Source organism: Hyla sarda, chromosome 8 (genome assembly GCF_029499605.1).
Source record: "Hyla sarda isolate aHylSar1 chromosome 8, aHylSar1.hap1, whole genome shotgun sequence".
In the NCBI taxonomy this organism is placed as follows: Eukaryota; Metazoa; Chordata; class Amphibia; order Anura; family Hylidae; genus Hyla; species Hyla sarda.
The window spans coordinates 41,382,041-41,454,129 of record NC_079196.1 but is presented as its reverse complement, the minus strand read 5'-3'; the positions used below and the strand labels follow the sequence as shown (position 1 = coordinate 41,454,129).

At 44.0% G+C, this 72,089-nt stretch overlaps 1 pseudogene; it reads right to left on the bottom strand.

The window, feature by feature from the left end:
- Positions 1–48,282: 48,282 nt before the first annotated feature.
- Positions 48,283–48,442, bottom strand: LOC130289980 (U2 spliceosomal RNA; annotated as a pseudogene).
- Positions 48,443–72,089: the final 23,647 nt, after the last annotated feature.

Genomic DNA, 72,089 nt, shown 5'->3' with positions numbered 1-72,089 from the left:
TGCACCAGCTGGAGGCACAGTTGTTGGAAAACTCTGATTCAGGTAATGATATAATATACTTCATACTGTAGCAGTTTCCCCGGATTAATCTGTATTTTCTCTAATAAGGAATGTATAATGCATTATACTACAAGAAATACGTCTTCATGCGATTACACTTGAGAAGGATTAGACCGGCTTCAAACACACTGAGCTTATTCCCCGGTATTCACTGTCTACAGGGATCTTTTTTTTTTATCCCCCCCCCCCCCTACTAAAAGGGCGGTAAATCATTTCTTCCTGGGCTTTCTGTGTGCCCCAGCAGTAGGTAACATAAACAAGCTGCTGTAGGTCGGCGCTTCCGTAGGGAAACAAAAAAAACGGAGTCAAAAGGCCTTTCCCCCTTTTCTAGTCCATGGGAACAGCAGTGAAAGTCACAAAGAGCGAGGGACGTATCGTCTTACCGGCTGCATAAACAACTTCTCCACATAAAAGTAATCACACCAGGTATTCACAAAATGTTTTAATTAACTTAAAATTAAATATACATTTTTTTTTTGGGTCGTAGCACCGTCTCAGCTAGATAGCGGCTGGATCAATCAGCCTTTGGCGCGGCGCCCAGTGCTGACAGAGCAATCCATTTCTGAGGCTCTGCCGCTCTCTTATTGTAGAAATAGTTACCGCTTTTATGCCTTGTTTTATTTAATTTTTTTCCCCCCTCCCGTTTCATGAGTCCTGGTTGAGGAGAATACGGAAGAAATGAGATCAGGTATTGCTTGTGCGTAAGGTGCAAAGTAGACTGGGAAGTGTGACTGTGAAGGGTTAAAAATGGTGATACGTGGATACGTTCACAGTAAAGTGTTGCGGACTTTGGACATAAATCAAGTGCATGATGATTGTATGATATGATGCAAGATAATGTATTAATTAAATAAATAAATAAATAAATAAATACACAATGAATTCATTAAATAAATAATTAACTAACCCCTTAAGGACCAAACCCATTAAGACCTTAAGGACCAGCGCATTTTTTGCACATCTGACCACTGTCACTTTAAGAATTAAAGGGGTAGTCTGAAATTAAAGGGGTTGGTTGCGAAACACTGAGAATTTGTTACCTCAGTGTTTCGCAACCAGTGTGCCTACAGCTGTTGCAAAACTACAACTCCTAGCATGTACGGTGTTTCAGTGCATGCTGGGAGTTGTAATTTGCAACAGCTGGAGGCACACTGCTTTCGAAACACTGAGTTAGGTAACAATCTCTCAGTGTTTCGTAACCAGTGTGCCTACAGCTGTTGCAAAACCCCAACTCTCAGCATGCACTGACAGCCGAAGGGCATGCTGGCAGTTGTAGTTATGCAACAGCTGGAGGCAAACAGGCCTCACAACTCCTGCCGTATCCTGCCGCCTCCACCGCCACTCCTGCCTCTGCCTGAAGGACCCCCCCCCAGGTGTTTACACGGTTAAGTGATTTCAGCAGGCATCCTGTTCCGTTCACCGCCTGGTTACCAGTGGTGAACGGATACGTCCAGGGCGTATAGGTACTGCCTTGGTCCTTAAGACCCTTGACGCAAGGGCGTACCTGTATGCCCTTAGTCCTGGACAGGTTAAATAAATATATGTATATGTATATATATATATATATATATATATATATATATATATAGAAGAAGGTGGTGGGACAGCACCGGGGTTCGACCTCTGTGCCCGTGGTTGCCCAGGCAGCCAGCCCAGGATATTTGTACAAGCAGTCCAAAATCAAGCATGCTTGACAAAGGCTACTACTGCCGAAACGTTGCTCTTGATGTGGGGTTAATAAAGACCACCCAGTTTCTTTGAAGATCCTTGACCTGTCTGGTGTATATGCATATATATATATATATATATATATATATATATCTAAATATATATATAGACAAAGAATAAGTCAGCCAGCACTTTAGTTGATACCAAACTATTATATGGACCTGGCCTACAGGTGCACGCTACTAGGCTAAATATACAGCAACAGAAGAATACAGCAGCACACTGCCAGCACAAGGATATAGGTGAAACATGAAGATGCAGATAAAACATGGAGAGCTATACAGCTATGGTGTAATAGATGAAAATGTGAAACTATGAAATATTGAGGCACTTAGCTCGCAAATTTGTCTCCGCCAGCGGTCAAATAGCTTGAACCGTCCCACCGCGATAAGGTGGCCTCATTGGGACGGACCCTACACTGTGAATATGCCTCTGTGTGAACAGTTCAGTAAGCATGGCAGGGTCTGGAACATCCAAGACACCTTATATACACCTGATAGAGGTGGGTGGGGTGCAAGGCCAACATGGAGGTAGCCACTCCCCCGTATGTGCAATACAGACAAAGAATAAGTCAGCCAGCACTTTAGTTGATACCAGTCTGAGATCCAGACATTGACCTCTTTATCCTTCCAGTACTTTTTAGCAGCTGTATGCTACAGAAGAAATTCTTTTCTTTTTAAATTTCTTTTTTGTCTTGTCCACAGTGCTCTCTGCTGACACCTGATGCCCGTATCAAGAACTGTCCAGAGCCAGAGAAAATCCTCATAGCAAACCTATGCTACTCTGGACAGTTCCTGACACGGACAGAAGTGCCAGCAGAGAGCACTGTGGACAAGACAAAAAAGAAATTCAAAAAGCAAAGCATTTCCTCTATTAGCATAAAGCTGCTAATAAATAGTGGAAGGATAAAGATTTTTTTAATAGAAGTAATTTACAAATCCGTTTAATTTTCTGGCACCAGTTCATTAAAAAAAAAAAAACATTTCCACCGGAGTACCCCTTTAAGGTTAGTCTTTATCAACTGTGACTTTAAAAAATAAAAAATAAAAAACACCAAAAAGACACAAAACTACACCAGGCCAGACTTAACTTAGCTTTTTGGTCGAGCGGGTTTCCATTAATCAATTCTCTGTACTTTGCTTCATTCAGCTTTCCCTCAACCCTGATCAGTCTCCCTGTGCCAGCTGCCGAAAAACACCCACAGAGCATGTTACTGCTCCCTTTATGTTTCACTGTAGGGATAGTAAGAAAACCTTCCAAATAACATGGTCATCCGAAGCCATTAAAACCCATCACACTCTTGCCTCCACTGGCCAACTTGCCCCAAATTAGTAATGCCCAATGAGTAGTTTTTGCACCTTGGTGTGCACTAAATGACCCCTTTGTCCGCGGGGACACTAACCACTTTTCTGTGTGTGTCGGCATATTTATTTTCAAAGTGGCAACAGCAATGCACCCTCTACACTCCAACAACTCTCCGACATGGTGTGGCTGAAAGCTTCTAATGTACAGGCTTATGTTGTCATGCTGGTCTTTATTATGTCAAGCACAACAGAGAGTTGTATGACATTAGTGCTGGCTGCTCTGTGTAAGAGAGTCCCTGGAATAATGCACATCTGGAATAACTTACCCCCAGCATACTTATACATTAGCACTTGTCATGGCGACTCAAATGTATCACTGTTCGCTTTTTCTTTACAAACGTTTGTCCACAGGTCCTCATTCTTAACATACAAACAGCTGAAGAACAAGGCAAGTCACAAATCTAAGGCAGTGTTTCTCAAACAGGGTGCCTCCAGCTGTTGCAAAACTACAACTCCCAGCATGCCCGGACAGCCGGCGGCTGTCCGGGCATGCTGGGAGTTGTAGTTTTGCAACAGCTGGTTGGGAAATACTGGTCTAAGGAGTCATTTATTTTAGAAAAACATCTCCCCAAATCATCACTTTTCCATCCACAAGCTTAAAGGGGTGCCAGAAAGTTAAACAGATTTGTAAATTACTTCTATTGAAAAATCTTAATCCTTCCAGTACTTATTAGCTGCTGAATACTACAGAGGAAATTCTTTTCTTTTTGGAACACAGAGCTCTCTGCTGACATCTCTGTCCATTTTAAGAACTGTCCAGAGTAGGAGAAAATCCCCATAGCAAACATATGCTGCTCTGGACAGTTCCTAAAATGGACAAAGATGTCAGCAGAGAGCACTGTGACCGTGATGTCAGCAGAGAGCTCTGTGTTCCAAAAAGAAAAAAAATTCCTCTGTAGTATTAAGCAGCTAATAAGTACTGGAAGGATTAAGATTTTTTTTTTAAATGTCTAATTTACAAATCTGTTTAACTTTCTGGCACCAGTTGATTTAAAAAAATAAAAAGTATTCCACCGGAGTACCCATATAAGTACCTGAACATGTGCAATTGCATGACAATTTGTGTCTAGCACCTATATTACTCTGAAAAATACTTTAGTCTGTTGCTCACTACTTGGTTTGTCATTCTGTACTCTGGAGTAGGGGGGCGGTCACTCTGCATGACTTATCTTCTCCCTGAATCTACTGGGCTGTGCTGGATCTCTTCATCCAATCACTGCAGGCTGCTCTGTAACCCCCTCCTCTCTGTTTTCATGCTGCAGTCTGATAGGACAGGAGTGAGCACAGAGGAGTTCTAGTCCCGCCCTCATTTACTGGACTTTGTCCCAGCATGTACTTCAGCTGGGACAAAGATGATGCTGCAGCCGGACAGGATTATGTTCTGCATAGTATGGGGACCCCTAGTGGTGTTTTATTTATAAGCCATGAATTCTATAAAAAGGAAATAACATTTTCTTAAGAAGTGTATTAGAAAGGTTAATGTTTTGCCAAGATGTACAACATATAGAAAATGTTTGAATCTGCCCATTTAAAAGGGAAATCTCTAAAAGACTGAGCTCATACTAGTGATACTCGACTTCATGTAACATCTTCAATGTATGGGCAGCTTTAGGCAAGCCAAAAAGTCTCACGTTGGACTCTGGTCTAGCATTGGCCAATCCAGGATATTATTAACTTGTGTAGTTTTTGTTTTAAATTTGAGGTGCTCGTTTTGTTGATAAAAAATCTTCTCTTACAGTTCTCTTGCAGGATTTCTTTTACAGGTTACCCCATTTTTACATATTGATGGCCTATACTAAGAATGCCAATCAATTTTTTGATAGACCTGTTGCAGCTGGACCTACACTGTGATGGAGCTAAATGCAATGGATCTGTTCACTGTATAGTGGCCAAGCCGGGTTCCTGTTTATTTTCAATGGGATCTGAGCTGCAGTAACCCAGAATGGCCACTACACAGTGAATGGAGCTGTCTGCTTATACACAGTGTAGATCCTGATTGGCGGAGTGGATTTTGTTGGCAACCCGCTTATCAGACATTGTTGGCCTTTCCCAAGCATGGGTCATCAATCGGTGTGGAGGAACTATTTATCTCAACGTACTCAAAACCTTGCAGTAGTATTGCCAGAGCTTGATGAATTCATGCCCCTAATAGTACTTTGCTTTTGTTCAGGATCCACTTCTATTTTTTTGGGAAAAATTTGATACATAACTGAGTATGTTTGACATGTATTACAATACAATGTATTAAAATAGTGTCTCCTAAATAGTGTCACCAGTTGTTGAAAAATTACAACTCCCAGCTGTCTGGGCATGCTGGGAGTTGTATCTTTGCAACGGCTGTAGGCACTCATGCCACTTGTTGCTGTGTTGGTGCCTGGGCCAATCAGGAGGCATAGATGATAAGCCAATGGCATTAAGACTCTGCATCCACATCCTCCGGAGTGGGCTATTTAAACTTCAGTCTGTCCTCTCCACATTGCATGTTATAGAGGATCTTGCTTGTTCCTTACTTTGTATCTGCTATATTAATTTGTACTTGTGTTATTACCTTGGCTTGTGACCTAACTACTCTCTTGCTTCATTATTCTGTACCTTGATGCTGTCTTGATTTTGCCTTGGCCTGTTTGGCATCTCCTTCACTGTATGTTTGTTCATTCCCTGTGGTCTGTGATTACTCCTTGGTCTGTGTCTGTTTAACTTATTGTGTTCAGACCTGCTTCTTGACTTCTGCATGGTGTTTGTTTCATTGTTTTTGTCCTTACTAAGAATAGTAACAATCGCGAAATTGCAGGTTCGTCATTTAGGGTGGATCGCCAAGTAGGCTGGGTTGTTGATAAGCCTAGGGATGCCCTTACCCCTGCCCTATGCGACAATAGCTAAGGGCAATGGATATGCATGCACAAGGACACATCAGTCATTACCCCTGAAGCCTATTTTCCACTTTTCAGTGACTGCATGCCGCCATATTGTGCTTTATAGAATCTAAAAGAATAAATCAGTACAGTAGGCTCCTACAGGCTATGGCTATGGGTGCCACGGGCTAAGGCTATGGGTGCCTTACTATGGCAGACATTAACATACTAACTATGCAAGTAATACAGTAGTGCAGCAGACTTGCAGGGAAAGACGACCTCAGCTACTGAAGAATATAACTATTAGCGCTACATGTTATCTGTTAGATTTCATACAAGTTATTTGAATAAGGATCCTTATCTATGGCTCACAATAATAGGTTGAATGGTATAGATATAAGGACATTTTTGAGGCATAAAAAAGAAAGAAGATTGTCTACAACTATTTGCAGACCAATGGGATGATGCACTGTTCTTACAAGGCCTCATCTGTCTTGTCTGTCCATGTGTTTACAACATGGAGATTGTATGGAGCCATAATATAGCCATGTGTAACAGTCCTAACATTTGATTTACTAACATTTGACCCTCTATAATATTGTTTTGCTGTCACAAAATCAGCAACAATTATCTGTGATACAAAAAGATGTCTCTGGCTGACGGATTATGTGCGGTGATAACAAAATGGAGGCACTTTAGAGAATGATTGTTACGGTAATCCTGATTGACATGCGGGTCCTTGAAGGCCTCCAAGAGCTCAGCTTGTGCCCATGTTCTTTACACTGGTCTTTATGATCAGGATAGAAATGTTTTCATATGAAGTGAAGATAAAATGTTTTCCTATTTTGCTACCTGACATTACGAGTCTGCTACCAATTCTATTGGAATCCATATTCCAATGATGTTTTTTAAAACATGGGCACAATTATGGCGCCTTGTTATTCAGTCTTCCGTCGCGGTCTGCAATTATCACTCATTCATATTTTATAGCATATGCTGGAAAATGCACACAAAAGATGCCATATAGTAATACATTAACGCCTATGGTAACATGTTGGAGTGCAAGGCATTATTAAAAAATGGATAGTATTCATTATCAACGTATTACATAATTCAAGAGAACAAGATTGCTTTCTGGGCTTTTAGAGATGAGTGTGGATTATACACAATACTCCAAACAGGAGAACAGAGATGGGCAATGTGCCTACTGCGGAACATTCTGAAATATGTCAAGATGATTCTGTTAAAATGTTAACTTTGTCTTATCACTGCCTCATTGTCAATCATCTATCTATGGTACACATAATAAAGCATGCCTGCTAATCCTTACTGAATGTCTGGGAGACTCCTGGAAAAAGGACAAACCTCCCTAGAAGATCAGGAAAAGGAAGGGGGCTGCCAGAAGGGGAAGGGGTGGGTCAACGGATATATTTACAATACTATTTACTGATATGTCTCACATATACATCGCCAACCTGGGAGAACTCGGAGTTGTGATTTGGGTCTGTATTTGTTTAGGTCGTCTTCTCTAGGGGTCTATACAGTGATCCCTCAACTTACAATGGCCTCAACATACAATAGTTTCAACATACAACGGTCTTTTCTGGACCATTGTAAATTGGAACCAGACTCAACATACAATGCTACAGACAGTCCAGATCTGTGAAACGTGTTAATGGCCGGAAGAACTGACCAATCAGAATGGGCATTTTACTTGTAAAACACCTGTATTACTGAAGTGTATGCACTAACTGGTGTCTGGTAGCGCCCCTAGAGTACAGGGAGGTATTACATGTTCTGTACTACTCTTTACCTGTATTACTGAAGTGTATGCACTGACTGGCTGTCTGGTAGCACCCCCTACAGTACAGGGAGGAATTACATGTTCTGTACTACTCTTTACCTGTATTACTGAAGTGTATGCACTGACTGGTGTCTGGTTGCGCCCTCTACAATACAGGGAGGTATTACATGTTCTGTACTCTTTACCTGTATTACTGAAGTGTATGCACTGACTGGTGTCTGGTTGTGCCCCCTACAGTACAGAGAGGTATTACATGTTCTGTACTCTTTACCTGTATTACTGAAGTGTATGCACTGACTGGTGTCTGGTAGTGCCCCCTACAGTACAGAGAAGTATTACATGTTCTGTACACTTTACATGTACCAGGGTTAGCTGCTCCATTGGACACCAGGTGAGGGCGGCTCCATGTTACTTTTTTAGGACATTGTGTATTCTGTACAGAACCCTGAAGAAGCTCCTGTCCTCTACATAGACCAGCATTTTCCAACCAAGGTTCTTCCAGCTGTTACAAAACTACAACTCTCAGCATGCCCGGACAGCCTTTGGCTGTCCGGGCATGCTGAGAGTTGTAGTTTTGCAGCAGCTGGAGGCACCCTGATTGGGAAACACTGACAGTGATTACAGCTCAGAGCAGATCTTTCTTACTTTTATATGTAAGGATTTGCTTTATCTCTATTAGTTATCTACTTATTTTTCTTTAATCCTCACATTTTAATATTTTTGGATGACATTTTGTTGGCTTCAGAACCAATTACCAGGTTTCCATAGAGTTCTGGTCTCAACATACAATGGTTTCAACATACAATGGTCGTCCTGGAACCAATTAATATTGTAACTTGAGGGACCACTGTATTAGTTTGGGGTGTGTAGTTGCTTTGGACATTTAGTCTAGAGTCTGTATGTAGCGTCAACAGGTGTGGAACCACTTTGTCACCCAACCGATGTCTCCTTAGGCCACTCTCAAAAAGAGATTATCTAAACAGCCTGCCTGGTTTTCTCTTCAACCCTAGTACAGGGATCGGAACTTCTACTGCATGGGGCTACCAGATTGATACCTCTGAGAATGGTCTCGTTGTGAATGGTGGATGGTCCAGTGAACAAAAAGAAGCTGGTGCCAGGCAAAAAGGGGTCAGCCAGAGGCAATACCAGGTTCTTGCCTAGGTAGTGGGCAGGTAGTTTAGTAATGTGGCCAGAGACAAGCAAAATGGTCATGGCAGGCAGTTCAAATTTGTGGTAAACAGTATGGATCATATACTGGAGAGGCCACGATTTATAAAGGATTATGGAAAGATGGAGTTGGGAACATAACACCAAAGAAAGAGAAATACTGTATAGAGTGCACACCACATAGATAAAATAATCAATAATCTTTATTATTTACCAAATACAATACAAAATACACATAAAGGGCTAAAACCAATTAAAAAGCTAAACAAAGCATGACCCAACATGGGAGAGGGGCCATGAACCCCCCTCACCAATGTCCTGTCCCTGTAATATACTCACTCCGTGTGGCTGTAGGTGCACAATATCAGGTCAATGTATAGCAACCGCTAAACAACTCTGAATAGTAACAAGCAGGTACAATATGACTACTGAATAAAAAGATTAAATAGGTGCAAACAGAGTAAATAATATCACCAAATAATGGCAGCCACAGACAGAGGAACCATAACGATGTACACAGGGACAGGACCCCAGAGCCCCACGCAGATGGGTCACCAAACTGCCGAGCGCGATGGATTCACGCGAGACAGTTTAGAATGGGGAAGCAGCGATCCAGTCATGTGACCCTTAGGGTCACATGATCGGATGCGCTGGCATTAATCTGAATGGCACTCTCGGCCAGATACCGGAAGTGGGCGTGTGGGGCGGAAGTCCACGCCGATATTCACACAATGCGGCGCAATGGTTACAGACTCACCTGACAGGTATGATCATTATGTTATAGACATATAAATAGGATGAGGGGGCACTGTGACCACAACACCCCTGAGGAAGTCACCGATTGTGACGGAACGCGTGGGGCTCTGGGGTCCTGTCCCTGTGTACATCGTTATGGTTCCTCTGTCTGTGGCTGCCATTATTTGGTGATATTATTTACTCTGTTTGCACCTATTTAATCTTTTTATTCAGTAGTCATATTGTACCTGCTTGTTACTATTCAGAGTTGTTTAGCGGTTGCTATACATTGACCTGATATTGTGCACCTACAGCCACGCGGAGTGAGTATATTACAGGGACAGGACATTGGTGAGGGGGGGTTCATGGCCCCTCTCCCATGTTGGGTCATGCTTTGTTTAGCTTTTAATTGGTTTTAGCCCTTTATGTGTATTTTGTATTGTATTTGGTAAATAATAAAGATTATTGATTATTATATCTATGTGGTGTGCACTCTATACAGTATTTCTCTTTCTTTGGTGTTATGGTAGTCTTTATTATACTGAGTAGTAGCACCCATTGTGTATTCGACATGTGGTGAGCCCCCCATTCTTTTATAATGGGAGTTGGGAACATGTGAACAGGATATTGCACACTAATAGGCACAAAATCACTGTGGAACATAAGGGGACCTACTGCTCAGGCAAAGGTGGAGCAAATATGGCTGCCTAAATAAGTGGTGCGAAAAGATGGTTGGCCGGGGACAAGTTTTGGTAGCCCTATGGGCAGGTACCGGCAGGCTGGGGCACAGGAGGAGGAAACAGAAAGCAGTGATGAGAGTTGAGCCAGTTGCTGCGTCTGCCAGGAGGCACTGAATGCCGGAGTGGGCAAGCCACCAGTGTTATGCTGTATGTATGTTAGGCTGCTTTCACACTATAAAGTTCTTCCGTTTAAAGATCCGTTATGAAAATCCGTTATAAAGTCTTTTATAACGGATCCTTAAACTTCCGTTAGTAAATCCCATTAAAGTCTATGGGATTTTTAGATTTTCCGTTTGTACTTTTTTTGTTCCGTTAAACTAACGTCCGTTGGTTATAACGGAAGTATAGAACGGACATGCAGTATTTTTTTCCCGTTTATAATTAACGGATCATTGAACATCCGTTAATTATTAACATTGAAGCCTATGGCGTAACGGACGTTACAAAATACACCTGTTATTGTCCGTTAATTTAACGTCCCTTAGTGCTACGGAGCATGCTCAGTAGAGACTTCACACTCCTGAAGTCACATGGGAAAGTTGAGTAGTGCTCACACCCCCTGTCACACCCCCTCTACTTCCTGGTCAGACAGCAGGAGGCAGCAGTAGGAGATTGTTCTGGGTATTCCCCCCCCCCGGATAGTCTGATAGCCTGATAGCAAGCAAAGCAACCGGTAGTACTCTCCGTCTCAATGCTGAAATGCAGACTGCGGCAGGATCATTGTGGCATCCTTTTATACCCTCCCCTTCAGGTAGGAGGAGGAGCTGGTAGGGAGAGGTCAAACAAAGGTGAATATAACGGACGTTAATAATAAGGTATTAACGGATAATAACGGAGGATAAACATTTATCCGTTTAATTAACGGACGTTAGAAATCTATTCATCCGTTATAATCGTTTTATTCATCCGTTATATAACGTCCGTTAAATCAGTATAGAATTGAATATAACGGATGTTTTATAACGGATTTAGGAACCATAGTGTGAAAGTAGCCTAAGCCACTGTCGTATGTATGGCACTCTACCTGGATAAACAACAAAGGTTCTGCTCATCAGTGGAGGTGCGGGGGGTCATAACTCCACCAATCATAGATCATCAATTGAAACTGCTGGGCAATTTTAGTAATATTTTTCTTAGGAGCGCTAACAGAGCATGGAGAGATTTACTTCTTATAAACCATACACAGATATTGGCTTTCAGCTTTATAACATCTAATTTGTATTTTTTATCATGTTCTTGTCATATATGAAAATATTATAAAAAGTACAATATTACAGATAATACTGAATTCTGAAATGTTGAAAGAGCAGCTACACAATAGATTGCGTACAGAAACCTCAGTAATGCATTATGGTTTCCAATGCTTTTAATCCTGAAGCATGTTGTAGCCTTTTGCCATTCTTTATCACGCTGGAGTGTATTTTCTCACTGTTGAGCGTGTAGTGTATGAATCCACGTCTGGGCACCAACTAACATAATTGATTTAATGGAAACCTCCAGGGTCAGCTGGACACTTGCTACTTTGACAGTGAGGCATGGCGCATACTTGTGGTTGGCTATGAATGATGGTATAAAGCCGTACAAATAACCGTCACATATGGAGCATGTGCTCTGTCTATATATCATCCCTCCTGACCACAAGCAGGAATAGCACCAGCTGGGGAGTTTTATTGGGCTAAACAGTGAACAACATCTGTATTCTCATGGCACAACAGCATGATATGGTCTGTATGTAGGAGCTCTGCAGCTTTGTATCTTATGGTACATTTGCTAGTATTACTATCCTGTGGATAGGCAAGCTATGCAGAAACAATAGAGGGACAGAAGAGGGGTGCTCTGTGTGCCATATTCTGGGACCAGGGCATATAGCATGCAGATAAGGTAGCGCCCTCACCTATGTTGGTTACGCTCCAAGCGATACATAGAGGAGGGCATAATGTATTAAATTCACCAGCATGTAGCATATATCTGTTGCTGCAGCCAGAAAACATGGGATAACAAAGGATACACCTGATGTACCTGATGAAGAGGGTAATGCTTCCTCGAAACACTATGGGAAGAAAAAAACCCTGTGTAGAGGAAACATTGACCAGTAGCCCATAGCAACCAAATAGATTGTTTCTTCCATTTTTGAGAGGCCCTATTAAAAATTAAAGAAGCGATCTGATTGGTTGCTATGGGCAACTGGTCAACTTTTCCTCTGCACAAGCTTTGATAAATTTCCCCCATTGTCCTATATGTTCCCAATAAATATTTTATTATTTTATATACACGTGACTGCCGTTTGAATTTAACCCTCTCTGTCAGAGCCTACAAGTATCCTGTGTTATGCCGTTGCATCCTGTGGTTGGTCTTCAAATAATATCCAGTGGATAGGTAATAAATGTTAGATTGAAGGGATCCATCGATCACTAGAACCCTGGACCCTTGTCCAGGAACCACTCCAGCTGCATCATCACGTGTGATTGAATGAAGAGCCAATCTAACATGCCCACTGATCTTTTTAGACTCACTCTTGCTGAGGTCTTAAAAATTAGGAAAGGGCAAGTGGTGGGGATCCCAGAGGTCAGAACACCCCCCCAACACACACACACACTCTATTAACCTAACCTATTATTTATCATATATGCTGTGGAGAGGAAAATCTTTAAAGGGTATGTTAACACTGTAGAATTTCTTCCCAGAGACATCTCAGGTGGACACCCCTTTGGCAGAGGCCACCACAAAAATCCATCAACGCTAGGACTGTGCAAACTTGCGTTATCACCATTGACGGCAGTGTAGTCCAATATGGAATTCTGCCATGTTCAGCCTTTTGGCAGGCGTGGAAACCTGAATTTCCATCTATTCAACCTAAAATTCCACAGTCTGAATTGGTCAACAGAAAACCCGTTAAAAGAATTTTTGAAAAATTCAAAACATTTTATAGTGTTAACATGCCCAAAAGTTCTATACCTATTATCTGCATTATCTGCGCTCAGCTATGTGACCTTAAAGTTAATGTATGTCACCTACATTGTTTCTTCTTCTTAGAGCCAAATAATAGAACATGTTTTTATTTTATTTTTATCTATTTTTAGTGACTTTATTTTCTTTATTTTAGTACACTATTGTGGGGACATCCATCTTGCTTTAACTTTTAACAACATTTACAGATAAGTTTTACAGAAAGCCCTAGGAACATAGACCCAATTGTGTGGAGCTGACCCTTTTTACCAGAATGGAAAAGGTTTCTGGACAAGCTCTGTGACCTGTGCCTTGTACATCATCTATTACAAATGGTGTGTTATCTATACACTGGTATCACCTTTCACTGTAGTACACAGCTGGAAGTCACCTGTACAGGACAAGAAGTGTCAGCTAATTGTTAGGCTCGGTGGTCAAAATACAAGATTTCAGGATTATTTTAATTGTGATATTGATAGTAAAATAGACATTAGAAAAAACATCACAAAAAATATATTAAAAGAGAAGTCTCATACAAAAAAAATGTATCCCCTATCTGCAGAATAGGGAATCAGTCTTAGATTGGGGGTGACAGAGCGTACATTTTTTTCGAAAAAGTTGGTGCGTCTTATACGGCGAATACACCCCTATTGCGGCGGTCCCTGCGGCCATCAACGGCCGGGACCCGCGGCTAATACAGGACATCACCGATCGCGGTGATGCCCTGTATTAACCCTTCAGACGCGGCTATCAAAGCTAACCGACGCGTCTGAAGGGAAAGTGACACTAACCCGGCTGTTCAGCTGGGCTGTTCGGGACCGCCACGATTTCACCGCAGCGGTCCCGAACAGCCCGACTGAATAGCCGGGTTAGTGCTTACAGGACACCGGGAGGGACCTTACCTCCCTCCTCGGTGTCTTCTCCGTTCAGGGATCCCCTGTATGGCCGGCGCTCTCCTTCCTCGTCATCACGTCGTCGCGTACGTGCGTCGGCGTGCATAACGACGTGATGGCGGCGACGGAGAGCGAGGATACCCGGCCGGCAGCAGAGACGTTCCGGAGCGACGGGGACACGGCGACAGCGATGGAGCGACATCCAGGGCAACGGTGACGGGTCCAGAGCGGCGGGGACACGTGAGTATTACCTCCTATGCAGTGGTCTTCAATCTGCGGACCTCCAGATGTTGCAAAACTACAACTCCCAGCATGCTCGGACAGCCAACGGCTGTCCGGGCATGCTGGGAGTTGTAGTTTTGCAACATCTGGAGGTCCGCAGGTTGAAGACCACTATTGGGTTCAAAATCTTTATTTTTTTAGATTTTGCACCTATAAATTGGGTGCGTCTTATACGCCGGTGCGTCCTATAGGACGAAAAATACGGTATTTGAATATCACATATATTTTACTTGCGACACAGATTGTAATCACTCATTACTCTCTCATTTTCCTGTAGCATTATTTTCACAATGACTATTTCTGGAATATCTCAAAGAATTTACACCTAAACTTTACACTTAAACTGGTTACTGTAAAAGTAAACAACACAATGTGATGATAGAAAAAGTGCGATGTTTGGTTAAAACCTAAAGTCAAACCTGATTTTTCTAAATTATACCGAGTAAATGTCTCAAGGATGAGTAATCCAAGCTCTTATGCAAACTTTGTTATGGTAGTCGTAGTTTAAGCAGGTTATTGGGTTCAATAGTCAGAAGTAGTTCACACTTGAAACACTTTTTGTTGCCACAGAGCATCGCCTGGCTTGTAAGACTTCATATGCCAGTGTGGTAGTATCCTTAAAGGGGTACTCTAGTGGAACACAATTTTTTTAAATCAACTGGTGCCAGAAAGTTAAACAGATTTGTAAATTACTTCTATTTAAAAGGGTACTCTGGTGAAAACCTTTTTTCTTTTAAATCAACTGGTGGCAGAAAGTTAAACATATTTGTAAATTATTTCCATTAAAAAATCTTAATCCTTCCTGTACTTATTAGCTGCTGAATACTACAGAGGAAATTCTTTTCTTTTTGGAATGCTCTCTGATGACATCACGAGCACAGTTCTCTCTGCTGACATTATTATAATAAAAATAACGCTTTATTTATTGTTGTCCTTAGTGGGATTTGAACCCAAGTCCCCAGCACTGCAAGGCAGCAGTGCTAACCACTGTGCCACCATGCTGCCCTTAGCATACATCTGCTATGCATCTGCTATGCATGGTTGCTAAAATGGACAGAGATGTCAGCAGAGAGCACTGTGCTCGTGATGTCATCAGAGTGCATTCCAAAAAGAAAGGAATTTCCTCTGTAGCATTCAGCAGCTAATAAGTACTGGAAGGATTAAGATTTTTTAATAGAAGTAATTTACAAATATGTTTAACTTTCTGCCACCAGTTGATTTAAAAGAAAAAAGGTTTTCACCGGAGTACCCCATTAAAGCTCAACTGTCATTATTTTTTAACCCCCCCCCCCCAAGCTACTATAATGTTGTTCCTGATGACCATAAAGTGACTGCAGCCGTACCTTTATTGCTGCTCTTCCTTCTTTTATAATTTATAAAATCCTTTTACTCAGCGGTCAGGCAAAGTCGAATAGGCGTGGCTTGGGGTTTGCAAAACCCCGCTTCCGCCACACCTATCCTCTCTTTCCGCACTGGGACCGCTGTGTAGAAAGACACAGCAGTCCACAAAGAATCCAGTGCGCATGCGCCCCTCTCAGACGTGTGCGCCGCTGCCCTGAATTGACAGAGCAAGTGCTCGCTCCCTCCCGCCTCTAGTATCTGCACAACCTGGTCGTCGGGAGCTGAAGAGGACAACAATGGGCACATGGGAGGGGCGCATGCGCTGTGGACCACTGTGTCTTACTACACAGCGGTCTCAGCACTGAAAGAGAGGATAGGCGTGGCAGAGGCGGGGCTTTGTGAACCCCAAGCCACTCCTATCCGACTTTGCCTGACCGCTGAATAAAGGGATTTTATAAGTTATAAAAAAAGGAAGAGCAGTGATAAAGGTATGGCTGCAGTCACTTTATGGTCATCACGAACAACATTATAGTAGTCCGAGGGGTTAAAAAATGATGACAGTTGCGCTTTAAAAATCTTATCAGCTGATATATAGGAAGTTGTATTTCTTTCTAGAATTCTTTTCTGTCTGACCACAGTGCTCTCTGCTGACACCTCAGTCCATGTCAGGAACTGTCCAGAGTACAAGCAAATCCCCATAGAAAACCTTTACTGCTCTTGATAAGACTGATAAGAACTCCTGAAAGAAATACAACTTCTTGTATAGCATACAGCAACTGATAAGTGCTGGAAGGATTAAGATTCTTTAATAGAAGTCATTTAGAAATATTTTTAACTTTCTGGCACCAGATGATTTAAAATAAAAAATAAAATTATTCCACCGGAGTACCCCTTTAAGAAAACAAGCTATAGCACTAGCTCCACAATGAAAGCATATCACTAGTCAGTCAGGAAGAGGGACAAGAACAGGGGTCTACAGGTAGGTAACTCCCCTATTGCAGAATATTCTGGCTCAAAATATATTCCCTTATAATTTTCTAAGGCTCCTTAAAGGTCAAACATTGATCTGACGGGAAGCTCCCTCCAGAAGGTAGCACTGTAGATCATGTTCTTTTCCTTCTGGATAGGAGCTACTACCTACATTGATTAGGCCACTCCAGTGGTGCAGATGCCCCAATATCATTAATTTCTAGCATAAAGGGATATTTCCAAGCAATATCACCATTTAGAGAGCATTTATGTCGCCTGTGAAGGAGGGATGAAGGAGGCTGAAAGGGGGCTCGACTTCCCATGGAGGGGATTGTGCCGGGAGGAGCATCTTTCTCACACGCAACTTTCTGGCTGATGTGCAATATTTAAAAAGTCACAAAAATATGCACCAACCCCTGGCTGGCTTGTTTAGCAGCGCTATTTAACCTTTCTTGATGGGCTGGCGCATAGCACTCCTTCCAGCAAGGCGTTACAAAAAAACTGTGATTAATACAGATTGCTGGTTTACTGTACGGTGACAAAAAAAAGTTACGTTGCAATACATAGCATTTCTTTCATTGCTGGGCCAGCACATAATCCTCAGCCCAGCAAGGAGTTACAGTAAACCCAAGATCTATGCAGAACTATGTATAGTTTTTGCTGGGCAGGAGATGTACAGGGTGGGCCATTTATATGGATACACCTTAATAAAATGGGGATGGTTGGTGATATTAACTTCTTGTTTGTGGCACATTAGTATATGTGAGGGGGGAAACTTTTCAAGATGGGTGGTGACCATGGTGGCCATTTTGAAGTCGGCCATTTTGAATCCAATTTTTGTTTTTTCAATAGGAAGAGGGTCATGTGACATATCAGACTTATTGGGAATTTCACAAGAAAAACAATGATGTGCTTGGTTTTAACGTAACTTAATTCTTTCATGTGTTATTTACAAGTTTCTGACCACTTATAAAATGTGTTCGATGTGCTGCCCATTGTGTTGGATTGTCAATGCAACCCTCTTCTCCCACTCTTCACACACTGATAGCAACACCGCAGGAGAAATGCAAGCACAGGCTTCCAGTATCTGTAGTTTCAGGTGCTGCACATCTCGTATCTTCACAGCATAGACAATTGCCTTCAGATGGCCCCAAAGATAAAAGTCTAAGGGGGTCAGATTGGGAGACCTTGGGGGCCATTCAACTGGCCCACGACGACCAATCCACTTTCCAGGAAACTGTTCATCTAGGAATGCTCGGACCTGACACCCATAATGTGGTGGTGCACCATCTTGCTGGAAAAACTCAGGGAACGTGCCGGCTTCAGTGCATAAAGAGGGAAACACATCATCATGTAGCAATTTCGCATATCCAGTGTCCTTGAGGTTTCCATTGATGAAGAATGGCCTCACTATGTTTGTAACCCCTATACCACACCATACCATCAATTTTTGTGTTCCAACAGTCTTGGAGGGATCTATCCAATGTGGGTTAGTGTCAGACCAATAGCGGTGGTTTTGTTTGTTAGCTTCATCATTCACATAAAAGTTTGCCTCATCATTGAACAAAGTTTTCTGCGTAAACTGAGGGTCCTGTTCCAATTTTTGTTTTGCCCATTCTGCAGCACTTGAAACTACGGATACTACTACGGATACTGGAAGCCTGTGCTAGCATTTCTCCTGCGTTGTTGCTATCAGTGTGTGAAGAGTGGGAGAGGAGGATTGCATTGACAATCCAACACAATGGGCAGCACATTGAACACATTTTACAAGTGGTGAGAAACTTGTAAATAGCTCATGAAAGAATAAAGTTACGTTAAAACCAAGCACATTATTGTTTTTCTTGTGAAATTCCCAATAAGTTTGATGTGTCACATGACCCTCTTCCTATTGAAAAAACTAAAGTTGGATTCAAAATGGCTGACTTCAAAATGGCTGCCATGGTCACCACCCATCTTGAAAAGTTTTCCCCCTCACATATATTAATGTGCCACAAACAGGAAGTTAATATCACCAACCATTCCCATTTTATTAAGGTGTATCCATATAAATGGCCCACCCTGTACAATGTATATCTCCTGCCCAGCATGAGCTGTGCTTGCTTGCTTAAAGTGCTGTGTAATGCTGCGCTAGATACTGTACAGCTGGCAAAGTTAAGTAGTAATTCTTTACATCACAGCTTACCTTTATTTGCCGGGGGGAAAAAAACGCCGTAGTCTCAGCATGTTGTGATTTTGGAAAACTGCCTCTAAGCTCATACCACAGAAAAACTGTCAAGAAGGGGGATAAAAACGACAACCCAAAACGCATTTGGCATTTTATAATTCCCTATTGACTCTTTGCCAATATCTGGTTTTTGAAGCAAAAAAAAAAAAAAAGTGTGCGGCAGTTTGGGCATTTTTGGGGGGCATTTTACCCTGCAAACAATAGCCTAAAATTGACAAAGATAGACAGATAGGTCAAAGAGGGATTTCATTCTGTCCCATTGACCCTAGATCAACGTCTTTACTTTTACAAACACTCTCTGCTTCTAAATTAGACTCAGAGGAAGTCTGTGAGCTTGGAATAGAAAACAATGAACATGAAGAGATTTTTATTTTCGTTCCATGGTATGTTGGTGATTCATGCTCCTAAGTACATCTTCTCTTCCGGGACAGGTTAAGCCACTATTTAAGTTATGTCATAAAAACCACCATGGAACTGTATTCTAATGACAAATGTGCCACATGGGCTGTTTTTGGATTAAAGTCAAGTTTTTGGTTTTGGCAAACGGCTGCCAAACTTTCCACATCATTACCATAAACAATCCTTCCGAAACATCTGGCCATTCACTGCACAATCATACGATTTATCTCAACATTTACAAATTCAGTTTTAATACGTATCATTACATCTAAAGGGAAATGTGTAGGAAATGTGGTCATAAGCGTAATTTTCCAAAAACAAATAAAAAAATATATATATATTATAAAAATCATGATAGCCCCCTCTAGTTAACTGCAGTACATAAAAATTTAGCAGGCGTATCGTCACTTATTACAGTTAAATGATTGTTCGAGAAAAAAGTTGAAACCCACCCGGTTCTGCGACTGAGATATGGTTCACCTTCAGGTCACCGCGCAACAAATCGTAGCCAGAATACATGAAAGTGCTTAGGGAAAAGACAGACAATTTTTTTTTTCTGAAATAGTGGTTATCATTTCCAGAGCAACATAAACCTTGTGTGTTTTCGTAAGGAAATGAGTCATTTGTTGTTTTTGGCCCTTTCTCTGTTTTCTCAAATTTTTCATATTTTAACTACCTAATAGATTTTGAAGGAGCCAAAAGAAAAACCACCTCTAGACTGGCATTCCATTATAATTTAGGGATCAATGGTTTTACAAAGCAATTATGGGCGCGCCTGGATTGTGGAAACGCGTCCGTGGCTTTTTTTTTATGAGTAACGGAGACCATCCCCATAATGAGCACATTCATTTCCCCTTATGGATAAAACAATAGACGTATATGTTCCTATAATGGGGATGTTGTGTTTTTATGGCACCTTTGAAATGTCTCCAGTAAGCAGGTTTATTATGACTCTCTTAGCCCCGTTCACTTGTCAACCTTCACCATATTTTTATGGCTCCGGTTCCCCTCTGTGATTACAGTATTGATCTTCTCTCTTCTCACAACATGATCGCTTCGGAGAAGTCTCTGATCCTGAACAACCTTGGTTTTAACCTGATTTGTCCACAGAACAGATGTTAACTAATGTTCTGAAATACATTTTTCCCGACTACGTGAGGCAGACTGGGATATTAGTCAATGGCCTACTGTTCAAGTCAATCATTGATCTATGATATGCTTGTTTTTACTACTCTATATAAACACTTGCTATCAGAATACTAAATATTTTTTATATACTATTGTTGGAGTGGCCAATCTTGGCTCTCCCATCATGATGGAATGGAAATGGAACAGATCTAAAGCCCCAAGGGGTCCACAAAAAACAACCACATTTCGAGGCAAGACTTAAAAGGCTTAATACATGCATACTTGCAGAAATATTTGCTCCCTTAGACTTTAATACATTGTCATGGTGTAAACATATACTGTATTAAAATGTATTTAATTGTGATTTTATGTAGTGGACGAATTACGCATGTACCTCGCCTGGCTCCAGTGCCGCATGCATCCACCTCTCAATTTTTTTCTTATCAATAAAATTCCTTGTTCCTGTTTATACTGTGACCTAATTTGTGTGACTGATCACTGCTTGTAACATGACTATTCTTTGGTTGATGATTTTGTACTATGCGCTATCTAGGTTTAACTCATTGCAGGTCGTCACTGTGGCCTGGTTTTCATTTTGTACTGTTTTTTTTTGTCTTCTTGCCTGTTTTTTTCATTAACCCCACATTTGTTGATTTGGAACTGCTTTGCCTGTGTTGTTGCCGACCTGGTTTGTCTGACTATTTTGTCTACTTTGACACCCCAACACTTAGGTGAGTGTAGGGACCTTTGCCCAGTTTGGGCCACCAAGTAGGTAAGAACAGTAGTTGGGGAGAGATCCAGGTTGCATTGTTCCATTTCCCGGATGTGACAGGACCAACAAAATTATTATCCATTATTTGGAAGTGGGGTAAACTATTACATGGATGTCATGATAGGAGAAAGAGAACAGGGAGTTAGTGAGGGGATAAGCCCTAACTGTACCTACAACTGCTTCCTATTGCCGATCCGCCCTAACCGAAGGATCAACAGCCACAAGGACAGACCCTATACTGCGCTAAAGTGCATGGGCGTGAGAGTCAAACAAAACAAACTGTACGTGTCAGGAAATAAGTCAGGAACATAACTGGAATACTACAAATCTACAAACAGATATATCAAGACAGGATATAGCATATTAACATACAGTTCGGAAACTGGGATCAAGATTAATGACAGATATGATAATATGAACAAGACTAGATATGAGGATAAGTATACAGAAGACAAAACCAGGAGATGCTGGGAATGTACAATACAAGAATACCAAAACCCGACAAAGGCACTAAAACAAAGCAGGCTAAAATATAGATATAAGACAGGATAGATAACCATGGTTAAAACTCAGGACATGTGGTCAGACAGACATAGTGATCCTAATGCAAACATGGTCAGAGTAACAGGTGTAATAACCAGCCCAGAGCGGCACCTGAGGAGGCCTTAAAGAAGTTCTCCTGGACTGGAAAACTTATCCCCTATCCTATGGAGAGGTGATAAGTTTAAGATCGTGAGAGGTCCGACCGCTGGGACCCCGGCAGTCCGCGGGAGGGGGTCGTGTCGACCACCGCACAAAGCGGCGGCGGACACACCCCCTCAATACAACTCAAGTGCTGTATTGAGAGGGGGTGTCGGCCGCTGCTTCGTGCAGTGGTCAACACACGCTATCTGTCCGGAGATCACGGGGGGGGGGGGGGGGGGGGGTTCTAGCGGTCGGGGCCCCCATGATCTGAAACCTAAGAATAGGGGATAAGTTTTCCAATACTGGAGTACTCCTTTAAATATCCTGCCTACTGAAGGGCTGGAAGGTTAACGCTTCCCAAACTAGAGAGAATAAACACAGAAACTTTTCAGACATAAACATAATGGCCCTGATTTACTAAGAGTGTTGTGTAGTTTTGTTTGTGGGTTTTAATTCCCTACAATTTTTTTCCACGGTATTTACTAAGGTTTCACTACATTTTCCCCTTTCCCTACATTTTCCTTTTTTACACATGCTCTGATCTGTAGGGTTTTCCTCAGCTCAAATCCACCACATTTTCTGTGGAAACCTTAGTAAATATGTTGTTATTTTGTGAAAATGTCGGGCACATGCCCCTTTTCGATGGCCATGCCCCTTTTACCTACAGCCACACCCTTTTCCGGGTTTTATAAGTAAAATGGAGAGTTAATCGTTTTTTTTTTCAATTCTGGCTCAAATTCTGGCGCAGACAGGATTTCTGGTGCAATGCGCCAGAATCTGGCGCACAACCTGACAAAACATGTCGGTTTTACAATAGTAGATCAGGGGCAATGTCTGAACAGGACCCAAAGCAGAAAAATGCTAAATACAGATAAATGGATATTACAATGGATTTCAATATTATTAAAATTATAGCGAGAGATACATTTTACATTTTTACCAACAAATTTTCCAAAAACATAACAGGATTTGCAGAAACGGCTAGAAATTCAATTTGTCTGTTTTCTTCCTGGAACTCCAGTTTCCTCCCATACTTTGGTAACATACTGGCAGGTTAATTGGTTTTCTATTAATGTGGCCCTAATGTGTGCCCAACGGAGATAGGGAAATGAGATTGTGAGCTCCTTTGAGGACAGAGAACTGATTGTGAATTATGAAACTCACTCTACAGCGCTGTGGAATATGTTGCCACTATATAAGAAGAATGAATAAATATATAGATAATATTAAGAAAAGAAAATTCCATAATAAAATAATATTTTGAAAGTACAGTAAATGAAAACAAATGTAATGTAGCTATTCACGCATTCAATAAAGTAGTCATAGTTCCAGCTATAGTATATATCTATAGTGTATAGAATATAACTAATGTCTACTTATAGAACATAAAATCAGTTAAAACTACATTTATTGTAAATAAAGCATTTACAAAGTTCCTGATCATTTGATGCAATTTAATCTGTGAAATTCCCCACAGTCGCACTGATACCTTTACATGTACTTTGGTCAATGATAAGGGAAATTTCTCTGTTTTGAAATATGCTAATGAGCAGACAGTGTCCATTGGGTGGGCCTTATTACTGCAAGTGCCTACAACTTTCCTTACCTTTGCTATCTTTATTGTTCGCGGTTATTCTTCCAAGTCCATGTGTGATATTTCACCTCTTAAGGACCCATGACGTATGCATACGTCATGTCTTTTCCTGGTCTCCGCCGCTCACCCGGCGGAGATCGGAAGCGGATCCCTGCTGAAATCCTTTAGCAGGGATCCAGGGCAAACGCCGAGGGGGGCCATGTAGACCCCCCATGTGAGCGATCGCCGCAAATCGCAAGGGAAATCGCCCTTGCGATCTGCGGCGATACCGGGCTGATCGGGTCTCTGGGACCCGACCGCCCGGTAATTTCGCATGATCCCGGCTGTCACAGACAGCCAGGACCATGCTAAAGCATAGGAGCAAGGTGGCAAGCCTGCCACCTCCTCCTATTCCCTGCGATCTGTCGGTTAGTTAACCGACCAATCGCAGGGTGGGGGGGGCGGTTACTTCCTCCCGTCCTGCCCGGCCCCTGGAAGTCCGGAGAGGACGGGAGGAAGACCGGAGGATGCGACGGGGGACGGGGGAGTGCTGGGGATCGGCCCCGGTACTTACCTCGTCCCTGAAGACCCGGATCCCGGCGAGGAAGATGGCGGCGGCGGCGACAGGTGAGTAGATCTTTAGCCGCAGTCGGGCCCTTTACAGCAATGCACGTCGCCGTAAAGCGACATACATTTCTGTATTGGGACCCTGTATACTATAACTCCCAGCATGCCCAGACAGCCCTTGGCATCTGGGCATGCTGGGAGTTGCAGTTTTGCAACATCTGGAGGTCCACAGTTTTGGGACCACTGTGCCCTTCCAGATGTTGCAAAACTACACATTCTCAGCATGCCCTTACTGTCCAGGCATGCTGGGAGTTGTAGTTCTGTAACATCTGGCCCTTCAGATGTTGCAGAACTACAACTCCCAGCATGGCTGGACAGTTTTGGCATACTGGGAGTTGTAGTTTTGCAACATCTGGAAGGGCACAGATTGGGAACCACTGTATTAGTGGTCTGCAAACTGTAGTCCTCCAGATGTTGCAAACTACAACTCCAAGCATGCTGGGAGTTGTAGTTCGGCAACATCTGGCTCTAAAGATGTTGCCGAACTACTACTCCCAGCATGCCTGAGAATGTTTGGGAGTTGTGGTTTTGACACCACAGGAGGCATACTGGTTGGGAAACATTGTCTGTTTCCTAACTCAGTGTTTCCCAACCCGTGTGCCTCCAGCTGTTGCAAAACTATAACTACCAGCATGCACTGATAGACTGTGCATGCTGGGAGTTGTAGTTTTGCAACAGCAGGAGGTCCCCCCCTTGTGAATGTACAGGGTACATTCACATGGGCAGGGGGCTTACAGCGAGTATCAGGCTGCAAGTTTGCGATGCAGCAAATTTTGCGCGGCAGCTCAAACTCGCAGCGGGAAAATCGCTGTAATTCCCCGCCCGTGTGACTGTACCCTAAAAACACTACACTAACACAAAATAAAATAAAAAGTAAAAACCACTACATATACACATACCCCTACACAGCCCCCCTCCCCTCCCCAATAAAAATGAAAAATGTCTGGTACGCCACTGTTTTCAAAATGGAGCCTCCAGCTGTTGCAAAACAACAACCGTCGACTGTCCAAGCATGCTGGGAGTTTTGCAACAGCTGGAGGCACCCTGTTTGGGAATCACTGGCGTAGAATACCCCTATGTCCACCCCTATGCAAATCCCTAATTCAGGCCTCAAATGCGCATGGCACTCTCTCACTTCGGAGCCCTGTCGTATTTCAAGGCAACAGTTTAGGGTCACATATGGGGTATCGCCGTACTCGGGAGAAATTGCCTTAAAAATTTTGGGGGGCTTTTTCTCCTTTTACCTCTTATGAAAAGGTGAAGTTGGGGTCTACACCAGCATGTTAGTGTAAAAAAATAAATTTTTTACACTAACATGCTGGTGTTGCCCTATACTTTTCATTTTGACAAGAGGTAAAAGGGAAAAAAGCCCCCCAAAATTTGTAATGCAATTTCTCCCAACTACGGAGATACCCCATATGTGGGCGCAAAGTGCTCTGGGGGCGCACAACAAGGCCCAGAAGGGAGAGTGCACCATGTACATTTGAGGTGATTTGCACAGGGGTGGCTGATTGTTAGAGCGGTTTTGACAAACGCAAAAAAAAAAAAAAAAAACACATGTGACCCCATTTCGGAAACTACACCCCTCACGGAATGTAATGAGGGGTGCAGTGAGAATTTACACCCCACTGGTGTCTGACAGATCTTTGGAACAGTGGGCTGCGCAAATTAAAAATTTTGTACAGCCCACTGTTCCAAAGATCTGACAGACACCAGTGGGGGGTAAATGCTCACTGTACCCCTTGTTACGTTCCTCAAGGGGTCTAGTTTCCAAAATTGTATGCCATGTGGGGGTTATTTTGCTGTTCTGGCACCATTAGGACTTCCTAAATGCGACATGCCCCCCGAGCAAAATTTGCTCTCAAAAAGCCAAATATGACTCCCTCTCTTCTGAGCATTGTAGTTCGCCAGTAGTGCGCTTCAGGTCAACTTATGGGGTACCTCCATACTCAGAAGAGATGGGGTTACAAATTTTGGGGGGTATTTTCTGCTATTAACCCTTGCAAAAATGTGAAATTTGGGGGGGAAACACACATTTTTGTGAAATTTTTTTTTTTTTTTACGTATGCAAAAGTCGTGAAACCCCTGTGGGGTATTAAGGCTCACTTTATTGCTTTTTACGTTCCTCAAGGGGTCTAGTTTCCAAAATGGTATGACATGTGGGTATTTTTTGCTGTCCTGGCACCATAGGGGCTTCCTAAATGCGACATGCCCCTGAGCAAAATTTGCTCTCAAAAAGCCAAATATGACTCCTTCTCTTCTGAGCATTGTAGTTCGCCCATAGTGCACTTCAGGTCAACTTATGGGGTACCTCCATACTCAGAAGAGATGGGGTTACAAATTTTGGGGGGTATTTTTTGCTATTAACCCTTGCAAAAATGGGAAATTTGGGGGGAAACACACATTTTATTGAAAATTTAAAAAAAAAATGTTACATATGCAAAAGTCGTGAAACACCTGTGGGGTATTAAGGCTCACTTTATTCCTTGTTACGTTCCTCAAGGGGTCTAGTTTCCAAAATGGTATGCCATGTGTTTTTTTTTCCTGTTCTGGCACCATAGGGGCTTCCTAAATGCAACATGCCCCCCAAAAACCATTTCAGAAAAACGTACGCTCCAAAATCCCCTTGTCGCTCCTTCCCTTCTGAGCCCTCTACTGTGCCCGCCGAACACTTTACATAGACATATGAGGTATGTCCTTACTCGAGAGAAATTGGGCTACAAATATAAGTATACATTTTCTTCTTTTACCCCTTGCGAGTGTAAAAAATGAAGATTGTGAATTTTCTCTTTCACTTTGCTGCTATTCCTGTGAAACACCTAAAGGGTTAAAATGCTGACTGAATGTCATTTTGAATACTTTGGGGGGTGCAGTTTTTATAATGGGGTCATTTGTGGGGTATTTCTAAGATGAAGACCCTTCAAATCCACTTCAAACCTGAACTGGTCCAGTAAAAATTGTGATTTTGGAAATTTTGTGAAAAATTGGAAAATTGCTGCTGAACTTTGAAGCCCTCTGGTGTCTTCCAAAAGTAGAAACTCGTCAATTTTATGATTCAAATATAAAGTAGACATATTGTATATGTGAATAAAATAAAATAATATTTGGAATATCCATTTTCATTACAAGCAGAGAGCTTCAAAGTTAGAAAAATGCAAAATTTTCAAATTTTTCATAAAATTTTGGGATTTTTCACCAAGAAAGGATGCAAGTTACAAAAATTTTTTACCACTAAGTTAAAGTAGAATATGTCATGAAAAAACAGTCTCAGAATCGGAATTATAACTAAAAGCATTCCAGAGTTATTAATGTTTAAAGCGACAGTGGTCAGATGTGCAAAAAATGGCCGGGTCCTAAGGTGTAAAATGGCTGGGTCCTTAAGGGGTTAAAGGAGTGCCCTGGCAAAAAAAAATAAACATATCCCCTATCTGACCACTGGCTCTCAGTGAGGAGTGCGTGATGTCTACCGGCAGATGGCACGTGCTCCATTATTTCCTACGGGAGCGCCGATGATGCCCAAGAGCTGTATTCGGGTTTCCCATGAGAAGGAATGGAGCATGTGCCAACCGCAGCACGTGCTCCTCACTGAGCCCCGGGTGCCATCCTGGACATCGCGGGGGGCCCCAGCATTCTGACCCCCAGCGATCAGCTTCCTTTAAGCACTAGGATATGGAAGGGAGGATATGAGCACTATGGATGTGGCAAACGAATCCCCTAGTGAACACTTCCTGCTCATTAGCATACTTCATAAAAAAGTGTGAATGTGGTTTCAACCCCTGCCCAGGGCTTTGGTAACTTCCACCATAAAAAAAAAACCTCCTGGATTATCAAGCTTGTAAAAACTGATGGGCCATCATTATTAAATTGGAATGTGCTCTAACTCCTTGGACCCCCACTGGTCAGCTGTAGTGTTCCAGTACTGGTGTCTGAGCTAGAAAAGTATAAAGTTGTTGAGAAAACAATATCTGGGTATTGTGAATTTAAATATACATTGCATATATAAGCATTTTGTATGTTACACTGCCATTTCTACATACACTGAGGAATTATGGATGTTCATGGGTTAATATTGCTCTATATTGTCATCACAGGATGAATGGAACCTTGGTCACTTGACTCACCTCAGGTAGTGTCTATGCAGAAATTACTAGAAGCCTAAGGCTATGTTTACACGTCAGAATGTCTGCTCCCAATATGGACATTCCGCAGACAGCGGGCATCGGAAGAACATGCCGGCGCTATGGAAATACATCATCTCCATAGACACCTCACTTTGGTGTACCACCAGGGTCAAGGACTCTTCACATTTTGCTGACCCCCTATTTCCAAAAGTTGCACAGGCTCAAAAAGGAACTCTCTAGGGTAGCAAGACCACCCTGCCGTATGTTAGACTTTCCAGAAGGACTACTATCATCATCTAGCATGGACTTCTATACCCATCCTCCTTCTGGGCACCACAACAGTGCTGCAGTTGTTTGTATCTCTGCCACAAAGTATGGCAATGCAAGTAGGCGCAGAAGAGTCTGCGGCACTCACACCAGTCAGACCTTCTGCTTACCTAATACTGACGGACTGCACAGATAGTAGGTCTTCAGTTTTTACTGGATGGAAAGCCCCTTTAGGACAATGTTCATAGTATTTTGGCCTATTATTTCAGACAAAAATTGTCTCAAACTGGACTTCCAGTTTAAAATAATGGCCTGAAATTGGCAGTCTTTTTTTTATTTTTATTTACAGTGACCCCCCGACCTACGATGGCACCGACATATGATCATTTCAACATACGATGGCCTCTCAGAGGCCATATTGAAGGCAGCATCAACATACAATGCTTTTGTATGTCGGGGCCATCGCATAAACGGCTATCTGGCAGCACAGACTGCTTCAGCTGCCGCTGGATAGCCGTTTACGATGCCCCGTGTGCTCCGGTGACTATCACTTACCTGTCCTCGGGGCTCCGGCGTGTCATCTACGGGATCCCCTGCATCGTCGGCGCTCTCCATCGTCGTCATCACGTCGCTGCGCACGCCCTCCCGTCATCCAATAGGAGCGGCGTGCGCAGCGACGTGATGGTTGCAACGGAGAGCGAGGATGCCGGGGAAGCAGAGGCCTTGCCGGAGCGTTGGGGACACCCCGGGGACGCGGCGACAGCGATGGAAGGCGACATCCAGGGCAGCAGTGACGAGCGGTGACAGTCCAGGGCGACGGGGACACGTGAGTATAACCTCCAATACCAGTGGTCTTCAACCTGCGGACCTCCAGACGTTGCATAACTACAACTCCCAGCATGCCCGGACAGCTATTGGCTGTCCGGGCATCCTGGGTGTTGTAGTTTTGCAACATCTGGAGGTCCGCAGGTTGTAGACCACTGTCCTATACTTTACATTGCACGGATCCCTCAACATACGATGGTTTCAACAAATGATGGTTCTTTTGGAACGGAGTACCATTGTATGTTGAGGGCCCACTGTATATTGAATTTACTATTAAAACTGCAGCTAGTGCCCACATCTATTCATTTTTGGCACTAATTTTCTTTATGTTGAATGCATGCTCATACACAATATACAAAAACAATATATACAAGTCAGAATTAATTACATTACACTAACGTCAATATATCTGGGAATTCTTATTATTACTGTTTCATAGAATATGCTTGAATGAAGCTTCAAGTTAGAATCTGATGTCTTATCAGGTTGCACTGACCCACCAGTAGACCTGAAGATCTTCTAATGTGTTCCAACCACAAAAAGTCCATGAAGTCCAGCAGCAGATAATCCCATCTATTACTGGCATTATACACAGAGCAGGTGATGCTAGAATCACTCCTATCACGTTATATGACAAGTACCCAGTGTTACTCAACAATAATAACAAATAAAAAGGAGATGCTCAGTCCAATTTTTTGAATACATATCAACGAGAAACCAGTGAAATAATTGCCTATAGTTTAATATGTGGTTCTATTTAGTTTCTCAAACCATAAGCGTGTATGCCTAGAAGTGTGTATGCTGGTTGCTTCACCTGTCGCTGGGTTCATCTGCCCTCCTTACATTCCTCACTGCAGCAGCTCTGCCATTCCCTCTCCCTACCCCCGCACTGATGTCTTCTCTCCTCCCTCACTTTTCTCTCAGCCCGCTATAAATCTTCCCTCCTCTGCTCTTCTTTCCCTACCCCCGCACCTGCCTGCTGGACAGTTAAATCATACTTTACCATGACGTTAGTCCAGGTGAAGTATATTTAAAATTTCCAGGCCATCTCCACAGCCCAGGAGTAACATGATCAAAAGATGTACCAGACATTCCCCATATGTGTATATGTGTATATATATATATATATATATATATATATATATATATATATATATATATATATATATATTCAGTGACCCCCCGACCTTCGATGGCCCCGACATACGATAATTTCAGACGCCATCGCATGTTGAAGGCAGCATCAACATACAATGCTTTTGTATGTCGGGGCCATCGCATAAACGGCTATCCGGCAGTGCTGACTGCTTCAGCTGCCACTGGATAGCCGTTTACGGTGCCCCGTGTGCTCCGGTGATGGTCTCCTACCTGTCCTCGGGGCTCCGGAGCGTCCTCTTCGGGATCCCCTCCATCGCCGGTGCTCTCCATCGTCGTCATCACTAGTGTTGAGCGGCATAGGCCATATTCGAATTCGCGAATATTCGCGAATATATGGACGAATATTCGTCATATATTCGCGAATATTCGCATATTCGTTATATTCTCGCTTTATTTTCGCATATGCGAACATTCGCGTATGCGAAAATTAACATATGTGAATATTAGAATATATTCAAATTAGCACACGCGAAAATCCGCATATGCAAGAATTAGCATGTGCTAATTTTCGCATATGCGAATTTTCGCGCACGCCAGTCTCACACAGTAGTATTACAGCCTTCTTTACACCACACAAGCTGGAAGCAGAGAGGGGTGATCACTGTGATGTGTACTGTGAAAAAAAAAAAATAAATAAAAATAAAAAAAAAAACGAATATTCGTAATTACGAATATATAGCGCTATATTCGCGAAATTCGCGAATTCGCAAATATGCGATATTCGCGAATAATATTCGAATTGCGAATATTCGTGAGCAACACTAGTCATCACGACGTGAGAGTGATGATCCCGGGCAACAGAGATGTTCTGGAGCGGCGGGGACACCCCGGGGACGTGGCGACAGCGATAGAGGGCGACATCCAGGGCAGCGGTGATGGGTCCGGAGCGGCGGGGACAGGTGAGTACAACTTCCTATACTTTACATTGCACGGATCCCTCAACATACGATGGTTTCAACAAACGATGGTTCATTTGGAACAGATTACCATCGTATGTTGAGGGACCACTGTTTATTTACATATATATATATATATATATATATATATATATATATATATATATATTATCACCTGCCTGTAATACTTGTTTTTTACTTTTCATCCCTACTTGTTTTATTAAGCTTGTGGAGCTAATAGGATACCACATAATAGGACATTGCTTGCAGCTGTAGACCTCGGCAGGAGACGACAGATTCAATGCTATCTCCGTAGTCTACCTTTGTTCACTGATCACAAGATCAAACAGTCTTTATTAGCTATTGCATTTGTCCTCTATCTATAATTTAATATAGTATTATAAGCAGCTGCTGCAGTGTGATCTGGGCCTTATTTACAGCTCCTACTGCCCTAGGCACTAAGCCTAAATATTCCCCATTAAAGGCCAATGTACACTCGCCAGTTATTGGCATTGTTGCTTGTTACAGAGTAATTGTCATGTTAACGGATCAATGTTAAAAAAAACTATTGTTGAACATTGATCATCGATTGTGATGCCATAAAAAGAATGTAAAGGCTGCTCAGTGATAGTGATGAGCAGCATAGGCCATATTCGAATTTGCAATATTTTGCGAATATATGGACAAATATTCGTCCTATATTCGCAAATTTTGCATATTCGTTAACTTTTTTACATGCGAAATTCGTAATGAAATTGCAAAATCTGCATGTGCGATTATGTGTTTCAATTAACTACTTTCCTATTGGTTGCTAGGGATGTTGCTAACCTTTGACAGCAGTATTTGCATCCTTCTCATTGGCCCACAAGCTAAAAGAAGGGAGGAGTCATTGTCCTTTGGAAGTGCCGATATTTGCTGAATTTTCAAATATTTGCCTTCTTTGGACCACAAGCTGGAAGCAGGGAGGGATGATCCCTTTTTATTTACACAGTACATATCATTGTGATGTGTACTGTGAATTAAAAAAAAAAAAAACAATATTCATCATAACGAATATATTTCGCTATATTCTAAATATTCGCGAAATTGCCAAGTGACGATATTCATGATAAAAATTTGCTATTTGAATATTCGCGCTCAACACTACTCTGATATATACACTTGGGATTACTGCCTAGAATATAGCTAATCCCTGGTGTTCAGTGGGGTGGACTGTGTCCTTAGGCTCTTCATTGGAAAAAACAAAGAACACAATGATCTACCAGAATCTAAAAAGTTGTATACTTAGATTAGTTCTATCTGAGAATATAGTAAAAACTGAAGTGAATATTACCACCATACTGTGATTGGCTAATACCCACATCCCGTGTTATACTCATTTTAGATTCTCATGGTGCTCTGACTGCATAAAACCCCCATATTATGAATGGATATTACCATGATACCTTGACTGTATAATACAACCATAACATGACCGAATAATATCACCATACCATTACACTATGGTGGCTGAACAAGACCACAAGCATAGAGGATTTGATTGATAGTATCATCAGGACCAGTTAGAGAATAATCCTGGAGAATATATATATATATATATATATATATATATATATATATATATATATGTATATAAATCATACAATGTTGCAGTATCTTGTAATACCTTTTTTATTGGACTAACAGCATTTTGTAGAGACAAGCTTTCGGGATTCCTCCCTTTATCAAGTCCAAAGCAAATCCAGTTGTGACGGGGTTCAACACTCCAGGATTGTCACACAATCAACAGAGCAGGAGATGGGAGAACAGCACCAGGTTTATTGGCAGAGATCACAAAACAAAACACAATCCACACGATGAGGGGTGATCCGGAGCCTGGGCAAGCAATGGGTAACAGAAGGGCACAGTCACTGGGCACAGGGAAGGAACAAACTGCAGATCCCGGGATTCAGCTCCGGGTCCAACACTCTACACTCCAATGAATTGTCCACAGTCCACAGATAACAGCTCCACATCTAGTGGTACCTCAAGTCCCCTGGGAGGTCCGGTCCTCAAATCCGCTCCTCAGTTCACAGGGGTCCACAGCTATGTCCACAGATAAGTCCAACGCGATGCCTTGTTCCAGAGGGCGGCCTCAGCCTCAGCTCCTCTATCCCAGCAATTCTCCAGATTCTGGGGCACAATCTTCAGGGCAGTGTTGTACTGGCAGCAACTCTTACCCCAGAGATCAACACAGCAACTCCATCAGACGACTCCTCAGCTATCGGGGTACTACAGGTCCCAGAAGGCTCTGTACTAGCATCAGCTCCTGTCTCTGGGACATCACACACTAGACTCAGAGTTGATAAAGGGAGGAATCCCGAAAGCTTGTCTCTACAAAATGCTGGTAGTCCAATAAAAAAGGTATTACAAGATACTGCAACATTTTATGATTTGCATCACTCGACTAATACGGCTACTCAAATTTACTATATATATATATATATATATATATATATATAACCATGTCACAATACAGGTATAATGTAGACACTGATGTCACAGTACAAGCATAATGCACATAGTGATATCACATTATTTGAGTGTTGTAATTTCCTTTGTCTCCCGTTATCTCTAATATTCTATGGTCTCTTTAAAGGGAATGTGTCACCGTTTTTTTTTTTTTTTTTTATAAATATAAATGTTCTATCAAGATAAAGCATTTCATTTATGTATTTAGTTTTAGGACAATGTAGTTTTAATGTTATTTACTAATGCTGGGGTCTGACCACAGTGCTCTCTGCTGACACCTCTGTCCATGTAAGGAACTGTCCAGAACAGGAGAGGTTTTCTATGGGGATTTGCTCCTGCTCTGGACAGTTCCTGACATGGACAGAGGTGTCAGCAGAGAGCACTGTGGTCAGACTGGAAAGAACTACACAATTTCCTCTGTAGCATACAGCAGCTGATAAGTACTGGAAGGATTAAGATTTTTAAATAGAAGTTATTTACAAATCTGTTTAACTTTCTGGCACCAGTTGATAAAAAAAAAAATTCTATCTTTAAGGGGGTTCTCCACTCCTAAACATCTTATCCCCTATCTAAAGGATAGGGGATAAGATGTCTGTTCACGTGGGGTCAGAATGGAAAGAAATAAAAAAAAAAAAAAAAGAACTTCCTTTAAAGCATACAGCAGCTGATAAGTACTAGAGGTATTAAGATGTTTAAATAGAAATTATTTACAAATCTTTTTAACTTTCTGGTACCAAGTGATTTAAAAAAATATGTTTTCCACTGGAGTACCCCTTTAAGGGAAAACATGGAAATTTAAGCTGCAGAATCCTGACTGTAGGTTAAGTAACAAGCTGTATAATGGTAAATATGGGATTTAAATAAATACATTTTTGGAATATAATTATAATAATAATACTAGTTATTACTAGTATTATTATTATTACTTTTACTATTGTTGAAAAAAATAATCAAGACCATTCAAAATATACGAAGACAAAAAAGTCTCTGGAGGAAGGATTGATGACATTACTGCCCAAGGTTTCTAGTGATTTTTGTTTTTGTCACCACCTTCACCCCTGTGGAAAAATTCAGAAATACACCACAGTCTAGACAACGAGTCTGTTACCTTCCTGGACGTTTTCCACTTTCCTTGACAAGAACTGGTGATCAATGACAGGAAATGTACCCCATGTATCCAGTAGAGAGGAAACATTTAGGAGGAAATAGAACTTCCTTTATCAAGGCCTCCTAAGTGCGGACACCATAAAATTCATAAGAATATCCATGGATTTGCTGGTTCTCCAAGCGGTTGTTCTCCAGCTGTTACAAAACTACAACACCCAGAATGCTCGGTGGTCGGGGAATACTGGAAATGGAGTTTTGCCACAGCTGGAAAGCCATAGGTGTTACGCCTAGCGCTCCGGGTCCCCGCTCCTCCCCGGAGCGCTCACGGCGTCTTTCTCCCTGCAGCGCCCCGGTCAGTCCCGCTGACCGGGAGCGCTGCACTGTTTTGGCCGTTGGGGATGCGATTCGCACAGCGGGACGCGCCCGCTCGCGAATCGCATCCCAGGTCACTTACCCGTCCCGGTCCCCTGCTGTCATGTGCTGGCGCGCGCGGCTCCGCTCTCTAGGGCGCGCGCGCGCCAGCTCTCTGAGACTTAAAGGGCCAGTGCACCAATGATTGGTGCCTGGCCCAATTAGCTTAATTGGCTCCCACCTGCTCCCTGCCTTTATCTAGTCTCCTCCCTTGCACTCCCTTGCCGGATCTTGTTGCCTTGTGCCAGTGAAAGCGTTTAGTGTGTCCAAAGCCTGTGTACCTGAACTTCTGCTACCCATCCTGACTACGAACCTTGCCGCCTGCCCCCGACCTTCTGCTACGTCTGACCTTGCTTCTGCCTACTCCCTTGTACCGCGCCTATCTTCAGCAGCCAGAGAGGTGAGCCGTTGCTAGTGGATACGACCTGGTCACTACCGCCGCAGCAAGACCATCCCGCTTTGCGGCGGGCTCTGGTGAAAACCAGTAGTGGCTTAGAACCGGTCCACTAGCACGGTCCATGCCAATCCCTCTCTGGCACAGAGGATCCACTACCTGGAAGCCGAATCGTGACAGTAGATCCGGCCATGGATCCCGCTGAGGTGCCGCTGCCAAGTCTCGCTGATCTTCCCACGGTGGTCGCTCAGCAATCGCAGCAGATTGCCCAACAAGGACAGCAGCTGTCGCAGTTGACCGCCATGTTACAGCAAATTCTGCCTCTGCTACAGCAGCAACCATCTCCTCCGCCAGCTCCTGCACCTCCTCCGCAGCGAGTGGCCGCTCCTAACCTCCGCTTGTCCCTGCCGGACAAATTTGATGGGGACTCCAGACTCTGCCGTGGATTTTTGTCTCAGTGTTCCCTGCATATGGAGATGTTGTCAGACTTGTTTCCTACAGAACGGTCTAAGGTGGCATTCGTAGTAAGTCTTCTTTCAGGAAAGGCCTTGTCTTGGGCCACACCGCTCTGGGACCGCAATGATCCTGCCACAGCCACAGTCCAGTCCTTCTTTGCTGAAGTCCGAAGTGTCTTTGAGGAACCTGCCCGAGCCTCTTCTGCTGAGACTGCCTTGCTGAACCTGGTCCAGGGTAATTCTTCCGTTGGCGAGTACGCCATACAATTCCGTACTTTTGCTTCTGAACTATCCTGGAATAATGAGGCTCTCTGCGCGACCTTTAAAAAAGGCCTATCCAGTCGCATCAAGGATGTGCTGGCCGCACGAGAGATTCCTGCCAACCTCCAAGAACTCATCCATTTGGCTACCCGCATTGACATGCGTTTTTCTGAGCGACACCAAGAGCTCCGCCAGGAAAAAGACTTAGATCTCTGGGCACCTCTCCCACAGCATCCTTTGCAGTCTTCGCCTGGGCCTCCCGCCGAGGAGGCCATGCAAGTGGATCGGTCTCGCCTGACCCAGGAAGAGAGGAATCGCCGTAGAGAAGAAAATCTCTGTCTGTACTGTGCCAGTACTGAGCATTTCTTGGTGGATTGCCCTATCCGTCCTCCACGCCTGGGAAACGCACGCACGCACCCAGCTCACGTGGGTGTGGCATCTTTTGCTTCTAAGTCTTCTTCTCCACGTCTCACGGTGCCCGTGCGGATTTCCTCTACAGCCAACTCCTCCACCTCAGCCGTGGCCTGCTTGGACTCTGGTGCCTCCGGGAATTTTATGTTGGAGTCCTTTGTTAATAGATTCTGCATCCCGGTGACCCGTCTCGTCAAACCGCTCTACATTTCCGCGGTCAACGGAGCCAGATTGGACTGCACCGTGCGTTACCGCACAGAACCCCTCCTGATGTCTATCGGACCCCACCACGAAAAGATTGAGTTCTTCATTCTCCCCAACTGTACCTCTGAGGTCCTCCTCGGTCTGCCTTGGCTCCGGCTTCATTCCCCCACCATTGATTGGACCACCGGGGAGATTAGGAACTGGGACTCTGCCTGCCACAGGAAGTGTCTCTCCCCCCCTCCCAGTCCCATCAGGCAAGCCTCTGTGCCTCCCCATGGCCCCCGTCCTGGTGTCACACTGCCCCGTGCCAGGCCTCGCCCTCTGCCCTCCCTCCCCATTCCCACTCCTGCTGTACTGCCTGCCGTTGAGGAAACCCTCCATTCTTTCCCGGTGTCCTCATCCCAGGGGAGGCAGTTACCGGACAAAGAGAAGGGGAGACCTAAGGGGGGGGGTACTGTTACGCCTAGCGCTCCGGGTCCCCGCTCCTCCCCGGAGCGCTCACGGCGTCTTTCTCCCTGCAGCGCCCCGGTCAGTCCCGCTGACCGGGAGCGCTGCACTGTTTTGGCCGTTGGGGATGCGATTCGCACAGCGGGACGCGCCCGCTCGCGAATCGCATCCCAGGTCACTTACCCGTCCCGGTCCCCTGCTGTCATGTGCTGGCGCGCGCGGCTCCGCTCTCTAGGGCGCGCGCGCGCCAGCTCTCTGAGACTTAAAGGGCCAGTGCACCAATGATTGGTGCCTGGCCCAATTAGCTTAATTGGCTCCCACCTGCTCCCTGCCTTTATCTAGTCTCCTCCCTTGCACTCCCTTGCCGGATCTTGTTGCCTTGTGCCAGTGAAAGCGTTTAGTGTGTCCAAAGCCTGTGTACCTGAACTTCTGCTACCCATCCTGACTACGAACCTTGCCGCCTGCCCCCGACCTTCTGCTACGTCTGACCTTGCTTCTGCCTACTCCCTTGTACCGCGCCTATCTTCAGCAGCCAGAGAGGTGAGCCGTTGCTAGTGGATACGACCTGGTCACTACCGCCGCAGCAAGACCATCCCGCTTTGCGGCGGGCTCTGGTGAAAACCAGTAGTGGCTTAGAACCGGTCCACTAGCACGGTCCATGCCAATCCCTCTCTGGCACAGAGGATCCACTACCTGGAAGCCGAATCGTGACAATAGGTTTGGGACCGTTGCTCTGCATCAGTGGTCTCAAACTGTGGCCCTCCAAATGTTGCAAAACTTCAACTCCCAGCATGCCCGGACAGCCAACGGCTGTCCGGGCATGCTGGGAGTTGAAGTTTTGCAACATCTGGCGGACTACAGTTTGAGACCCCTGCTCTACATGTATGATGAAAGCTTTTCAAAGTCGTCTTGATGAGCGGCAGGGGCCATATTCAAATTAGCAATATTTTGCGTATGTATGGACGAATATTCGTCCTATGTACGCGAAATTCGCATATTCACTATGTTTGTTTCCTTTTTTTTCCCCATGCGAAATGAAATTCGCAGAGTGCGCATTCACAATAATATTTTTCACCTAAAAGAAGGGAGGGATCAGTGTCCTCTGGAAGTGCCGATATTCGTGAATATTTGCATATTCGCATATTCGAAATATCTGTGCGTCACACCGACTCACACAGTAAATAATATTGGAGCCTTCTTTGGACCACAAGCTGGAAGCAGGGAAGGCAGCATCAACATACGATGCTTTTGTATGTCGGGCCATCGCATAAATGGTTATCCGGCAGTGCAGACTGCTTCAGCTGCCACCGGATAGCCGTTTACGGTGCCCCGTGAGCTCCGGTGATGGTTTCCTACCTGTTCTCAGGGCTCCGGAGCGTCTTCTTTGGGATCCCCTCCATCGCCGGCGCTCTCCATCATCGTCATCACGGCCGTCCCGTCATCCAATAGGAGCAGCGTGCGTAGTGACGTGATGACGGCGATGTGAGAGCGATGATCCAGGGCAGCAGAGACGTTCCGGGGAGGCGGCGACAGCGATGGAGCGCAACATCCAGGGCAGCGGTGACGGTCCGGAGCGGTGGGGACAGGCGAGTACAACTTCCTATTCTTTACATTGCACGGATCCCTCAACATGCGATGGTTTCAACAAACGATGGTTCATTTGGAACAGATTACCATCGTATGTTGAGGGACCACTGTACTATATTATAAATATTCGCGAAATCGGGAAGTGCCAATATTCGTGGTAAAAATTAGCATTTTGAATAATTGCGCTCAACACTACTTTTTATGTGTCAAGTGAAATAAATGTAAAGCATTCGGCCGGACACGTCCATAGTGTTGTTTGTCATCGCCTCCCCCCTTAAGCCTGATATATCATACCCGATTCATGAACAAACATCCAGTCCACACATTGAGGAAGTCTACACGTTTGCTATATTAAATATTAAAAATCTATTTGCCTTGTAAAGCCTCGTGTTGCTCATGTAAACACTGTAAACTGGACGAAATTAAGATGGATACAAGTAAAGTAAGCTAGAAAAATACCATGAATACAAACCCGGGCTTTGGCTGATCCAGTGAAATAGCAGTAGCAATCATCAACACTGGTCCATGTACGGGAGCTTATCAAGTGACACAACAGACTAAGTGGTAGGAACCAATAGGAAGCCCAATATGGTTCCCAGAGAAAATAATACAGACACTGCCCATTAGGATGGTTAGTTTTTCCTCTTTTTTCTCTGACCGAATCCTTATACCAGGCAAAAGTTGCCCACCCATAAGGGAAACTCACGTGCAAAATTTGGCTCTGATCGGACAACTGATCATGTTTTGTCTCAACTACGAGCTTCATGTTGAAATGTGCCTTAAATTGTTCCCACTCTCAGTGCATATATATATATATATATATATACATATGAACAGTTTTATTTTTCCTGGTCAGGGAAGAGTTAATTCTCTGGCTCTTTCAGATTCAGCTCTGTTAGCCAATAGCCTTTTGGGTGTGACTATTTATAGTAAGCCCAGCCTAGTCTCTGTGCTGATGATTATCCTCATTATACCCTGACTTTCTGCTATGCTGGACATGCTACTAACTTGCTACTGCCATGCGGATAATGGAGGCTGGGTGAAATTCTTCTTATTTGAGCTTTTAATCTACTATATCTGTTTTAGCATGCACTTTGTATTTAATGGTTTTAGCCATGTTGTGGCATGCTCTTAGTAGATTTTAAGCTGTGTTTGTATAGTCGGTTTTAGGATTTGTATGTCATTTTTGCTATGTGTCTGTTTACACAGTGTTTGCTCTAGTATCCTTTTATGTGAAGTTCTGTGTTTTATATTTCGGTTTTCCTACTGGGCCAGCATCCTGACCTTGGTGCAGTGTGCCGCTGGCCAGTAGTCTAAAGGGATGTATTATTAATGGCTGCTCCTATAGTGGAGTGGAGTGGAGTGTTCAGTTTGTGTGTCCAGTGTGAACAGTGTCCTATGTTAGGCATTCCTGTTTCTGCTCCATGGGGACAATCCTGTCTACTGGAGGTTTTCTAAAGGATTATTATTCCTGTCTTGTTCAGTGTGTACTGTGTTCTCTAATTATATCCTGTGTATCTAGATATCTCTGTTACCTGTCCATGGGGAATCCGGTGAATTGAGAATTAGTACAAGATATCTCTGTGCTCCATGGTGGACTCTGGGAGATTGCGTTCTAGTATCAAGACATTCCTGTTTCTACTGGAGGTTATCTGGGGGATTGCGATAATTCCTGTTTAGCTATTGATCCCTGTTTCTGGTCCAGTGGGACTTCGTGTCTATTGGACGTTCTGGGGAATTATGCTATATTCCTGTCTGTTTTTATAGTCTGTTGACTTATCCGTTTTCCTGTCTTGTGTTTTGAACTCTATTTGTTATTTAGTTCTTTATTCATATCTTTGAAGTTCTGTTCATGATCACTTATCTATGAGTCCTCTGTTCATGACCACTGATCTATAGAGTCCTCTGTTCACGGCCACTGAGCCCCCTGTTTATGTCCACTGACCTATGGTGTCCTCTGTTCACAACCGCTGATTTGTGTCCTCTGTACTACTCTCCGATCTGTGTCCTCTGAACTTATATACTATAGGGTTGTATGTTCCTGTTAGTTTTCTGGTTGGTGACCGACTATTTATTAGTGTGTGTTTTTATTAGGCCCCAGCACTTTAGTTCAGGGAGGGACTGGTGCCCAGTTGTCGATTCACCGTTTAGGGTGGATGGGCAAGTAGGCAGGGAGAGATGGTTTTAGGGTCAGTTTAGGGCTCACTCTCCCTGTCCTCCGGTCGGTCCCTGACAAGTGTAACCCGAGATTACAGTTTGTGCAACTCCCATTAAAGGGGTAGTCAGGGGAACTGAATTTATCAGACACGTATCCTTTAATAAATGTCTGATTGCAGGGGGTCTTACCGCTGGGACCCCTGCGATCTCCTGTACAGGGCCCCGTCTACTTACCTGTCCCATCTATTTACCTGGACAAGCACAAGCGACGGTCCGTTCAGCCAATCACCGGCTGCTGTGGGACATTATTGCGGCTGGTGATTATGCTCATTGGATAGACCACCCCACCCTCCACCTCCTGCCAGCGATCACACACTTATTCTCTATACTGTGGATAGGGAATAAGTGTCTGATAAATTCAGTTGCCTGGACTACCCCTTTAATTTTCAGCCTATTTGTCTGCTTTTGGTGTCCCTAACACCTCCAGTTACTGCAAGCAGGCCTGGAAGGCCTAAGAGGGACCCTCATCTATCCAACATTTATGACACACCCTATGAGTATGCTATAAATGTCAAGATGGGAGTACCCCCCTTCAAAGGGTTAATAATGTACACTTTAGTTTATTTACTATTTGGACCAATCAGATTATTTTTAGAGGCATTCTGGAATGCAAAAGCAGTGACCTGATTGGTTGTATTGTCAATTCCAGTATTTCCCCCTTTCGATACCCCCCCCCCCCCACGTTGAGCTTATGGAGAAATACTAATTGTACAATAGGACTGTTGCCCCCGATGTGCAGCCATAATAAATTCCTGTCTAATCCCAGCTGCTTGTTATTTATGGGGACATTTTAATTAAAATCCAATACAGGAAGGTTAATGAATCATGTTCAAAAAGATTTGCTGATTTATTATCAGAGGCTCGTAGATTCCATTCAGTCAGCCGCCAAAATAAACCTGATGTGTCAAGTGACTACAATTTTTCTATCCACGGAGGGAAAGGTTAGGTGGATCTCAAGTATAACATGAGTCATTCATTTTTGAATTACTCATCGGAGCGCTGCTGCAGGAAATCTCAGGCAGAGGATGTTTACTGTAAGATCGAAACAAATAGAACGTTGCAGGGATTGCAATGGAAAGAAAATACACATCGAGTGTGACTCTTTGGGAATGGGCCGATCACAAAACATTAACCTTTCCAACATACATAATAAATTGTATCTCCTTTTTATAGAAACCATGGCTTTTAAAAAGACCACTTGGGGTCCCCATACCATCCAGAACATGGTCCTGTCATCATCTTTGTCCCAAATGAAGTGAAATAGTTCCTGGTTGTACTCAGTAAATATTTGCCCCTTCCTGATTAGTTCTATCAGAAGTGGTGGGCACGCAACACAAGTTGTCAGTTGTATGATACTTTCTTTATTAACCAGAAAAAAAGCTGTACAGGGTTTATATATAGATGACATCTGCAAAAGGGGTTGTGTGAATTGGTTGTTAAAAGCACTTTATTGGTTAAAAATTCTTCTCTGTACTTCTTCTTATAAGCTTTTCTCTTATCTCTCCCAGTTGACCACAGACACTCTAGGATCCTTTCGAGGAGAGCAGGTGGGATGTTAGACGTGGTGGGGGCATCTGACATAGTAGGGTTTAGTGGGAGGAGGTCTGGCAGGCTATCTCCATTGCTGATCGGAGTATTTTTTCCCTGTGGGCCAGCGCACCTGGCTGCTCTGCATTCACTTTTGAAGAGTCCTGCCCGTCCTAAATTGTAGCAGACATTTTATCCTTAGGCTGGAGGCACAGTCATCATGAGGGGAGGAGTCTTCTTTGGGGTCCCTTGAGGATGGCATTCGATTCCCTTCACCACTAGGAGGAGGTTTTCCATAGGCAATGACCTGTATTCGTGGCATGCCTGTATTAGCCCCCTCTTCATGGTTCCCTTAGTCCCATTATAAAAGCTGAGGATAGCATTTGCACGTGTGACTTGATCAGATCTTGGAAGGCTTGGGTCAAGCGCAGGTGATACTTCTCCACAGATTCTACTTTGTTGTGTTATGTCCTATATTCTCCACAGATTCTACTTTCTTGTGTTATGTCCTGAATGGTGGTGGCCTGATTGGCTAGCCGGTCCTAGGCCCATGCTTGCAGTTGTTCCACGCAGACTCCCATGACTGGTCACTGGCCAGTCGGGCATCCTGTTGATATTTTTCCATGATAGGCCAATATGCATCTCCGGCCTTCACTTCTGCGAGTCCCTTCAGGTCTATCCATGTGGCTGAAAACATCTTCTGGATTTGCACCATCCGGTGGCAGAACAACATTAGTTGCTTCTCGGGATCCGGCAGGCTAGCCCCCAAGGTGGAGGCTACATAGTAGATGGGAACATCAAGTGGAGGCCCAAAAAAGTGGTGTCTTTAGGCAGGGGAAGCAAAAGGGTGGGGTTCGGAATGTCCTGGTTCCCTTCCTCTGTTGGGGTCTAGTTGGCCTGGATGGGGCACTTGTGGCTGTGGTGGTTGTCCAGGTTTCATTGTGGAATTAAAGGGGTTGGATGGGGACCAAGTATTTTGAATGGCCGGTGGTATTGGGAAGAAAGGGGGAGGGCCTAGGTGAGTCGAGGCTTCGGTGGTCTGGGCTGGAGGTGTTGTTAATGGGGGCATATCATCACAATTCTCATGATATCCATATACAATTTGATTCTCTACCTGCACTTCTTGTTCTATCCACTTCTCTTTGTGCATGGCTCTGGCAACACTATACCAATCTTCTGCTGCTTTCAGCAAATTATTATTTTCAAGGACTCCTTTCGTGTCCCGTAAGGTTTTTTGCCATTCCTTAGCCTGTAATCTCCCTCCCACAGTATATGGTTACCCGCATACTTTCATTAACTTACTTAGCTGCTTGCTACATTCTCCTCCCTCCCTTGCCGTCACCAGGTCGCATGCTAGGGTGCCTTCATCAGGTTTAACTGCTGTGCACCCATCTTTCCTAGCTGGAACCCTAGTCCTCAGACTTTCTCCTGTTCACCTTTCTCACAACCTTCTGTTTTATCCTAGTGACACCGATTTGCTATTGTTCCCTCCTCTATCTCTTTTAAACACTGTTCCGCCCTCCCTTTAACTGTGTAGTTGACGTTAAGGCAGAAAACCAGGACTTCCGACTAATGGGATGTAATAGGATGGCGTCCTAACAGTGTAACCTCAAAGCTTAGTTCTCAACTCTAACTAGACTCGGCCATCCTCATTTTATATCAAACATTAATTCAGTAACACATTCAGGACATGACATGAAATTGGACAACAATAACAGACAACAATATCCAGAGATCATGGGGGATGTCTTGTTACTACGGGAGTCCCGTGTTATCACACACAACCCGTTGCTCCTCCCTACAGTTTATATTAGCACATATGAGTCCACTGTAGAAGCACAGGCAGGGACAAAGTCCAGGACAAGCACTCCTGTCTTTTCAGACTGCAGCATGAAAATAGAGAGGAGGGGTTACAGGGCAACCTGCAGTGATTGGATAAAGAGATCCAGTACAGCAGACTAAGGGAGGAAGTATATTGAGTGAGGCGGGCTCAGTGCTTGCCTCAGACACACCCCTTCCTGAGCAGTGGTTGTCAGAATAAGTGAGAAGCTAGACACAGGGTTTTTCAGTTTTTGCACTTTCGTTTTTTCCTCCTCGCCTTTTAAAAATCCTAACCCTTTAAGTTTTCCACCTAAAAATCAATTTTTTTTGTGCCATCAATTCTGCTTTGTAATGACATCAGTCATTTTACCCAAAGATCTACGGCAAAACCCAAAAAAATCATTGTGCGACAAAATTGAAAAACAAAAACGCCATTTTGTAAGTTTTGGGGGCTTCTGTTTCTACGCAGTACATTTTTCGGTAAAAATGACACCTTATCTTTATTCTGTAGGTCCATATGATTAAATTTATACCCTACTTATATAGGCTTGATTTTGTAATACTTCTAGAAAAAATCCTAACTGCATGCACGAAAATGTATTAGTTTAAAAATGTCATCTTCTGACCCCTATACTTTTTTTATTTTTCCGCATACTGAGATGTATAAGGGCTCATTTTTTGCGCTGTGATCTTAAGTTTTTATTGGTACCATTTTTGTATTGATGGGACATTTTGATTGCTTTTTTATTCATTTTCTTATGGTATAAAAAGTTTTCAGGACTTCGGATTTTTTTTTACGTGAACACCATTGACTGTGCGGTTTAATAAACTATATATTTTTATAGTTTGGACATTTACACATGCGGCGATACCACATATGTTTATATTTGTTTTTATTTACATGTTGTTGTTTTTTAATGGGAAAAGGGGGTGATTCGAACTTTTATTAGAGAAGGGGTTAAATCACATTTATTAACTCTTTATTTTACACTTTTTTTTTTTTGCAATGTTATAGCCATCATAGGGGACTATAACATACAGTACATTGATTGCCAGCACTGTTCAATGCTATGCCATAGCATTGCATTGATCAGTGTGGTCGGCAGTCGATTGCTCAAGCCTGCATCTCAGGCTTGGAGCAATCAATCGCCGATCGGACGTGTCGGAGGCGGGTAAGGGACCCTCCGCTTGCGTCCTAGCTGATCGGGACACCGCAATTTCACCACGGTTGTTCCCGATCTGCCTGGCTGTGCTGCTGGGAATGCATTTTTTACATTTTAGACGTAGTGATCAACTTTGTTCACCGTGTCTACAGGGTAAATAGCGCGCGTTAATAGCAGGCGTAAATTTACGTCCATTGGAGGAGATTTATCAAAACTTGTCCATAGGAAAAGTTGCCCACAGCAACCAGCTCAGATCGCTTCTTTCATTTTTGAAAAGGTCTCTGAGAAATTAAAGAAGCGATCTGATTGGTGGCTATGGGCAACTAAGGAACTTTTTGTGCTTAAAGGGGTATTCCAGGCCAAAACTTTTTTTTATATATCAACTGGCTCCGGAAAGTTAAACAGATTTGTAAATTACTTCTATTAAAAAATCTTAATCCTTCCAATAGTTATTAGCTTCTGAAGTTGAGTTGTTGTTTTCTGTCTAACTGCTCTCTGATGACTCACGTCCCGTGAGCTGTGCAGTTCCTATGGCGATATTTTCCCATCATGCACAGCTCCCGAGACGTGACATCCTCATTGATTAGTTAGACAGAAAACTTCAGAAGCTAATAACTATTGGAAGGATTAAGATTTTTTAATAGAAGTAATTTACAAATCTGTTTAACTTTCCGGAGCCAGTTGATATATATATATATATATATATATATATATATATATATATATATATATATATAAAAGGTTTGTAAGGTGATAATACTCCGCAGAACCCGTGTAGACATGGTATCTGACCGCTATATGGTCACTGTCTGGTGGTGTTAGAGGTCATATTTTATAGTGTGTCCTTGTCCCTGACTGTACGATTAGGTCTGCTATGTTACACTTTTATTTTTCTTTCTTGTGCTGATCGTGTGGTTTACATGTTCAAGAAAGTGGTGTAAAAAGTGACCAAAGGAAGGTTATTTTTTACACATGGTTTTTTGGTTGTATTTTTAGCCTAAAAAATAAACACATACAGTAAATAAACAAAATGCTGTTGCATTAAAATGGCCTTTTTTTTTTTTCAAAAGTCTGGAAGCATAACGGCAATAAAATCAATTTATTTATGTATCAATGTATGTATGTACAATTTTGCTATTAAATTCAATAGAATTCATTACTAAAATAAAAATAAGTTGTTTTTTTTTTAACATTTTTTTGAGTTGGAAAATGTTTTACCCTTTCCAAAAAACAGGTTAAAGGGGTACTCTGCCCAAAAACATCTCATCCCCTATCCAAAGGATAGAGGATAAGATGTCTGATCGCGGGGGTCCCGCTGCTGTGGCACCAAAGTAATCCGCGCATGGAGCAAACTCCGCTCCGTGCCAGATGACTGGCAACTACAGCCTCCACGCCCCCTCCATTCATGTCTATGGGAGGAGGCGTGACGGCTACTACGTAGCCGTCACGCCCCCTCCCATAGACATGAATGGAGGGGGCATGGTGTGATTTTTATTTTTTTTTTATCTAAAGCCGAGGAACGTGCTCTCGAATCACCCAAAGTGCAAGAAAAAGTGCAAACGTGTTACACTAAAAAAAACGTGCACAAAGGATGCGGTCTATCGCAAGCCCTTCTCCTATAGGAGAGAGGCCCCCCAACAAACCTTACCCTTCGCCTCCGGACCAAAAGGTACCTGCGAGGTTCCAGGTTCGATGTCCCTTTTCGCCGAAGCTACTAGGGGACCACAAATGCTCCCGGCATCCCTCTTGGCGTTAGCCAAGGTATCTGCCCGCAGAGCCGATAACGGTAGGTACCCTGCCAAAGCAGGAGTACCCGGGGTGTTTGCAGGGAGGTGCGGAACCTAATGGCCACACACACCTCCCCTAGACCGCCAGGAGGGACACCCAGAAGGGCTACCGCATCTTGACAAATCCTGTCAACACACAACACGCAAAAAGTGACACAGTGAGACAAAAAAGAAATAAATAAGTGAATGTGTGCAGATATACCGCCCGAACATCCGGCCAGATCTATAAAAATTTCTCTGATCCTAGCCAGAAGGCCGGGAATCAAGAGGTGAGTGCCACAAGGTGAAGAGATTATGGTGCCCGTGCTTCAACTCAGTGAGTCCATCCTCCCAGTGAGTTTCGGCACCTCGGGGTCACCACTCCCCGAGGCACAAAAGTACCTCGGCTCTAGACCCTCTCAGCCTCATGGCGAGACCCGGAGGGAACAGGTCACATCGGGGCAGCCGTCGAGCTGATTCCTCAGAACCAGCCCCGGAAAGCCCTAGTACACCTGCATCCTCCATGCAGCACCCATCCCCACCAGCATAAAAACTGATAAGAACAGATACTACACTTGATCTTAGCCAAAAGGCCGAGAAGCGATGGTGTGGGGGCATGGTGTGATGTCACGAACGCAGAAGCTCTAAACTTCCGAGTTCTGGACATTGCCACTGCAGATGGGACCTCCGCGATCGGACATCTTATTCTCTATCCTTTGGATAGGGGATAAGATATTTTTTGGGGGGGAAGACCCAACACAAAATGTGAAAATAGCTTGAAGAACATTTTCAGCAGGGCGACAAATACTCTACAGCATATATAGGCAGACTTCACTAAAGATGTTTTGGACTACATCTCCCATAATGCTCATACAGCCAAAATGCTGCCAAAGCATCATGGGAAATGTAGTTCAAAACATCAACTCCAGTCGGGCCTGTACAGGTGATTTCTTGTGGGTGCTGCAGGATTTCACTCTTTCACGGCATAGTTTTGCTGATTGATTTTTTGGTGACTATGGTCCCGGCTGCTTTGAGATCATTGGCTAGATCCTCCCGTGTAGTTCTTGGCTGATTCCTCGCCGGTCACATGATCACTAAAACTCCATGAGGTGAGGTTTTACATGGAACCCCCGACCGAGGGAGATGGAGTAATATTTTATGTTTCCTTAATTTGGGAATAATCGCACCAACTTCTGTAAACTTCTCACCAAGCTGCTTGGCGATGGTCTAGTAGCCCATTCCGGCCTTGTGTAGGTCTACAATCTCCTCCTCGACATCCTTGAACAGTTCTTTGGTCTTGGCCATGGAGGAGAGTTTGGAATCTGATTGATTGCTTCTCTGGACAGGTGTCTATTATTGAGGTACCAAGCAGAGATTAGGAGCACTCTTTTTTTAAGAGAGTGCTCCTAATCTCAGTTTATTACCTTTATAAAAAGACATCTGGAAGTCAGAAATCTTCCCGATTAATAGGGAGTCAAATGAAAATAATTTTCTAACTTATTTGAAATGCTTTTTTTTTTGTTATTCTGTCCCTCACTTTCAAATAAACTGACCAATAAAATGATATAGTATAGATACAGGTTGACACAGCTGTGGTTGGTGGTGCACGTGGAATAATTAAAGGAGTACTCCCCTGGTAAACATTTTTTTTTTTAAATCAACTGGTGCCAGAAAGTTAAGCAGATTTGCAAATTACTTCTATTTAAAAATCTGAATCCTTCTAGTACTTATCAGCTTCTATTTGCTCCACAGGAAGTTCTTTTCTTTTTGAATTTCCTTTCTGTCTGACCACAGTGCTCTCCGCTGACATCTCTGTTCATTTAGGAACTGTCCAGAGCAGGAGCAAATCCCCATAGCAAACCTCTCCTGCTCCAGACAGTTCCTAAAATGGACAGAGGTGTCAGTAGAGAGCACTGTGGTCAGACTGAAAAGGAAATTCAAAAAGAAAAGAACTTCCTGTGGAGCAAATAGAGGCTGATAAGTACTAGAAGGATTAAGATTTTTAAATAGAAGTAATTTACAAATCTGTTTATCTTTCTGGCACCGGTTGATTAAAAAATAAAAAAAAGTTTTCCAGGGGAGTACCCCTTTAAAATGATAGACTGATCATTTCTTTGTCAGTGGGCAAAAGTACAAAATCATCAGGGGATCAAATACTTTTTTCCTTCACTGTAAATGGCTGAAAAGCTGAATATTGTATGTTTAATCTGATTGTACCACATAAATAGAGGCACTATAACAAAAGGACACAATGAAAATACTGGGCCGCAGGTGATAGACTCTCGGGAGCGCAGGACTACGGCTGCCACACACCAAGTACTTTTATTTATGTGTCTGTATAGATGTATGTTTAAGGTGTAAGTGACACGTTCTGTTTAAGTGTTTCAGATGCCGAGCCAAACTTTGCTGTACTAGACCTCAATCTAGGAAAAGCAAATTATGTGTTCCATGAACTATTTATTGTACGGCTGCCAAGTGAACAATATATTCTCTAGGTACGTTTGTAAGCCGGGCCCATTAATCACAGTGGGGCAAGAAATGTTTATTTCCATATATTTATTTATTTGCATATGCGTGTATCTGTATGGGTACAGTGCTACAGAATATGTTGGTGCTATAACAAAAGCAGTAAATAAACATATGACATGTTATATATTATATACTATACAAACAATCTATCTATATCTTTTTACGTGTTTACATTTACAGGGTTTAATGTTCTACAAAAGTAGCAGTGCTTGCACGTACAGTGACCCCTCAACCTACAATGGCTCCGACATACGATCATTTCAACATACGATGCTTTTTAATGTCGGGGCCATCGCATAAACGGCTATCCGGCAGCGCAGACTGCTTCAGCGGCCACCGGATAGCCGTTGATGGTGCTACGTGTGGTCCGGTGGGTGTCATTCACCTGTAACCGGGGCTCCGAACAGTCCTCTTCGGGATCCCCTTCATCGTCGGCGCTCTCCATCGTTGTCTAATAGGAGCGGCGTGCGCAGGGACGTGATGACGGCGATGAAGAGACGCAGCAGAGACGGTCCGGGGACGTGGCGACAGCGATGGAGGGCGACATCCAGGGCAGCGGGGACAGGTGAGTACAACTTCCTCTACCAGTGGTCTTCAACCTGCGGACCTCCAGATGTTGCAAAACTACAATTCCCAGCATGCCCGGACAGCCGTTGGCTGTCCGGGCATGCTGGGTGTTGTAGTTTTGCAAAATCTGGAGGTCTGCAGGTTGGAGACCACTGTCCTATACTTTACATTGCACGGATCCCTCAACATACGATGGTTTCAACTAACGATCGTTCATTTGGAACAAATTACCATTGTATGTTGAGGGACCATTGTATTAGAAAAAATAACTTTTTTTTTCTATTTATTTATTTATTTTTTCCCAACAAAAATTGTACATTCCATATAAAAACACATTTCCATTTTTCTTTATCCATTATCAATATGTCTGAAAATTGTTCCTTTTTACCCCCCCCCCCCCCCATACATCTCTCCAATCTGGTTCCAGTGCCCTTTCCGACCCTCGCCATCTAAGTATACCTTTTTGGTTTATCTAAGACCATCTCTCATCCCCTTCCCCACCACCCGTACCCCCTCCCCTAAATAAATCTTCCTATCTCTAAAACCAAACAAAAATAGAAGAGTGACATTTTGGCTCCTCCCCTCCTCTGAGCCCAACCCTCAATCCAACCCCAGCCACATTACTCCTTTCCTCGCTTTCTCGCTCCTGGTCTCCGCCATACATATCTTCATTCAATTCCTTTTTTTTTTTTCTTACTAATTTAGTATTTACAATTTTCCTCCCCTTGCCAGCGAGGAGCACTGCGCCTTCACGCCCGCTCCTCCTTCACGCCCGCTCCTCCCTGACTATTCGTGCTCCACCACTGATGCATTTATTACACACACTACAGGGTCAACCATCTTGGGGAGGACTTTTAAAAAACTACTTTTACTTTTTTTTTTTTTTTTCTTTTTTCTTTCCCTTTTTATCCTTTAAAAGAATGTATCAGGGAAACCACTAATATTTAATTCTTTCACTAGAAAAAATTACTTATGATGTAAATCTCGAAGTAGAACTTGAACTTTAAAGGGGTACTTCAGGGTAAAATCAAAAACAGTCTTTAAAGGGGTACTCCGCTGCTCAGTGTTTGGAACAGACTGTTCCGAACGCTGGAGCCAGTGCCGGGAGCTCGTGATGTCATAGCCCCCCCCCCCCACTCATGACGTCACACCCCACCCCCTCAATGCAAGTCTATGGGAGGGAGACAGGTGCCACGCCCCATCCCATAGGCTTGCATTGAGGGTGCGGAGCGTGATGTCACACGGGGCGGAGCCGTGACGTCCGAATGCTCCGGCCCCGTGATTGAAAGTAATCAGAACCGGAGTGAACATGCTCCGGGGACTGATTTTAACGGGGTGTGGCATGCGAGATCAAGGGGGTCCCCAGCAGCGGGACCCCCATGATCAGGCATCTTATCCAATATCCTTTGGATAGGGGATAAGATGTCTAAGCGCCGGAGTACCCCTTTAATTGCATATTTTTTTTAATGAACTAAGTGCATATATAAAATGTAGGCATTCTCTTTGCTGATATTATGGTTAAAGGGAATATGACAGATGGATCAACCTAACTAACCTGAATATACAGGTGGTTAATGTGGGTGATCCTGAGTAAAACTACCGTATATACTCGAGTATAAGCCGACCCGAGTATAAGCCGAGACCCCTAATTTCAACCCAAAATCCCAGGAAAAGTTATTGACTCGAGTATAAGCCTAGGGTGGGAAATACCTCATCCCCCCCTGTCATCATCCAGACCCGTCATTAACATCCTCATCATCCCCTTGTCATCATCCCACACATCCCCCCTTCATCATCCCCTTGTCATCATCCCACACATCCCCTTATCATCCCACACATCCCCCCTTCATCATCCCCTTGTCATCATCCCACACATCCCCTTATCATCCCACACATCCCCCCTTCATCATCCCCTTGTCATCATCCCACACATCCCCTTATCATCCCACACATCCCCCCTTCATCATCCCCTTGTCATCATCCCACACATCCCCCCTTCATCATCCCCTTGTCATCATCCCACACATCCCCTTATCCCACACATCCCCCCTTCATCATCCCCTTGTCATCATCCCACACATCCCCTTATCCCACACATCCCCCCTTCATCATCCCCTTGTCATCATCCCACACATCCCCTTATCCCACACATCCCCCCTTCATCATCCCCTTGTCATCATCCCACACATCCCCCCTTCATCATCCCCTTGTCATCATCCCACACATCCCCTTATCATCCCACACATCCCCCCTTCATCATCCCCTTGTAATCATCCCACACCCCCCCCCCTTCATCATCCCCACCCCCCTTCATCATCCCCACACCCCCCCCCCTTCATCATCCTCTTCTCATCATTCGCCCTCAGTGGTCTTCAACCTGCGGACCTCCAGAGGTTTCAAAACTACAACTCCCAGCAAGCCCGGGCAGCCATCGGCTGTCCGGGCTTGCTGGGAGTTGTAGTTTTGAAACCTCCGGAGGTCCGCAGGTTGAAGACCACTGCGGCCTTCAACATGCGGACCTCCAGAGGTTTCAAAACTACAACTCCCAGCAAGCCCGGGCAGCCATCGGCTGTCCGGGCTTGCTGGGAGTTGTAGTTTTGAAACCTCCGGAGGTCCGCAGGTTGAAGACCACTGCGGCCTTCAACATGCGGACCTCCAGAGGTTTCAAAACTACAACTCCCAGCAAGCCCGGGCAGCCATCGGCTGTCCGGGCTTGCTGGGAGTTGTAGTTTTGAAACCTCCGGAGGTCCGCAGGTTGAAGACCACTGCGGCCTTCAACATGCGGACCTCCAGAGGTTTCAAAACTACAACTCCCAGCAAGCCCGGGCAGCCATCGGCTGTCCGGGCTTGCTGGGAGTTGTAGTTTTGAAATCTCCGGAGGTCCGCAGGTTGAAGACCACTGCGGCCTTCAACATCATCCAGCCCCCTCTCACCCCCTTTAGTTCTGAGTACTCACCTCCGCTCGGCGCTGGTCCGGTCCTGCAGGGCTGTCCGGTAAGGAGGTGGTCCGGTGAGGAGGTGGTCCGGGCTGCTATCTTCACCGGGGGCGCCTCTTCTCCGCGCTTCCGGCCCGGAATAGAGCCGTTGCCTTGACAAGGCAACGTGACTATTCTGAGGCCGGGCCCGAAGCGCTTAGAAGAGGCCTCCCCGGTGAAGATAGCAGCCCGGACCACCTCCTCACCGGACCACCTCCTTACCGGACAGCCCTGCAGGACCGGACCAGCGCCGAGCGGAGGTGAGTACTCAGAACTAAAGGGGGTGAGAGGGGGCTGGATGATGTTGAAGGCCGCAGTGGTCTTCAACCTGCGGACCTCCGGAGGTTTCAAAACTACAACTCCCAGCAAGCCCGGACAGCCGATGGCTGCCCTGGCTTGCTGGGAGTTGTAGTTTTGAAACCTCTGGAAGTCCGCAGGTTGAAGACCACTGCGGGTGGGGGAGTTCACTCGAGTATAAGCCGAGGGGGGTGTTTTCAGCACGAAAAATCGTGCTGAAAAACTCGGCTTATACTCGAGTATATACGGTATGTATTTCTGACGCCAATCCGTTCAGCCGTTCCAGAGATATTCCATAATCTTGGAATTTGCAAATTAACCCTTAACTGCATTAGGGGCCGGTTTGAAGACTATCTGCCATTTCCTGGGTCCCGTTTGTGTCGCCCGATCATCAATATTAAAGGGGTACTCCTGTGGAAAACTTTTTTTTTTAATCAACTGGTGCCAGAAAGTTAAACAGATTTGTAAATTACTTCCATGAAAAAAATCTTAATCCTTCCAGTACTTATTAGCTGCTGAATACTACAGAGGAAATGGTTTTCTTTTTGGAACACAGAGCTCTCTGCTGACATCATGACCACAGTGCTCTCTGCTGACACCTCTGTCCATTTTAGTAACTGTCCAGAGCAGTATATGTTTGCTATGGGGATTTTCTCCTACTCTGGACAGTTCTTAAAATGGACAGAGGTGTCAGCAGAGATAAGTGGGGGTCAGCATGAATATGACCCAGGGGGCAGAGTCAGAGGTGCAGACAGTCTTTAAACCTGCTCTAATATGCAAATTAACTCAGCAGGTAAGAATTAATTTGCATATTGCAAGATTGTGCTATATCTCGAGAATGGCTGAACGGATTTGGGTAAGGAATATATCATTTTCCTCAGGATGGCCCACACTAACTACCTGTATATTTAGGTTATTGTCAGTATCCCTTAAAAGCAGATCAGGATTCCATCTCAGTTGGCTCCAGCCTCCTACCCTGTGGGTTATATGACCATCCACAATCTTGGCAAGAAATGCCCAAAATGCATGCTTATTATTCAACGAGTTACACAAAGAACACATTATATCCATTCTATCCATTCCGTTTTATGACTATTTATTTTGCAGCCACATGGCCTTACCGGGCATCTAAGTGAATAATAGCCAACATCAGACCTTTCTGTTCCCAAACACGGTGTCTCATTTGCATATTGCCGTCTGCTCCGTTGACAACCCGGTAGAATGTGTGTTACGAGACGGAGAAATAAAATTAGCGTCGCTCTCCTCCGTAAATTACATGTTGTAATTAGTATGGAAAGGAAGGATCCCATAGCTGAGGAATATTTATCAGCCCGTAAATTATTCTTTATCAGTTTACAATTGCACTTGTTCGCGGATAATAACAGGGACTGTATCGCTCTATTAAGGACATGCAAAAACCCAGCCTGGCATTTCCACCACCACAAAATGTATATTGCTCACACAACTTGACCTTTAAATGTAATAAAATAATACTCACTGATCCAAATCAGCTGTATACATAAAACAGGCAACCGTGTTTACTAAAGGAGGAAGCCAAGGATTTGCATAGAGAGCTCGCTAGGGAACTGTGTGGATGCAAATTTAGGATTAATATTTCGGTATTAGAATAAGTAAGTATCAGTATCATACCAAATACTTTTATTTTTTTTCACGATAAGAATTCTTCATATACCGCAATACCGGTCAGGAGGCTCTCGTAAAGCCCGCAGCAGCCTCAGACTCGGCAACAGACTCAGTGGCAGCCTCACCCTCCGAGCGAGTACATTCACGCCGCCATAGTGCCGCCATTCCTTCCCCGCTCAGCCTGCCCTGGACTGCCATCTTCAGCCACCAACGCCGCCACTCGGCCTCTTTCAGTAGGTAAAAATGAAAATCTTCTAGAGCACACACTCGTTGTGCGCTATGCTGCGGCCCCGGCGGTCCTCCCAGGTATGTGCGGAGAAGACTGCAGACAGAGCATTGCACCCTAGTGTCTTCTACAGACCTTAGGGTGCAATGCTCTGCAGTCTGCACATACCCTCTCATGTGTATAGCAGTGTCTGTACTTCAGCCAAGGGTGCAATGCTCTGCACATACTCCCACCTGTATAGGAGTGTACACACACACTGCTATACACATGGGGGTATGTGCAGACTGCAGAGAATTGCACTGTAGGGTCTTCTACATGGAGGAGAGTTACCAGGCGGCCTGACCGAGACCCCGGGTGCCATGGTGAGGACCCCCGACCACCGCCCACAAATACCGTTAAATACCATGAAAACACCATAATTTAGAAAAATTGTGATATACATTTTTGGTCATACCGCCCCGCTCTAAGTATCAGTGTTTAATTCTTTGACTCTATTGGCTCATCTGTTAGAGAGTTGTACCAGGTTTGCAAGTGACTGGAAGCGGCAGTGCTTATGTTGTGGATACCCTTCCTCAGGGGTGGTATCGGTGAGCTCCCGGTGACAGACAGACTCTCTGATTGGTGGAGCAGCACCTGCTGACTGCTGTGCCCCCAATCAGCACTGTGCTCAGGCTCAGACAGTCATACCAGTATTTACACACTACTACCTAGAGCAGTGTTTCTAAACCAGGGTGCCTCAAGCTGTTGCAAAACTACAACTTCCTGCATGCATGAACAGCCAAAGGCTGTCCGGGCATGCAGTAAGTTGTAATTTTGCAACAGCTGGCGGCACTCTGGTTGAGAAAAACTGCCCTAGAGACTTTTGTGCATTTCCTTTTACCTCTTGAAGACACCAGATCCACCAAAGACCACTGAATACCTCCAGTGCCTACTGGCTGCTACCTGAACTGCTCACAGACCTGCTGTTTCCCTCCCCTCCCTTGAAGATTGTGAGCCCTCGTGGGCAGGGCCCGCTCAACCCATATATTAGTCCGACGTTTACTGTTTCAGGTCCACTGTACTTGCTCTTGTGTTGTGATATGTATTTTAACCCCTTTATCATAAACTAACATAGAGAAAAAGCACCAACAACCATGCATCAAAAATGTAGTCTATCTTTATTCAAAAATTGTAAAAATCAATGAATAAAATAGTAGGAGCACCATACACATTTTTGGGTAGTGATCATTACTTCCTTTTGGTTGGTTTTTGTGACAATATTTCCCTTCATAATTAGTATAGGAAGAAGAAGAAAAAGACGAAGGAGACCTACAATTAGTACTTAAATCATTTATTGTCTGTTTTATTTTATTCCTTTACATTGCACAAACATACAGTATTCCGCAGCACTATACTTAGACCATCATCAATTCCAGTGTACCCTGTATCCATTGCAGTTCAAACACAGGGAAAACACATGAACTCTATGCAGATGATGCTCATGGTTGGATTTGAGCCCAGAGCCACAGAAAAGTACAAAACAATGGGCCACCACATTGCTCACATTACTGAACATCATTTTTCATTCAGAGGTAGACACAGACAGCAGAGTCCCCCTTCATGAAAGAACAACATATGGCCCACTTGTTTTCGCATAGCTCAGGATAGAGCAACCAAATCTCTGTATCTGATCCACATTCTACTGTAGCACTCACGGTAGTGGTAGTAGGGCTGCTGGATGTGGATCCTCCAACCTGTGTGGGAGATGACACAGGCCATATCGGGGAGCAGAGTCTAAGATGCCACTGGTCTTCACCAGATCCTACCGCATGGCAGAATGGGCTTGCTTCAGCAGGTGACACCCAGGTCACTAACCCCGATACCACTTGACCACACAGGTAACTGCACAAGACAAGGTACAGTAGGTTGAGGCAGAGGCCTATACTATGACAAAGGTGCGTAGTATAGGCATGCTTAATCTCAGGTTAGGGGCACTGTAGATCTGGCAGGGAAGTGTGGTAGGTGTGGGGACTTATAGAGTAGTGTCAGGTGTTACACATAATTATGGGCGTACTGGCCCTTCAAATTTCAGAGCTTTGGCGCACATGCCTTAGGAGATGGGGACACGCACGCTGGAGCTGAGACACAGTGGAGGAGGTGGCAGAGGACCATGGTAAGTGACGGGCTGGGATTCGCATGAAGGCACGTCCCGGAATGCGAATCCCAGCCCCGCCGGCAGCAGGGGAGAGGGGAGCAATGCACTCTCGGCCCACGCAAGTGGCTGGAGTGCATTGTGTGACATCTACAGTAATGGGGAATCATGATTTTCATTGGCTTCATCCCTGGCACATGTAATCTAATAGACAGTAGGAAGTTGTTTTTGGTGTGAAAGTAGACCTTAGTATGCGTAGTCCAGATGGCCCATATGGTATGTTAGATTTTGCCGTTCATCTTAATATTCTTGGTGCAAGTACAGTCGTCCATAACTACAGTGAAGACTGATACACATTTCAGTCTACTTTCTCTCCTTTTACTCTGTGTCAACCGTAAGCTTTGTTACCGACCACTGTTTGTCCTGGTATTCTTGGTGCACACACAAGGGGTCTATAACTAAAACAAAGTTGGACACAGAATAGTTCTGCATATGATGTAAGCTGGATGGCAAGCCTTAAATGGGTATTTCCATCTCAACATTTACGGCATATCCATTGGATATACCTTAAAGGAGTATTCTGGTTATGCCAAACTTATCCCCTATCCACAGGAAGTGTCTGGTCGGAGGGGTTCCATCCACTGGGACCACCCTTTAATCTCCTAAATGGGGCCCTGGCTTTCTCAGTTTAACTCACCAGTTCTGTCCTTCTCCACTGACCTCTTCGGTCACCTTCAAAGACACGCTTGTGCTAAACAACAGTGACAGCCCATTTAGCCAGTCACAGGTGCCCCATCCAGGCTGGTAAGTAGGCTTTCACTGCTGTTCAGCTCAAGGGTGATGGCCAGAAATCTCAGGGGAGAAGCTGGAGACTGGTGAGTTGAGCTGCAAGAGACTGTGGAGGGTGCCAGTAGTCAGACCCCCATTATCAGTTTTTCTAAAGTGGAGTTCCCCTATAAATATACGATAGATTCAGGTATAACCTGTAGGGCCCCCACCTATCCCAAAATTAAGGGCCCTATATCTCCTTTGGCCTGCTTCCAGTGGCTGGAGGTACTCAGGTAGCTGAATAAAGCAGTGTGCTGTGGATTTATCATAAATGTCAAGGGGCGGAGAGTAGAGTTCAGTAGGATCAGCCATAGAGATCTCCCTGCTAAAGCATTACATTTGAGCAAAGTAAATAATAAATATGCAAACCGACCTCTCGACTTTTCCATAAGGCAATTTTTACATGGATGGGAACGGCATTTGTTTTCTCCCTTATGATGATGTTATAATGGGATTCACACATTTACTGGAAATAAGTCTCAGGAAATTAAAAACACAGTTCAATGCGCTCCTCTTACTGCTTCTCCTGCCAGTTGCTTTCTTATTTTTCAGACTCCGTGTGACTAAGTCATTGCAAAATGATTCTGAAATGTTTTGGTTCTGGTCCCCTTCCATGTGACTTTTTACAACCGGGTTATTGACTTAAACGGCACGTAATTCTGAACCTGAGAACTGCCCGCTCTAAAAATCCAATATACTGCCAGGCCAAGGTATTTTCTTCATTGAATAAACAGCTGTGTGTATTTAAACCAAGACCAGGCCTATCCTAGTCAATGTATTCAGTGATAGTTCCTGAATACACTCTGCATCTGTTTACATGTAGAAGTGAACATTTTAGAATTCTCTGAATTTTTCATCCTTGCCAAGTCCTCAAATTAGACAAGCAGAATCTCACCTGAAAAAATAAGCTTGTATACTGTATACGAAAGTTGGCATTTCCATTGCCTATTCACTGGAAGTCAACATGGAAACACCATGAATGAAAATGTAAGTAAAGTCATATGGCAAAGTTATCTACCCACCTGGTGAACTTTAAAATTGGAAAACTAAGTACTTAATTGGGAATATCCTGGCATGGGGAGAATTAATGGATATCCCCAATACCCACAGAACAGGATTCAGGAGTTAGGGTCTAAACCAACAAGTACTCAACTCTTCATCCATAATGGTATAGTAGTGTTCCCAGTAGATTGTTCCATCAACTCAAAGCACCAACGTTTGCCCAGATTTACTAATACTATCTAATACCTAGACAGTGCAAGCTAACACTAGTAGTTTCCAGTCTGTGGACCTCCAGATATTGCAAGACTACAACTTCTAGCATGCCCGGACAGCCAACGGCTGTCCAGGCTTTCTAGAGGTTGTAGTTTTGCTAAATCTGGAGGTCTACAGTTTGGAGACCACTGGGCTAGACAGTCTAAAAATGCACCACATTAATCACAGTGACTCAGGCTGCTTACTAAATCTGGCACATAGTAAAGGAGTTAACCAACACTAGGGACTTTAGTAATACACTAGTATAATACAAGGATCCATGCTTGTGTTGGTGGTAAATGGCCGTGTCCCGTGTCCTGTGTCCCCATTATGCTGCTTGCTTGTTTTTGGGAACTGGCTACTTCCGGTTTCCGTGGCCTACAGACTACAGTCCCCAGGATTTTTAGTTTCAAGGTGAACTGTGACTTTTCCCTCCCACACCTTGGTGGCCCCACCCATTGCAGCACAGCCACGCTCCCTTTGATCACATGACTTGCTGACATCGCCTGACACACAAGCTTTGGATCTGTGTGATATTTATTGCACGCACATGTGCGCCGGTAACATCATCAGGGGACCGGCTTCACACACAACAGATGAAGCGGCCAAGCCCCCTTTCAGCACCTGACTTGTGATGTATCATTATTGTGATGTCAATACATTCAATACCAGCCACCAAACACAGGTAAGCAAAGTATATAAGTAACTAGTCAAAATTGGCTGCTCCCCTGTCTTACATTCAAAGCGAACCAAAAATCCTGGAAACCTTTTTAAGACTATCTAGTTTAGAGGCCCCCATACACTTTGGTGAAAAGTCAACTGACCCCCACCGATTTTGGCAGCATTAGCCAACTCTAAAATGTATATGGAAGCCTCTTAAAGGGGTACTCCACTGGCCAGTGTTCGGAAAATATAGTTCCAAATACTGTGTGCGCGCTGCAGGGGATCGGCCACGCCTCCTCATGATGTCACACCATGCCTCCTTAATGCAAGTCTATGGGAAGGGGTGTGATGGCAGCCACACCCCCTCCAATAGACTTGCATTTATGGGGCATGGCTGACCCCTGCAGCACACATACACAGTGTTTGGAACCAAATGTTCTGAACACTGGCCAGTGGAGTACCCCTTTAACCCCTTAAGGACCGGGGGTTTTTCCGTTTTTGCATTTTCGTTTTTTGCTCCTTGCCTGTAAAAAATCATAACTCTTTCAATTTTGCACCTAAAAATCCCTATGATGGCTCATTTTTTGCGCCACCAATTCTACTTTGTAATGACGTCAGTCATTTTGCCCAAAAATCTACAGTGAAACGGAAAAAAATCATTGTGCGACAAAATTGAAAAAACCCCGCAGTTTTGTAACTTTTGGGGGCTTCCGTTTCTACGTAGTACATTTTTCGGTAAAAATGAAACCTTATCTTTATTCTGTAGGTACATACAATTAAAATGATACCCTACTTATATAGGTTTGATTTTGTCGCACTTCTGGAAAAAATCATAACTACATGCAGGAAAATTAATACGTTTAAAATTGTCATCTTCTGACCCTATAACTTTTTTATTTTTCCGTGTATAAGGCGGTATGAGGGCTCATTTTTTTGCGCCGTGATCTGAAGTTTTTAACGGTACCATTTTTGCATTGATAGGACTTATTGATCACTTTTTATTCATTTTTAAATTATATAAAAAGTGACCAAAAATGCCCTATTTTGGACTTTGGAATTTTTTTGCGCGCACGCCATTGACCGAGCGGTTTAATTAATTATATATTTTTATAATTCGGACATTTCCGCACGCGGTGATACCATATATGTTTATTTTTATTTTTATTTACACTGTTTTTTTTTTATGGGAAAAGGGGGGTGATTCAAACTTTTAATAGGGGAGGGGTTAAATGATATTCATTCACTTTTTTTTTTCACTTTTTTTTGCAGTGTTATAGCTCCTATAGGGACCTATAACACTGCACACACTGATCTTTATCATTGATCAGTGGTTTCTCATAGGAAACCAGTGATCGATGATTCTGCCGCTTGACTGCTCATGCCTGGATCTCAGGCACTGAGCAGTCATTCGGCGACCGGACAGCGAGGAGGCAGGTAGGGGCCCTCCCGCTGTCCTGTAAGCTGTTCGGGATGCCGCGATTTCACCGCGGCTATCCCGAACTGCCCGACTGAGTTAACCGGCAGCTTTCACTTTCGGTTTTAGCCGACGCCATTTTTTTTGTTTTCTGTTATTTTGAAAGTGTAAATGATGGAAATAAAATGTAACTTTTGTTGACATATTATAAGAATGTCTAATCTATAACTTGATGCCTTTTGGAGATTTGTCCATCTTTCCTTGGCTTCTTTATGCATATTAATACAAATTTTTACCTGGTGTGCCCAAACTTTTGATCCCCACTGTATAAATGTTGTTCTTATCATTGCACACAGAAGGGCACCAGTAATGTTTAATAGGTTATTTGGGATTTCTCTTAAAAGTTATATACTCTACTGGAACATGATTGGCTCCGAAATAAACTTTTGTTGGTTTTGTCTTCTGAATTTTGGAGCCCATTAAAGAACAAGTGGATCCTTTAGTGACCAAGTCTGACCCTGTTTACCCTACAGAAAGGTGCTGACCTCTCTTCTTTTGTTGTTTCCTAAACCTCAAATTCTTTAGATTTCTCTATTGAAACCAACCTGCTGCCCGTCGAACCTTTCATCACTTCATGAAGCAATCCAACAAGTTCAACATTAGAATAAATTACAAAAACATAACAAAATAAAATTAGGTTTTTTATTCAAAATGTTTTTGGTAATAACTGACTGTAAGCGAATGTTTTCCCTTATAATAGTTTGCTAATGAGAGGTATTATTATGTGAAAAAATACTTTTTGGCTGTTTTTGAGCAGAAGAATGAGAATGACCTTCACCTCCCAGGTGTGCAGATACCTTATTCCAGATATCTAGTGTGATTTCCCAGGCTTTACAGATGAATAAAGGATGCAGCTGTTCAGACTAAGGTTGTCCAAGCTCAGTCAGAAGAATGTGGTCTCTGAGAGTGAAGGAAACTGAGCTCCCTGCCAACTTCTCCTTCTATAAACCATGGCTGGAGTTTTTAATTATATAGCTAGAATTTAACTTTTATTTTTTATTTTTTTGAGTTATTGAAAAAGCCCAAAGATTTTAGATATTACCAAAGGGAAGAATCCTGCAGTACTTTTTTCCACGTTATGGGTAAAAAGTTTAATCATTACATACTTGATTATGTTTTAATTAGATTTTTCCCAAATATTGTAATGTGAACATGGAATACACATTTTATGTCATGTATGATGATAATATTTTTCCTTGTGTACAGATTGGTAATGTTGGTCTCAGTATACAGAATTTGGTCAGTGACAGTATGATGGTGATATATATTATGACCAAAAACTAATAGAGACTGGTAAATGGAGGGTGGAAACTTAAACCACTTACTTATAGGTTACCCTTGGGTAACCCAGAAAAACCCTGATTTCCCAATTACCTAACTTATTTTTAAAGTGCAATCTTTATTGTTTTATTTATGCACATTGAACTTGTTAAAAATCACATTCGCCATATTGTCCTGATTTTGAAGATCAATGTTCAATATATCTGACAATATATTGGACAATATAGGGTGCCTGCAGAAACACCCATTTGTCTTTGATAACAGGACAGCGGCGTCTAAGTACAATCTAAATGGCCCCCCTTAACATGTTTCACTACCGAAGTAGCGTTGTCAAGAGGCAAATGGGCACTCTTGACAAAGCTACTTCGGTAGTGAAACATGTTGAGGGGGGCCATTTAGATTTTACTTAGACGCATTTCTCCCGTTATCAAAGACAAACGGGTGTTTCAGCAGGCACCCTATATTGTCCAATATTCAGATATATTGAACATTGATCTTCACAATCAGGACAATATGGCGAATGGGATTTTTAACAAGTCCAATGTGCAGAAATAAAACAATAAAGATTGCACTTTTAAAAATAAGTTAGGTAATTGGGAAATCAGGGTTTTTCTGGGTTACCCAAGGGTAACCTATAAGTAAGTAATATATATTGTGGTAATATTTCTCCTTGTATACTGGTATTATTGGTAATGTGGTCTCAGTATACAGGATTTGGTCAGTAACAGTATGATGGTAACATATAGTGATAATATTTCTCCTTGTATACTGATATTATTGGTAATATGGTCTCAGTATACAGGATTTGATCAGTAACAGTATGATGGTAACATATATACAGTGAAAATATTTCTCTTTGTATACTGGTATCATTGGTAATCTTGGTCTCAGTATACAGGATTTGCCAGGATTTGGTCAGTAACAAAGTTATAATGCAATAGTAATATGTAAAGTGATATCTGTCTCTTGTATGCTTGGATTATTTAGAGGCATATGATATAATTTGTGTGCGTACATTTTTTTTTGGGGTGTATTTGTCTTTTCTGCACCCAGATATTTTCCGTCCATGCCCGATACTTTACTTAAAGTGGTAAACATCATATCCCCTGTCCTTTAAGATGTCTAATTGTGGCGGTCTGGCCGCTGGGACCCCCCGTGATCCCCCCAGTCATCTGGTGCACGGAGCGAACTTTGCTCCGTGACGGATGTCCACAGCCACACCCCCTCCAGTAGACATGAATAGAGGAGGCGTGGTGTGACGTAACGAACATAGAAGCCCCAAGTTTTCCTGTTCAGAACGCAGTTGTCACGATGCCGGCTGGCAGGAGGTGGATCCTCTGTGCCAGAGAGGGATAGCGAGGACCGTGCTAGTGGACCGGTTCTAAGACACTACTGGTTTTCACCAGAGCCCGCCGCAAAGCGGGATGGTCTTGCTGCGGCGGTAGTGACCAGGTCGTAACCACTAGCAACGGCTCACCTCTCTGGCTGCTGAAGATAGGCGAGGTACAAGGGAGTAGGCAGAAGCAGAGTCGGACGTAGCAGAAGGTCGGGGGCAGGCGGCAAGGTTCGTAGTCAGGGGAGATAGCAGAAGTTCTGGTACACAGGCTTTAAACACACAAAACGCTTTCTCTAGGCACAAGTGCAACAAGATCCGGCAAGGAAGTGCAAGGGAGGAGGATAGATATAGTCAGGGACCAGGTGGAAGCCAATTAAGCTAATTGGGCCAGGCACCAATCATTGGTGCACTGGCCCTTTAAATCTCAGGGAGCTGGCACGCGCGCGCCCTAGAGAGCGGAGCCGCGCGCGCCAGCACATGAAAGCAGGAGACGGGAACGGGTAAGTGACCTGGGATGCGATTCGCGAGCGGGCGCGTCCCGCTGTGCGAATCGCATCCCCAACGGCCAGGACAGGGCAGCGCTCCCGGTCAGCGGGACCGACCGGGGCGCTGCGGAGAGAGAGACGCCGTACGCGCTCCGGGGAGGAGCGGGGACCCGGAGCGCTAGGCGTAACAGTACCCCCCCCCTTAGGTCTCCCCTTCCCTTTGTCTGGTAACTGCCTCCCCTGGGATGAGGACACCGGGAAAGGATGGAGGGGTTCCTCAACAGCAGGCGGAACAGCAGGAGTAGGGATGGGGAGGGAGGGCAGAGGGCGAGACTTGGCACGGGGCAGTGTGACACCAGGACGAGGGCCAAGAGGGGACACAGAGGTTTGCCTGATGGGACTGGGAGGGGGGGAGAGGTATTTCTTGTGGCAGGCAGAGTCCTTAATGACCTTAGGGGGACCGGATACAGGAGGAACCACAGGGTCACGGCAGGGAGTACTGGGAACCGGTTTTAGACAGTTCTTGGAACAAGAGGACCCCCAACTCTTGATCTCCCCAGTGGACCAATCCAGGGTAGGGGAATGAAGTTGAAGCCAGGGAAGTCCAAGGAGAATTTCCGAGGTGCAATTGGGGAGGACCAAAAGTTCAATCCTCTCATGATGAGATCCGATGCTCATAAGAAGGGGCTCCGTGCGGAAACGTATGGTGCAATCCAACTTGGCTCCGTTGACCGCGGAAACGTGGAGTGGCTTGACAAGACGGGTCACCGGAATGCGGAATTTATTCACTAAGGACTCCCGAATAAAATTCCCAGAAGCTCCAGAGTCCAGGCAGGCCACGGCTGAGAGAGAAGAGCTGGCTGAAGTAGAAATCCGAACAGGCACCGTGAGACGTGGAGAAGCCGACTTAGCATCAAGAGACGCCACACCCACGAGAGCTGGGTGCGAGCGTGCGTTTCCCAGACGTGGAGGACGGATTGGGCAATCCACCAAAAAATGTTCAGTACTGGCACAGTACAGGCAAAGATTCTCTTCCTTACGGCGATTCCTCTCTTCCAGGGTCAGGCGAGACCGATCCACTTGCATGGCCTCCTCGGCGGGAGGCCTAGGCGCAGATTGCAGTGGAGACTGTGGGAGAGGTGTCCAGAGATCTAAGTCTTTTTCCTGGCGGAGCTCTTGATGCCTCTCAGAAAAACGCATGTCAATGCGAGTGGCTAGATGAATAAGTTCATGAAGATTAGCAGGCATTTCTCGTGCGGCCAGAACATCTTTAATGTTGCTGGATAGGCCTTTTTTGAAGGTCGCGCAGAGGGCCTCATTGTTCCAGGATAATTCTGAAGCAAGAGTACGGAATTGTACGGCATACTCGCCAACGGAAGAATTACCCTGGACCAGGTTCAACAGGGCAGTCTCAGCAGAAGAGGCTCGGGCAGGTTCCTCAAAGACACTTCGGATTTCCAAGAAGAAGGAGTGTACGGAGGCAGTGACGGGGTCATTGCGGTCCCAGAGCGGTGTGGCCCAAGACAGGGCTTTTCCAGACAGAAGGCTGACTACGAAAGCCACCTTAGACCTTTCAGTGGGAAACAGGTCCGACATCATCTCCAGATGCAGAGAACATTGGGAAAGAAAGCCACGGCAAAACTTAGAGTCCCCATCAAATTTATCCGGCAAGGATAGGCGTAGACCAGGAGCGGCCACTCGCTGCGGAGGAGGTGCAGGAGCTGGCGGAGGAGATGGTTGTTGCTGCTGTAGCTGAGACTGAATCTGCTGTAATTGTGACTGGAGTTGCTGTGTCATGGTGGTCAAGTACGACAGCTGGTGATCTTGTTGGGCGATCTGACGAGCTTGCTGGGCGACCAGCGTAGGGAGGTCAGCGACAACTGGCAGAGGAACTTCAGCGGGATCCATGGCCGGATCTACTGTCACGATGCCGGCTGGCAGGAGGTGGATCCTCTGTGCCAGAGAGGGATAGCGAGGACCGTGCTAGTGGACCGGTTCTAAGACACTACTGGTTTTCACCAGAGCCCGCCGCAAAGCGGGATGGTCTTGCTGCGGCGGTAGTGACCAGGTCGTAACCACTAGCAACGGCTCACCTCTCTGGCTGCTGAAGATAGGCGAGGTACAAGGGAGTAGGCAGAAGCAGAGTCGGACGTAGCAGAAGGTCGGGGGCAGGCGGCAAGGTTCGTAGTCAGGGGAGATAGCAGAAGTTCTGGTACACAGGCTTTAAACACACAAAACGCTTTCTCTAGGCACAAGTGCAACAAGATCCGGCAAGGAAGTGCAAGGGAGGAGGATAGATATAGTCAGGGACCAGGTGGAAGCCAATTAAGCTAATTGGGCCAGGCACCAATCATTGGTGCACTGGCCCTTTAAATCTCAGGGAGCTGGCGCGCGCGCGCCCTAGAGAGCGGAGCCGCGCGCGCCAGCACATGACAGCAGGAGACGGGAACAGGTAAGTGACCTGGGATGCGATTCGCGAGCGGGCGCGTCCCGCTGTGCGAATCGCATCCCCAACGGCCAGGACAGGGCAGCGCTCCCGGTCAGCGGGACCGACCGGGGCGCTGCGGAGAGAGAGACGCCGTACGCGCTCCGGGGAGGAGCGGGGACCCGGAGCGCTAGGCGTAACAGCAGTGGTGTCGAAGCCTATGCTTTGGATAGGGGATAAGATGTTTAGGGATGGAGTACCTCTCTAAAGATAGCTGTGGTTATTGCAGATGTAGCAGATCCTCTGCCCCTATTAACCATACTAAATATTAATGTTTTATGGGGAAAGAGGACTGTTTGCTGTCGGCAGAAAGGCTAAAGGCCCCCATATAAATTAGAGATGTACTGGCCAAACCCGCCATTTTGGAAAAGACCAGCCCACCATCTATTATTTATGGGGGGAACCTTCAAACTCTTCCCCAACAGATGATATCGGGGCGATATGGAGCGGACATGTTGGGTTTTACCTGCTCAAGGTGCTCACAGCATTGTATGTCCTATTGAGTCTATTCTTATAAAGGGGCTTTCTGTTCAAGCCCAAGGAGTTGGGCTCCCAAATGGATGACCCCCTTTGATATTCATATACCTTAGTAATACTTATGCACAGAAGTTGTCTTTGTGAGATAACCCATTTAAGCATGATATGAATTTCATTTGATATTAATGGAAAATATGATATTATAAGCAATACTCTTATATAGACACTTCATCCCAGATCATAAATGTATATTCCATATAGTTTGGCACGATATGATTTTCAATATGCAGTAATTTCAATCTATCCAATGCAAATTAATGACCTAAAAATCCTTCCTCTCGGTAGGAACCGAGCTACGCCGAGAGATTTCATGTTAGACTCCCGTATTTTTATTAAGAAAGATGCTGCAATATTCGCCTGATTTGTGGCTCCTACTTATAAAGATAATGCAAAACTAACATGGATTTAACGCTGGGATGATAGAAATAATTCACATGTGAATAATCACAGCATTTGGAAGCACAGACGATGATGGCGGAATGAGGCCGAGGAGGATTTTATGCACAATTCATTTTATTGAAGTCACAGATCATTAGCTATTTGTACCCCTAATATAATATTACAAATTAAACATATATTTTCAAAATAATTGAAAAAACTAAAAGGTAAAAAAAAAATGTTTTTATTGAAACACATGGTTTAGGCCGGAATCACGCCAGCTGCTTTCGGTGCAGATACTACTGAAGTTTTTAAAGCCAAGGAAAGGAGTGGATCCAAAAAGAAGGAAAAAAACATAAAAACAACAAAACAACAACAGGGAAAATATAAAATTGCAAATCCAATTGGCCTTTTTTCCCTCTTCATTGGCGTTTTTTGGGCTCAATGGCAATTTTTCTAAATCGCAGCATGCTGAGACTATGGCATTTTTTTCCATGAATCTTTTTTCTCCCATGAAGCATTTTTTCTCCCACAGGAGGAAAAAAAAAACTGCAGTAATAATAATAATAATATTTATTTATATTGCACCAACAGATTCCGCAGCGCCTTAACAATTTTGGGGATACAAATAAAGATAAGTATCAGACATAATATTACACACTTATTATTTAAACAGGAGGAGTGACGGCTCTGCTCGCGAGATCTGACAGACAGAGGAACAGGGTCAAGACAAAAGGTAGAAAGTCCTTTGTTTTATAAATAGAGGGGGTTAGAAAAAGGTGGGTGAAACATTGGCATTTTGGGGGGCCTTTTTTCTACCGATTGATAACAAGTTGTATGAAAATATAGCCTTATGCTTTATGCGTTCACAGCTTTCTCTATTGTTAACAGGGTAATCTATAGTGTTGGGCGCGAATATTCACATTTCAAATTTTTAACGCGAATATCGCAAATTCGCGAATTTGCTATATATTCTAAATTACGAACATTCACTTTTTCCCACATATGCGCATATTCCTTCTTTTCACTTGTGGGCCAATTAGAATGATGCAAATACACTATTCAGAGATTATCAACAACATCCCTAGTAACCAATAGTAAAGTTGCCCACCCCCTCACTGTTTTCTTCCTCGAATACGCGAATATTCGCATATGTGAATATTCACATATGCGAATATAAGACGAATATTCGTCTATATATTTGCGAAATATCGCGAATTCGAATATGGGCAATGCCGCTCATCACTAGTAATCTAGGCCCCCTTTTTTTATAGATATCTTTGTTTGTTTTTTTACCAAATACATTTTTATTTAAATGTATGTTATTTTTGAATACCAGAAAAAAATTGCCTTGCATCTATATGCGCTGTTTCTTTTTTTAAGGTTTTTGATTATTGTCAAATAGTTAGAAAGTGTACATGCTTCTGTTAAATGAGACTTTCTGTAGTCAATTAGAAAATACGCTTAGGGTCTGTTCACACCAGCGGATTACCCCCATGTTTACTTGCAAAAAATCTGCAGCAGACCTCATTGAGATCCCCATTTAATCTTCTGCAGATTTTCTGGAGTGTGGAGTGTAAGAAGACATCATCAGAGTAATGCTGGCCCTGAGTCAGGAGTAAGTGGAGGGGTGAGTATACTCTTTTTATTTGTCCTACGATTTCCTGCCACTGGGTAATTTTTTTATTAACTCAGAAACCCCCTTCAATGGTGTAGATCAGCATCCATTGGCTCCCCCCCCCCCCGCCTTTGTCTTCATTTGGACACCAGTAATATCCCTATTGACTACACCACTGCCCACAATCACTTGTAAGACAACATTGGAAGTGACACTAAAAGGGTTATCCAGGATTAGACAGCCTTTGGCACCTAGAGACACACTGGTGGGGGAACACTGGCTTAACCTATAATATTGATAGCCTGTCCACCCAGAACCCTTCCTGACCAGTGGATTGGAATAGCCAGCAAGCTATTCATTGTATATCAGGCACAGCGCCGTACATGTGGTGTTGGGCTAATGACGTGTGTGTAGACTTATGAGTGATGTGACTATGGTAAGTTTGTGACACCAGGAGTGGATGAAGTGGTTGTCGGTGCCAAGCGCTGGGTAAATGTAAGGTTGTGAAAACCACATGTGAATATTACTTCAGGAATTGCAGCAGTGAAATACAAACAGGAAAGTTCAATTTTAGTGTTAGTTCCCTGAAGGATGCTATAGAGAATCACCAGTTGCTTCATGGCACTTTGAGACTTGTAGTCCTCCTCGACTAAGATGGGACTTGACTGGTCTGAACTTGGCAGGGACAGACTTGACTGAGTTAGCCTTGAAGTGACTAGACTGACTGACTGACTGAGACTTGACTGAGGTAGACTTTACTTGGGAGCTGACTATCACTTTATTTGTGGAATCTAATGTAAGGGCTTACCGCCAGGGTAGACTTGTATGGACCGGAGTTGCTGGAGGCTTTCACTCATGTTATTCTCTTCTTTGGCTATAGGCCCGACGACTTTCTTGGCACTTGTCCGCAAAGCTGAACGGAACTTGACAGATGGACCAACTGGTTGTCCGAATCCTGGTGAAGGGTGATGTTGCTCAGGAACTGGAATCTCTTCATCAAATGCGTCTTTTAGGCCTGTTCTCATATGGTGAAGAACAGGTCACACAGCAGAGGTCTGGACCTCCACTCACTCTCCTCTACACAACTGTACACTGACTTACTAATGCCTTCCTTTCTAGACAGACTTGGGGGAGCAGGGCAGGAGACACTTTACACGACAGAGAAAATTACAAATGCATTAAACAATAGAAATCATATTAGGATACATAATAAAACATATGACATGTAAACCTGGAGCTGTGGACAAGAGCAGACACAAGTAAGTGACAGGGCAGGTGGACAAGTGTGTTCTGCACACTTTTTTTTTTGTAAAATTCGGCCCATCTAATCTGTCCAATATTCTGAATCCTATCAATAGTCCCTGGCCCTATCTTATATGAAGAATATCCTTATACCTGACCCTATCTTATATGGAGGATAGCCTTATGCCTATCCCTATCTTATATGAAGGATAGCCTTATGCCTATCCCTATCTTATATGAAGGATAGCCTTATGCCTATTCCTATCTTATATGAAGGATAGCCTTATCCCTATCTCTATCTT